This window comes from Lampetra planeri, chromosome 59 (genome assembly GCF_965212315.1).
Source record: "Lampetra planeri chromosome 59, kcLamPlan1.2.h2, whole genome shotgun sequence".
Taxonomy (NCBI): domain Eukaryota; kingdom Metazoa; phylum Chordata; class Hyperoartia; order Petromyzontiformes; family Petromyzontidae; genus Lampetra; species Lampetra planeri.
In genome coordinates, this window is record NC_136165.1 from 693,875 (window position 1) to 760,231 (window position 66,357).

The 66,357-nt window shown below is 53.3% G+C and overlaps 1 protein-coding gene across 1 annotated transcript; it reads left to right on the forward strand.

Annotated features, from left to right (window-relative positions):
- The first annotated feature begins 1,643 nt into the window (after positions 1–1,643).
- Positions 1,644–59,233, forward strand: LOC144736152 (neurocan core protein-like). The gene is given in 16 exon segments (XM_078618738.1): positions 1,644–1,665; positions 2,234–2,345; positions 2,890–3,468; positions 33,632–33,792; positions 34,737–35,120; positions 38,179–38,353; positions 38,781–38,908; positions 40,664–40,960; positions 41,388–42,467; positions 45,243–47,462; positions 48,469–48,633; positions 49,790–49,872; positions 52,125–52,332; positions 55,657–55,851; positions 56,517–56,659; positions 56,661–59,233. Coding segments are annotated over 16 exon segments (5,997 nt in total). The 3' UTR covers positions 56,706–59,233.
- Positions 59,234–66,357: the final 7,124 nt, after the last annotated feature.

The following is a 66,357-nucleotide window of genomic DNA, read 5'->3' on the forward strand; positions in this document are numbered from 1 at the left end:
ACCAGCGGGAGTCCAGGGCTCTATCTAAGACGTCTTCCGTCTTCTCTTCTTTAGCTCAACATCACTCCCGAGCCCTTCGATACATTCCCCTTTTATACCCAACCCCTCCCTGAGGGGTGGGGCCCCGGGGGATCATAACGACCGAATCGACCCCCCAGGGTGTCTGGCGCGGACGTCGCAGAGGGCACCTGCTCGTGCACTCATGTAGCCCCGCCTACTGTGTTTGTTTACCATAGGCTGCCATGCATGACGGGCTCTCTCTCTAACACCCCTACATGTGTATGGGGAGCGGTGGTGTAGGCGGTTAGCGCGCTGCGCAACGAACCCGGCGAACCGAGCTCGATTCGCACTCCCGGCCAACACCAGTGACGATTATCTGAACCGGTCCTGAGCCTCCCCTAGGTCGACTCAGCCTCAAATGGGTACCTGGTGCGTTGTGTAAACATCGCCACTGGAGAGACAAAGGTGGTCGGGCGTGGTTGAGAGCCACCCACCTCCTCGTGTGCCGGTCCGACCTTCATAGGTGGGTAGTGCTCAACGCAGCGGCACGCCTCACGACGTGCTCTCTCACCGCAGTTGGATCTTAGCGTTCAATGTAATTTATTATAGTTTTTATTATTAACTTTTTCACCAGAATGTGTACCAAACCTGCGATCATTACCTATGATAAACAAACATTATTGGACATCGGAAAGAAGAGCTTGCTTGCCCAATGCAGCGTGTCCGGGAGACGACCCTTTATATTCTATTCTTAGGTTTTTTCGGTAAAGTCACGTAGGTAAAACATCAAAATTAATGAAAATAAAATAAAATAAAACAAAAATCACGACGTTTCGGAGGCAACACAAGTCTCCGTCATCAGGTGGGACGACCCTTTGTTTACCAGACAACATAAGACGAGACGCAGGAGAAGAGCCGGTATTCAGATGAGTAGAAAACGTCCTCACTGTACTGCAATGCAGAGCATATTCTTGTGCAACGCACAGTCCCTGGTTAACCAGTTGGATGGTGTGCGGGCCATGATATAATTCAAACGGCGGACACGAGACTGCAGTTTTCTGTGTTTCACGGAACGCTGGCTGAATGGAAACATCTCGGACGCAGCCATCGGGCTAACAGGCATCTCTCATTTTCGCCACGATCGGACTTTGGATAGTGGGAAAACAAAAGGTGGCGGATTGTGTGTGATAATAAACTCATCTTGGTGTAACGTAACGTCTCTATCAAAGCGTTGTTGTGTTCACCAGATGTAGAGTTTGTGATCCTATCATGCCGCCTTCATTTCTTCCGGAGAGAATTTCATGCGATTGTTTTAGTCGCTGTGTACGTCCCTCCTCCGAGCACCAACACCACGCCGGCTATGGGCGTATTACACAACAAAAATCTCTGCACTGGAAACCAAACATCCAGACGCTGCTGTGATTGTAATTGGGGACTTTAACAGAGCGAACCTTAGGAGTATACTCCCAAAGTGTTACCAACATGTGAAATGCAACTCCAGAGGAGACGCCATCTTGGATCACTGTTCAGTGCTGAAAGATGCCTACAAGGCGTTCCCCCGCCTACCACGCGGTAAGTCAGACCACAAAGTCATCGTGCTCCTGCCAAAGTACCGCCCTCTCTTAAAGAGACAGGCTCCCATAATGCAGGATAAGTCCAATGCTGGTCAGAAGAAGCAGAGGACAGACTCACGGATGGCCTGGAGGATACAGACCTTGGATATGTTTAGGGATTTGGCCAACAACAGAGTGTAGGAATATGCATTGACAGTGCTAGGTCATATCAAGTTCTGCATGGACGTTTCTGTACCAATCAAGACTGTCCGTTCTTGCCCAAATGACTACCCCTGGGTTAAAAAAGTGGCAATCAAAGCAGCACCGAAGGACCGACACAAAGCATGCAAATCCAGAGACCCCACTGAAATCAGGAGGACCAAATACGCGGTCCAAAAAGCCATCAAGGCGGGCAGGAGACAATACAAGAGACAAGTTAGAGGCCCTGTACCATGACTCCAACTCTACGAGCCTGTGGTGCAGATTACAGTCCATCACAAAATACAAAAAGATAAGAAGCTGCAAGGCGATCAACAACACCTCCCTCCCCGACCAGCTCAACACCTTCTACGGACGGTTCGAGGCAAACACAGCAACCATTGCCACCGCCAACTCCACAGTCCCCCCCGCCTCCCCCTACGTCCCCCACCTCCGCCTACCCCCCATCGCACCGACCACAGCTGTCCTGCAGGCGACCTTAGGCTCAACAGAGGCGAGGTGGCACAGATCCTCCGGCAGGTTGGCACACACAAGGCAGCCGGCCCAGACGGGATACCGGGACGTGTCCTCAGGGCACGTGCACCCCAGCTGGCCCCTGTGTTAATAGACATCTTCAACATTTCCCTCGCCCAGGCTGTCGTTCCAAAATGCCTCAAGACGTCTACTATCATTCCGGTCCTCAAAAAAGGCCAAAATGACGTGACTTAATATCCACAGATCCGTAGCGCTCACCCCCACCATCGTGAAGTGCTTCGAGAGGGCAATCAAGAAACACATCAGCTCCATCCTACCAGATACACTGGACCCCCTGCAGTTTGCGTATCGCACTAACAGGCCCACGGACGACGCTATTGCAATTACATTGCATAAGGCACTGTCCCACGTGGAGGTGAAGGAGGGTAACTATGTGAGAATGCTGTTTATCGATGACAGCTCAGCATACAATACCAGTGCCCTCCATCCTAATCTCCAAACTGGAGGCATTGGGTGTGAACACCACCCTCTGCAGTTGGGTGCTGGACTTTCCAACGGGAAGACCTCAGGCGGTAAAGATTGGCAATAACATCTCATCTTACCTCACCGTCAACATAGGTGCCCCCCAAGGATGTGTGCTTAGCCCCCTCCTGTACTCCATCTACACTATCGACTGTACAGCCAGGTACAGCTCCAACACCATCATCAAGTTCGCCGACGACACGACAGTGGTGAGCCCGATCACCAACAACGACACCACGGCTTACGTGGATGAGGTGACGGCACTCTCGACGTGGTGTCAAGAGAACAACCTTGAGTCCAATGTCGACAAAACCAAGGAGCTGATTCTGGACTTTAGGAAGAGGGGTAAGGACGTGCCACTAACCATCAACGGGGCCTCAGTGGAGCGGGTCACCAGCTTCAGGTTCCTCGGAGTTCACATCTCAGAGGACCTGAAATGGCCCCGGCATGTGGATACACTCGTGAAAAAGTCCCAGCAGCCCCTTGATAACCTCAGAAGGCTGAGGATATTTGGCATATCCGCACCCGTTCTCAGGAACTTTTACAGGTGCACCATTGAGAGCATCTTGACTGGCTGCATCACCACCTGGTACGGTAACTGCACCGAACGGGACCGGCAGAGGCTTCAGAGGGTGATGTGGTCCGCCCATCGGATCACAGGTGGCGTGCTGCCCACCCTGAGAGACCGATACACCAAGAGGTGCATCGCGAAGGCCCAAAACATCATCGCCGATATTCCAGCCACCCGGGCCATGGCCTTTTCATCAGGAAACAATCCAAGAGGAAGTCCAGGATTGCGGCTACCACCAACCGCCTCAGGGACAGCTTCTATCCCCAGGCCATCCGGATGCTCAACTGAGCAGAGCCTCGCGCAATATCTGCCCAAGCCCCACCAACCCTGATTTTGCTCCCCACTACCCCCATTCACACCCCCTCTCCCCCCACCGACTACACGAGACATTAACCAAACAAGAACATTTTGCATAACAAGATCATTTATAAAGCTCACCTGCAGGGGACCCTATTTCTGCTATGCACATGTCACTTTTATCATCTGCACATCGATTATACTTTGTTTTCAATACATTTTTATATACTTAAAATATTGTTGCTGCTGTTGACATTGTTGTTGTTGTTGTTATTAATTTGCGCAAGCTGAGAGGGGAGCGACACGGGAGCAAAGAATCTAACTGCCATGTACCTCATGTATGCATGGGTATGTGATCAATAAAGCTGACTTGACTAACAGCACTTGCCCCGACAGTCTGGTAAAGCTGTCGGGTCTTTGTCTTTAGTCCCGAGTGCGTGATTTGGGGGTGATGTTACAGCAACGGGGTGCATGGCCTATGCCGCTGCTGCTCGCTGCTGTGCATCCATCTCGCGTGCTCCTCTTGGATCTTTCTCGGTCGTCGTTCCACCCTCCACCTTCTCCGTCTTCACTGTCTCTCTGTTCCTCCTCCTCCTGGTGCTCAATCCACGCGGACTCGCTCGCTCTCTTCTCGCCCGCACCCTTCACGAGAACAAACTCCCCCCCTCCACATGCTGCAGTCACCTGCGCTCACGAAGTTTCCACTCCTCACTCAGAGCTCAGACGAATTGTTCCCGAGCTCACCCCACGACCCCCTTAGTCTCCTCCTCATAGCCACCACCGTTCCTGTTCCCTCTTCCCCCGTGGCTATCACTCGTGGCTATCACTCGGTAACCCCATTAATTCGATCCATTCGTCATCATTTACTGTCATCTATTTCATTCACCTCATCACCACCAATACGGCCACACGGCGTGCCGTTGCTACTTGTGTGTAAAGCGCCTTGCTTAAGGCGCTATGTACATTCCGTGAATATGCGACGATGCTCCGACGTTTCGCTCCCAAGTGCTGGGAGATTTTTTCGATATAAAGCTTTCGTGACTGCAGGGATTCATCTTCTTGGTTCTTTCGGTAAAGTCACGTAGAATGGAAATAATAAAATAATAAAAATAAAACATAATAAAAATAACTTCATTATTTGCATTCTACGTGACTTTACTGAAAGAACCAAGAAGATGCTGGGAGCTTCTTAAGGAACTGAGCGCAAATTCTCGTGCCGAATTCAAGTTCCTGAAGAGTCGTCCAGCCATCACGGTGGGGGAAAGAAACGTCGGACACCGTGCTGAACAACACGCAGTGCATGCTACAACCGGCACACGCATGCTACAACCGGCACACGCATGGTACAACCGGCACACGCATGCTACAACCGGCACACGCATGGTACAACCGGCACACGCATGGGATGCGTCACGCTCGCCTGGAACAAGGACAAGCCCGACGCGTTCCGCGTGAGTAACACCGTGGCCTTGACAACAATATAGTTACTCCATATATAGCAACAATATAGTTGGCGACTTTTCTGGCAATAGCATGGGCCATGAAGAAGAGGCAAGTGAAGGGGCATCACACTCAACGTCTATTTGATATATACGCTGCCTATAAAGGCGACACGGTGGTGATGTTGTTGTTGACATGGTGGTGATGTTGCTGTTGTTGACACGGTGGTGTTGTTGACACGGTGGTGGTGATGTTGTTGCTGCTGCTGTTGTTGACACGGTAGTGATGTTGCTGTTGTTGACACGGGGGTGATGTTGTTGACACGGTAGTGTTGTTGATACGGTGGTGATGTTGTTATTGTTGCGGCAGTGATGTTGTTGACACGGTAGTGTTGTGGTTGACATGGTGGTGATGTTGCTGTTTTTGGCACGGTGGTGTTGTTGACACGGGGGTGGTGTTGTTGTTGACATGGTGGTTATGTTAATGTCGACATGGTGGTGGTTATATTGTTGACACGGTAGTCCTGTTGTTGTTGCTGTTGTTGGCACGGTGGTGGTGATGTTGTTTCTGTTGTTGACGCGGTAGTGATGTTGCTCTTGTTGACACGGGGGGTGATGTTGTTGACACGGTAGTGTTGTTGTTGATACGGTGGTGATGTTGTTATTGCTGCGGTGGTGATGTTGTTGTTGACACGGTAGGGATATTGTTGTTGACACGGTGGTGGTGATGTTGTTCACACGGTGGTGATGTTGTTGTTCATACGGTGGTGATGTTGTTGTTGACACGGTGGTGATGTTGTTGACACGGCGGTGTTGTTGTTGTGTTGTGTTGTTGTGTTGTACACCACTGCCCACCCCGTTGAGCTCGCTCTAGCCGAGGCCCTTTCTGCACCTGCAGCTCCTGCAGCACCTGCAGGAGCTGCGCTTTTACCCCCCCCCTCTCTCAAGTCGCGCAGAGTCATGTATGAGCGAGGGGCACTCCACCCCAATAGGGAACCAAACCATTGCTGGGCTGGCACTCAAAATGACCCCTCTAAACGGGGGCCCCCAACCCCCGGGCCGCACAGCAGCAGCAGCAGGGGTGAGAGCGGTGAGTCCGCGCGTGGCCCCGCCCCCATTGTTGTATTCATCACCACTTCCGTCCGCGCCTCTTTCCCGCACTGCGCGCTTGTCTCAGTCACGGTGTTGGTGAGCCCACAAGCTCTAACCCCGAGTAGCCACAATGAGTACAAAACAAACGTGGCTGGAGAGCTTCTTTAAAAAGGGGGATGACCCCCCCCCACCGCCCGGACCGTGAAAAAAAACGTCTTCCACGAAACCGGTCCCCGGTGCCAAAAATTTTGGGGACCGCTGCCGTCAAAAGCCCCGTGACTGGAGGAGAGGATATGAATACTCTGACGGGGGCTAGTTTATTTTTGGTGAAACGTTTGCAAAAGCATGACGCGGTTTGGGGAAACAATCAATGGCCTTCTTTTGGAGGACCAATTTCGTGTTCTCGCAGAGATCCCGCTTCTAGTTTGCCATCTAGAGCCAAATGCAATCGGTCACGCGCCGTGTGTGTACGCACAGCACAGCCGAGACACAATTAAGAACAGCAAAGACAAAGATCACCCGCAGAGCCTTGAGACAACTGTCGGGGCGAGTGCTGTGTGCGAGTAGCACCTTCGAAGGCCGGCGCGGCCCATAACGCCAACAACACGCTCGGCCGCCTTTGTCTCCCCCGTGGCGATGATTTTACACAGCGCACCAGGTAATTATTTGAGGCTGAGTCGACCTAGGAGAGGCCCAGGACCGATTCAAATAATCGGCACTGGTGTTGGCCGTGAGCGGGAATTGAACTCGGGTCGCTGGGTTCATATCACAGCGTGATCACCACTCCACTACCACTCTGCACCAGTGACGTGCGGTGAGGTCAATGGCTGGGGAGGCACTGGCTCGTGTCAGAGCCAGATTCACACACGGAGGGGGCGTGTCCTCACTGAAGGGTGCGCGTTAGACACGTCCCCCTCAATGAGGCAGATGTGATAGCTGCCTCCCCTGGTGCATTTTTATTGCAATTTCATGACGAGACCAGCGAGCCTAAATATATTTATACACATAGGTGAAATAAGTTACGTGGAGTATGGAAGGCGAGGACATGACATGAAGGGGTCTACAAACATTACATTGGTGACATACTGAGATAGTAACAGGCACGCGCTTATTACCCGCGATTCATCCAGTTACTGAGGGGTTGCGCAATCAGAGGGGAGGCTGAGCTCGTCGCTGCCTCACCTCTCGTCTCTTCCTGTATTTGTAGCGGAGCTCCGCAAATTTGGCGATTTTGACAATAAAAATTATTGGAATAGTACAGAAATGATATTTATAACACAGATGAGTGGAAAAATCTTAATATTTATTTTATTTGATTATTCTTTTTTTTTACTTTTCGTAACAGCTATTTTCATTGGAGTATGACCGGTGAGGCTTTGCCTCCCTTGACCGCACGTCCCTGCTCTCCACGTGCACACACCAATACCAATAGCCGCCATTCGCCACTAAGTTACGGTGACGTCACCACGGTGCCTGTGCCTGGCCAGGTGCACTTTGAGGCCACGTGAAGTGTCGAAGGCTCACTGACAGGAGGTCACAGGACAGACCCAGGTGCCATGGGCTGGGTGACTGAGATGACTGCTAGATGCACCGGCTGTACCCCCTACTGTGGGAACTTGCTGCATTTTAGCCGCCCGGTGCTCCACTCATTATTGTGAGCGTTGCTCCTCTGCCCTCAGCTGTTGGAAGGTGACTGCTTCCAACTGCCCAGTGGCGTCCTTCACGAGCCTCCTCCATAGAGGCCGATATTGACACTGCGGGTACCAGTCTTCAGCAGGTCCACTCAGCTCCACATCTTACCGTACCACATCACTCCATCTCTTCTCCAGCGCATGTCGTCACCGTTTAGCCCCCTCTTTGCGGCCAAACAGAAGCTGCTTGGACATGCAGTGGCTGGGCATGTGGGCTACATGATCCAGCCAACGCTGCCTTGCCTGCCGGAGGAGCTCACTGATGGGAATGTCTCCAGATATTTCAAGGATGTGTGAGCTCCTCATCCAATCCAGCCTGGTTAAACCCAGGACGGATTGTAGGCAAGCCAGCCTGAATGTTTCTAACCGGCGCAGATGTACCATGAGAGGGGTTCACGTTTCACAAGCATATAGAAGGGAGAGCATGACTGTGGCCGAGAAGAACCGATTTTTCGTGCAGAGCGACAGACCAGGTAGCTTACACAGCATTATGCAGCCAATCAAAAAATAATGCCGCCCGATTGATTTGAAGTGAGACCTCTGCTGTCAAACCGGAGCTGGTCATGAGCACACTGCGCAGGTATGTGAAATTCTCCACTCTCTCCACAAATGCTGCATCACCAATGGGGAGCTGAAGGGGTGGAGTGTTTGATGGCGCAAAATACCCAAGCAGGTGCTTAGTTTTAGTCGGGCTGATGCTAAGACCCCACCTATTAGTGGCACGCTCCAGATTCAGCAGCAGCGCCTTCAACTCTTCCTCTGAGTGAGCAGCAATCAACAGATCATCAGCGTACATAATAAGATGGTTGACCAATAGGGAGCCATCGCTCGACCGCTCCCAGGCATCGATCAGCCTCCCATTGTATCTGTACCAGATGGGAATTCTTTCGGTACAGCCGTGGAAAGCTTCTGGAACTACGTGGTCAAAGATGATGTTAAATAATGTGTGAGCCAGAGGACATCCCTGTCGCACCCCAAGGTGAACAGGGAATGGCTCCGACTTCTGGCCACGTAGCTTTAATAATAATTAATAATAATTTACACTTAGAAAGCGGGGTTCACCCAGAGGTCACAAGGCGCTGCAAAGAGCTGAAAGCAAGTCAGGAAATAACTCACGCAATTCTAAAACTTAACGTAAGCACTTCGCAGGTGAATGAGGGATCAAGGGCAACACCAAGGTTGCAAACTGTCTGAGCATCACCGACATTGTGGCCATCCATGAACACACAGACCGAGCCAGCCTTAGACAATCGATGGCGGGACCCAACAAGTCTCACCTCTATCATGGGACCTCCCTTGCCAGTATCAAAATATCAGAATAGCTTTTACCCTTTCTGGCAATAAAACCGGTGTTAAGATGTTAAAACAACAAACTGCATTTTTTTTCAAGGAATCACGTCTGCATTAACCACACATACTTTTTGGTGAACATGCAAACAAAAACATGCTCTGGCACACGACACAGTGGGCAGGTCACGAACCGAGGCAGGCCGAGGTAGCTGAGGTGCAGGCCGCAGCAGGCTGGTCACGAGTGAAGACGGCAGATGCAGTGGAACTCAGCACCACCGCAGGCAGAGGTGATCAAGGCCCCGTGCCGTAATCGGCCCAGGCACAAGAAGCATATCTGTGAGCTGCAAGTGTCCAGACTGCACGAGGCAGCAACAAGGGAAGGTCCACGGTAGAGAAGAGACTTTCATCACTAAAACATACAAAAATATCACGCCTAATGTAAAACAAATACAAATCGTAGTGATATAAATAGGCTAAAGGTATAAATAAAAATGTAAACGATGAATAGATCAAAGATAAAAGTTAAAAACTAGATAAACAAAGCAGCAGAGCAGAAGCGGCAATAAGTCTGCCAGTGTCCACCACCCCCGCTTACACTGAGATTCCACGTAGCTCTACCCGCGCCTGCCCAACATCATGAAGGCCCTTAATGATTGTGAGCAGAGAATCAGGGGATCCGAAATCACGAAGAACTGCCCATAGCCGTGGCCTGTTGATGGTATTATAGGCCTTGACCAGGTCAATAAAGCAGAGATGTAGGTCTTGTTGGAATTCCTATACCTCTGCTGTAGCAGACGAACAGAGAGTATGGCATCCGTGCAGGATCACCCTGGTCTGAAATCACATTGGGGCTCCGCAAGCCTCTCCTCAGGGTGCCTGGCAAGGCGACGTTAAATAATCCTTGCCAGAATCTTTCCCGGCACACTGAGAAGAGAGATACCCACGTAGTTGTTACAGTCTGTGCGGCCCTCCCTCTTAAAGAGGGCAGACCACCAGGACATCCTTCCAATCCTGCGGAGCCCGTCCTGTGGTCCAGACAGTTGTGATGATGTCATGCCGGACAGTCTGCAGTTGCCACCCTCCTTCAGCATTTGGCTGGGGAAATCGTCTCTGCAGCGGCGCTTTACCTGGTCTCAGACTTTGTATCCCCCCTTGCACTTCCTTCACAGATGGAACCTCAGGCAACCGTTCAGAAGGGGTGGCTGCTTCCGCCAATCTTTGAGGCACGGCAGCCCTAGCAGGATCGTCCCCACCTTGCCCCACGATGTTGTCTGGGCTGAGGGAATTCCCCTCCACCAAGACGTCACCCACACGTACACACATATACGGGGTTCGAAACGTAGCCCACATTTGGGCGGCAGGGTGGTGGCACGACGTGGTGTAACACTCACGTCTCACAGCAACATGGGCCTCGGTTCGATTCCCAACTCGGGAGCAACCCAGCAACTTCACCATGATGTGATCTCTTTCGCCTGGTGCGCAGGAGGGTGTGGGTTCGATCCCGCACCCTGACGATGCCTTTTGGATACAGTATTTGGAGTTCGCGTGTTCTTCCCCTGTTCTGCCGAGTATGAGTTGCGGGGATCTGTAGTGTAGTGGTTAGCATGCTGCTCCACGAACCAAGTGACCCGAGTTCGATTCTAGTTAACAGCCAACGTCCTTTACGATTGTAGAGACAGTGCGTGGACTAGCGGCCACAAGGGGGAATAACCAGGCCAAGGAATAAAGCGGGGAACGATCTGGGAGCTTCAGGATCCTGCGAGAGAGTTCGAGAAGGGGGGGGGGGCGTGTCCAAGGGCGGAGGCATGGGCCACGCTGGGGGATAAAAGGGGGCGAGAAGCGGGGTTCTAGGCTGCCGTGGGCATCGGGGTCGACGCCGTCATCGTTGTCATTGCTCTCGTTGAAACGTTGTCAGTCGTCGTTACGTCCTCAAGTCGTCTCTGTGTCATCGAGTCGACGCTGTGAAGAGATCGTATTATAAATAAAGAAGCCCTCTACAGTCCGTATCTCCGAAGTCATTACACTATTATCCGAACGAGTCCTGGGCCTCCCTGAGGTCGACTCAGCCTTAAAGGAAAACCTGGTGCTGTGCGTAAACATGACCACTGGGGAGATAAAGGCAGTCGACGTGGTTCTGGCCACAGCGGCCCCCTTGATAAGTGCTTGCTCACAGCATTTGTCCCAACATTTTACACTCCCCCCTCACCCCTTCACCGATTCCCAACATGCACCGCCCTCGACAGTGGGGTCCGCCAGGGCCCCCGAGACGACGTGAGATAACGGCGCAATGCGGATAAGGGGATTGCCCCCCCCGCTCCCCCCAGAGGGGTGATAAGCGGCGTGTCTCCCTGGAGACCCCTGCTGGCCCTATTCTGTCACGTGGTCCTTACCTCAGCCTCCCTCCAGCCAATTGGGTTCATCGTGGGCTCCATCTCGTCGCGGCTTCGTGGGAGATGACCGCGGATTGGAGAAGGCCTTCGTCCAGCAGTGGACTCATCGTTGGCGGAGCGGTGGCGCAGTGGTTAGCGCACTGCGCCATGAACCCGGCGACCCCCGTGTGTGATTCTCGGCCACCGCGGGCATCAGTGGCGAATCAGTCCTGTGTGTCACCCCCACCCCTTCCTGTTCACCAACCTGCATTGACCAATGTGGTGAAGTATGGTCAAACATTGCCCACAATCAATATGGCGTGGGGGGAGGTTGTTGTGCATCCAACAGTGGATAAATTGACTGCACATTACAATGGGGCCCAACAGCCTGCAGCAGTCGCTCCCACTACCCTCCCTCCCCCTAGCTACCCCCCACTACCCCAACCCCTAACAACCTCCCCCCACACCACCTTCCCCCCACTTTCCTCCACACCCCACTACCCCATCTCCCCCCCCCCTCTATCCCCCCACACCCTCCCCACTACTCCATTTCCCACCCCCCACTACCTCCCACACCCTCCCCGCTACCCCCTTCCCCAAACTACCCCCCCACACACCCCTTCCCCCCACACCTGCCCCTATAACGAGCACGTGGCCCTGCCACACTGGCACGTGAGGGCCTATCGAGCCAGACTGGAGCTTGGGTCAACTCGCCTGCAGACTCCGACCGAGCGCGTCCTTTGCTCGGACTAGCGAGGTGAGGGGGACAAAGAGGAGCCAGTGAACTGATCACGATCTGCGTGTGAGGGCGCAGCGACGCGTGGAGATACGCACACTTGGGGTTACACCGCGTGGCGGAGAGGACCACACGGATTAGAGCACGTGCAGAGGTTACGATAAATCACCATATTGAACTTCATCCAGCAGTGGATAAATGATCATGATAATCACGACAGAATCGTGGTGAGATGCGTGCCGGGAATTACACCGAGAGACATAAAGAGAAACGTGGGTGGATTGGAGGACACACGCGAGTCAGAGACATCGTCACATCGAAGTGACAGACGTGATCAGCGGACGATGTCCCTCTCCCGTGTTACTCGTTACACACACAAAGCGCTTGTAAAATACTCGCAGCAGCAGCAGCGGCTTTTCGCTGGCCGTCGAACAAAAACGGTGGTCAGCGCACCGCGTGGCGCTTTCGGATGCGCTTCTGCGGCCGTCTGGAACGCTCTTCCTTACCGACATTAGGAAGCCGTTGGAGCTATGCACTTTTAAATCCTCTAGATTGTAAATTTAGTTTCTTTAAAACAGATTTGTTTTTATTTTTTCTTCTCCCGCACCTCCGATTAAAGCAGTTGGCTACGTACGGTGCGAAAGAAGTTCAACGCACACATACGCACATTTCCATCTCTCCCTATAAACGATTAAAGCATCTCTTCTTACACAGCCCATCGGGCGTGCATCATTCTTAGGGTAGCGCGGTGGCTGAGATGTTCACTACCTCGCCCGGTACGCAGGAGGTCGTGGGTTCGATCCCGACCCTGACGCCTGCTGCTGCTGTATATTTGGAGTTTGCGTGTCTCTCTCATCATCATCATCATCGTCACGGTGGCTAGGAGATGTTCACTACCTCGCCTGGTATACAGGAGGTCGTGGGTTCGATCCCTACCCTGACGCCTGCTGCTGCTGCTGTATATTTGGAGTTTGCGTGTCTCTCTCATCATCATCATCATCACGGTGGTTGAGATGTTCACTACCTCGCCCAGTATACAGGAGGTCGTTGGTTCGATCCCGACCCTGACGCCTGCTGCTGTATATTTGGAGTTTGCGTGTCTCTCTCATCATCATCATCACGGTGGCTAGGAGATGTTCACTACCTCGCCTGGTATACAGGAGGTCGTGGATTCGATCCTGACCCTGACGCCTGCTGCTTCTGCTGTATATTTGGAGTTTGCGTGTCTCTATCCCCGTGGTCGCATGGATTTTTCTCCGGGCCCTCTGGTTTTTTCCCTCCACAATTATAAACATGCTATTCGAGTATTTGGCTGCTATCAATTTCCACGTAAAAAGCCACTTCGTTGAGCTGGTAAAATAATGAAATCGTTTTCGGTCGATGGGTCTTGTGGTGATGGGGGTTGGCGGGTGTCGTGGGGATGGAGGTTTGCGGTGATGGCGGTAGGAGTGTGTGGAGGCCACGTGGCGCTCTGGATAGTCACCGCCAGCTTCTCCTCGTCCGCCTCTCGGCTTCAAAACAGAAAATAAATAAAAACATTTAACACAATCGTGTGTTTTTGTTTCAGCGGCTTTCATTCCGCAACGAGCAAACTGCGGGCTGGTTTCGACGTTCGGTGTCTCGTCAGCAGAGTGGGTCGCGCCTGGCCACGTGGCCGTGGTCGGGACGCAGCTCGACTCGGAGGGATGACTCGGCCCGTGGTCGACGACGAGCGGTGGAGTGGGAGCCAAGGGAGGGAACGCGCTCGGGGGGACGTGCACCGCGGAGATGGAGTGATGGATTATTCCACTTGGGATATTGTCGGTTTTGTTGTTATACGGATAGACTCGTCCCCAAGCTATAGAAAGCTGACATTATCACCAAGAAATGCTCATTTGAGAAATACATCACTTCTAACTGCTATTTCCGGACCATCAGAGACCGCGGCGGCGTTGGGGAGGCCTGCATCCAGCAGTGGACAGAGCACGGATGATGATGTTGATGGTAATAATGATGGGTGCAGTGAGGGATGATAATTCACGCGGCGGGGAATTTCTCTTCTGGACCCGTGTCTCCTCCACCCCCACCCCCCTGTCTATGATCTTCTGGGCCACCCCGTGGGCCCCCTGTGTGGCCCAACCATCGATCAGGACCCCTGTCTGCGGGGGGTCTCTTGGTTTGTGGGGAGGGGGGTTGGGGGGGGGTGCAGGGGGGCGCGGGGCGTCCCAAACTCTAATTCAGGCCGCGCTTGATGAAGCGCAGAGCGCGTTGCGGGAGGCGGGTGGCGGCGACCCGTCAAGGTCTAATTGGTGCAATTAGGGCTCGCGGATAGGGAGGGAGGCAGCGTGGTGGGTGCAGGAGGAGGAGGAGTGGAGAGATAAAGAGAGAGATAAAGAGAGAGAGATAAAGAGAGAGATAAAGAGAGAGAGATAAAGAGAGAGGGGGGAGTGGGCGGTGTCTCCCTGCTCGCCACCGCCACGTGTCGCGTGGAGAGAGTTACTCATGAACCCAGCTGCACCACGCCGACTCTCTGCTGATGCCAATGGAGGCTCCGCCTGATGATGATTATGACTATTACTACGTCGGCCCTGCTGCTGTTGCAGTTGACGATGATGGTGGTGGTGGTGATGATGATGAGGCTCATGTTCTGATTTAGCCAGAGACTGGGTGCGGTCGGTTCCTGTCTGGCCGTCTCGTCAGCGCTATGGCTCCTTGCCCAGCCCTGCCTCGCCATTCTTGTGCTCAAGCCATGCTGAGCTGTCACGCATGGTCAGCCCTCTCAGCTCGAGAGGCGAGATTGCGCTGCTGCTGCTACCCAGGAAAGCCTCCCCGGAGTCTCAAGACTTATTTTCGGGAGAGTCCTGCCACATGTTCGCAGTAGGGGGGTCGATGTTGCCTTGCCGTGTGTGATCCCGAGTGAGTGATTTTCGGGTCAGGGTTCAGCATTGGGATTTGTCACCAATGCCGGTTACAGATTTGTTTTTAGCGATGGGGAGGAAACCGGAGAACCCGGAGGATATCCTTGCAGAACGGGGGGAGAGAACAGACAGACTCTACTCACAACAAGCGCCATTCGCCACTAAGTGGCGGTGACGTCACCACGGTGCTTGTGCCAGGCTATGTGCACTGGAGGCCACGTGAAGTGTCGAACGCCCGCTGGCGGGAGGTCACGGGTCGACTGAAATGACTGGCTAATGCACCATCTGTGCCTCCTACTGTGCCAACTTGCTGTGCTTTAGCCACCCGGCGCTCCGCTCGTTGTTGTGAGCGTCGCTCCTCCGCCCTCCGTTGTTTTTGGAGGGCGACTGCCTCCAACTGCCCAGTAGCGTCCTTCACGAGCCTCCTCCACAGAGGCCGATCTTGACACCGCTGGTACCAGTCATCGGCAAGTCCACTCAGCTACACATCCTCTTGCACCACATCACTCCGTCTCTTCTCTAACCCGTATCACGCCCGTTTAGCCACCTCAATCCGGCCGAACAAAAGCTGTTTAGGCATGCGGTGGCTGGGCATGCGGGCTACATGACCCAGCCAACGCAGCCTTGCCTGTCGGAGGAGCTCACCGATGGAACTTTGTCCAGATCTTTCAAGGATTTGTGAGCTCCTCACACAATCCAGCCAGGTTAAACCCAGGATGGATCGAAGGCAGACCAGCCTAAATGTTTCTAGCCGGCGAAGATGTTCCATTAGGGGGGTCGACGTTTCATAAGCGTAGAGAAGAGAGGGAATGACTGTGGCCGAGAAGACCTGAAGCTTCGTGCGGAGCGACAAACCAGGTAGCTTCCACACAGCGTAACGCAACCGATGAAAATATAATGCAGCTCGACTGATTCAGAGTGAGACCTCTGCTGTCAAACCAGAGCCGGTCATGAGCACACTGCCCAGGTATGGGAAATTCTCCACTCTCTCCACAACTGCCCTATCACCAATTGGGAGTTGTGGGGGTGGAGTGTCCGATGGTACAAAATAACCAGGCAGGTGCTTAGTTTTGGTGGGGCTGATGGTAAGGCCCCACCTCTTAGTGGCACGCTCCAGCTTCAGCAGCAGCGCCTCCAACTCCTCCTTTGAGTGAGCAGCAATTACCAGATCGGGATACATCACATGGTTGAGCAATAGGGAGCCAGCCCTTGACCGCACCTGGGCATCGAGCAGCCTCCCACTGTATCTGTACCAGATGCAAATTTCTCTGGTACAGCTACTGAAGGCTTCACGAACTACGTGGTCGAAATAGATTACTAAAATAATGTCCGTGTGTTACGCGCGTGACGTCATTCCACGTCGAGCAGCCCCGCTCATTAATACTCATGAACAGGTGACGTCACTCCACATGGGGGAGGGGGAGATGCCCCCCCCCCCTTCCCAGCGTCAACTTACAACCCTCACTACAAAGGCAGAACCCTCACGTCACGCGATCTCCGTAACGCTGTTGAGACATCGAAGTAAAAAGGACGTCGTGATGAACAAGGGATTATAACCTTTAAATTAAATAAGTCTGTGTCACCGCGGCCTTACAAATTGCAAACGAATGGATGCAATGAATATGATGTCGCAGTCTGCTTTTCGCTCGAATTTTTCAGATTTACTGCAATACACCCGTCCTTGGACGGGTTATAGGCAAGTGTTAAAAAATGTGGGAGCCAGAGGACATCCCTGTCGCACCCCAAGGTGAACAGGGAATGGCTCCGACTCCCGGCCACGTGGTTTTACCCGGACCCGCTCACCATCATGAAGGTCCTTAATGATCGTGAGCAGTGGGTCAGGGACTCCGAAAGCACGAAGAACAACCCAGAGCCCAGGCCTACTGATGGTATCATAGGCCTTGACCAGGTCAATAAAGCAGAGATGTAAGTCTTGTTGGAATTCCCTACACCTCTGCTGTAGCAGACGGACAGAAAATATAGCATCTGTGCAGGACCACCCTTTCCTGAAACCGCATTGGGGCTCTGCAAGCCTCTCCTCAGCGTGCCTGGCAAGGCGGTGTTAAATAATCCTTACCAGGACCTTTCCCGGCACACTGAGGAGTAAGATGCCCCTGTAGTTGTTACAGTCTGTCGTTGTTACTGGCTGATGCTCCACCTCACACACACTCACACTCCAGAACGGGGAAAGAGAAGAGATAAACTCTACTCCCTCTCACACTTACTCACTCATACTCACTTAATCACACCCTCTCTCACTCACACACACTTTGCAGAACAGGGGGAGAACATACACACTCCACTCATTCTCACACAACACTCACTCACACTGCAGAACACGTTGAGAGAACTTGCAAACTCCATCCCGTCGGGGATCGAACCCGGGCGCTTCTTGCTCTGAGACACAAGTGTTACCACGACGCCACCTGCCCTAAACCCAGACCCGCTCTCTGCCAACGCTCCGCCATGCGATGTATTGACGTGGTGGGAATTCGTTTGCGGTGTGTGACAGTAAGGTTCAGTGTTTCACGTTGTGTGTAAGTGCGTGTGAGTAATTATGTGAAGTTTTCACTTTGTGTTTATCGATTTGTGTTGTCACCGCAACGTGGCGCTGACATTTCCTCGCGCACGGTTCTCTAAAACATTTGTCCTGCACGGTATCCACGCCGCAGCCTGCTCCGCCCGAAAGACTTTCGACCCTACGGGTTGGGAGCCGCTGCTGCGGACGCAAAACACCTCGTCCGTCATCATCATCAGCAGCAGCATCATCATCAGCAGCAGCAGCATCATCATCATCATCAGCAGCAGCATCCTGCTCGATCCACTGCTAGACGAAGGCCTCTTCAAGCCACCACCACCACCACCGCTCACGATTCCGCGATGCCACAATCCACCCAACAGGTGTCCACGGGGGAGCCGATTTCCTCGCTCCATCTCCGAGGTGCACCTCGCCTCGACTACCTTCGTGGACTGAGAACGCCTCCTAACGATGGCGATGAGCGCCATCATCACCATATGCCATACAACTCTTCATCTCGGTGCCCATCATCACACGGTCGCTACCACACCGCCAGTCAACTCCCGGCGAGTGTGGCAGATCTCCACCACCACCACCACCTCCACCACCACCACCGCCACTACCACCACCGCCACCACCGCCACCGCCACCACCACCGCCACTACCACCGCCACTACCACCACCGTCACACTCATGCTCGCTAATTCCCGTAATGAGCTCCGCTAATTGCAGTAATGAGTGGCTGCACGCGTCAGAGCTGGGAGGGGGGGAATCTGTCTTTGTTGTGTGTGGGAGAGTGTGGGTGAGTGTGGGTGAGTGCAGGTGAGTGTGCGGGTGAGTGTGGGTGAGTGTGGGTGTGTGGGTGAGTGTGGGTGAGTGTGGGTGGGTGTGTGGGTGAGTGTAGGTGAGTGTGTGGGTGAGTGTGGGTGAGTGTGGGTGGGTGTGTGGGTGTGAGTGTGTGTGGGTGAGTGTGGGTGAGTGTGGGTGAGTGTGGGTGGGAGTGTGAGTGTGCGTTTGCTGGGTGAGTGTGAGTGTGTGGGTGAGTGTGGGTGAGTGTGTGGGTGAGTGTGGGTGAGTGTGTGAGTGTGTGGGTGAGTGTGGGTGAGTGTGTGTGTGTGAGTCATCTCGGTCATCTCAGTCAGTCGACCCGTGGCACCTGGGTCTGCCCCGTGACCTCCTGCCAGCGGGCGTTCGACATTTCACGTGGCCTCAAGGTGCACATAGCCTGGCACAAGCGTCGTGGTGACGTCACCGCCACTTAGTGGCGAATGGTGGTTGTTGTTGTGTGGGTGAGTGTGGGTGAGTGTGTGGGTGAGAGTGTGGGTGATTGTGTGTGTGGAGGGAGCAGTAGTGTCGTGGTTAGCGCTACGCTGCGCTATGAACCTCGCTAACCCCGCCCACTTGACTCGCTAACCCCGCCCACTTGACTCGTTGGCTCCGCCCACTCGACTCGCTAGCCCCGCCCACTCGGCTCGTTAGCCCCGCCTCCCGCTCTCAGCTCTTCTCTTAAATGAGCCCCGGGACTCCCCCCCCCCCCAGCTCCTCGCTCCTCCACTCACTGAGGTGGCGCCTCTCCGCCCTTCTTAATAGCAACGCTAATTATTGTAACAACTTGTGATGCTGATGATGATGATACAGTATCTCGATAAATAGCACAGAAAACAGGAGTCACGTGGCACCGTTCATTCCATCCAATTCACTGTCTGGTGTTGAGTGAGTGAATGAAGGAGCATCAATGGTGAAGGCGACGTCGACGACGCGGTGATGGTTGACGGAGGGAGCTGAGCGAGGGTAGAGTTTGTTTGAGAGTGACGCCCTCTTCACAATCCTCACCCCGAGTTGTCCCCATCGCGAACGACACAGAACGACAGCGGCACAGAGAGACACAGCGGAGGTCTCTGCTGAGACTCCGAAGCGAGACGACATTAATATCAAGACGTCTCAAGACGTCTCAAGACTCTGGGACCCACACGCGGGACATCGTCGACCCAGCGACCCAGGTGAGAGGATGTCCTTGGCCGCGATGTGACGATATCACGATATAAGGTCCACGATATCACAGCGCTGGTGTTTGCTCATTCGAGGCCAGGAGGAGAAATGACAATTGTGTGTGTCACTTTAAGATGTTTTCTTGTTCATGTTTGTTGTTTGTTGCGGTTGCACCCGATTCAAGAGCCGAATGGCTCACAGGGCTACACATAATACATGAAACTGAAACTGTGTCCCACCCTTTTCAATGTATGAACGCGAGTGAGATGACGAGAGAGAGACGATATTATATTTCGTGGGATTCGCACCCTGTGCCCCATGAAAGATCGTTGCCCGAAACGTCGTCTCTTATACATTTTATTTTGAGGCGACACGAAGCGCTGCTGACACGCAGCGGGCTGCATTGGTCGTCCGTGCACCGCCAACGCAGCAGCAGCAGCAGCAGCGTCACTAGATCCTTTGTTTAACCGCGAGGTTCAAGAAATGTAACAAAGTTGTAGATGGGACGGGAGTCGGGAGATGCACAGCGGTAACGAGATAGTCGTGGAGATGAGAGATGGACCCCGATAAGAGCAGGGAGAGGGATACCTGTGGCTGAGAAGACCTGGAGCTTCGTATGGAGCGTAAGGCAACAACAAAGATCCCCCGTATAGCCTGTGACAGTATGTTGGGGCAAGTGCTGTTAGCGAGTACCCATGAAGGCCGGCACGGCACACGAGGGGGTGGGTGGCCAGCACCAGTGGCGATATTTACCCACCGCCCCAGGTACTCATTTGAGGCTGAGTCGACCTAGGGGAGGTCCAGGACCGGTTCAGGTAATCGCCACTGGTATGAACGTTGAACTTCGTTCGCACCGTACGTAGCCAACGGTGGTAATCGGAGGTGCGGTGTTGGCCGTGAGCAGGAATCGAATTCGGATGGCCGGATTCGGACCGTAACGCTACCGCTCCCCATATACACTCACCTGCTACTCAATCACCCACGAGCCTTACTCACTCACCCGCCTACTGACCACACTGCAGGTAAACTCACCCCTCTCTCTGCTTATTCCCTCACACCGCTCCACTCTGGAATTCCCTCCTTCCATCATCGTCGTCATAACCATCGTCTCGTCTGCCCAGGTTGCTCTGCTCACCTTGCTCAAGGACCGTGTTCACGACTATTCTGTGAGCGCGTGGGTTCGGTCCTGACCCTGACGCCTGCTGCTGCTGTATATTTAGAGTTTGCGTGTCTCTCTCTCTCTCATCATCATCACGGTGGCTAGGAGATGTTGACTACCTCGCCTGGCATGCAGGAGGTCGTGGGGTCGGTCCCGACCCTGACGCCTGCTGCTGCTGTATATTTGGAGTTTGCAGTGTCTCTCTCTCTCCCATCATCATCACGGTGGCTAGGAGATGTTAACTACCTCGCCTGGCATGCAGGAGGTCGTGGGGTCGGTCCCGACCCTGACGCCTGCTGCTGCTGTATATTTGGAGTTTGCAGTGTCTCTCTCTCTCCCATCATCATCACGGTGGCTAGGACATGTTAACTACCTCGCCTGGTCTACAGGAAGTCGTGGGCTCGGTCCCGACCTTGAGGCCTGCTGCTGCTGCTGTATATTTGGAGTTTGCGGTGTCTCTCTCCCCGCGGTCGTGGATTTTTCTCCGAGTCCTCTGGGGTTTCCCTCCGCGTTTAGAATCAACCTCACGCGTTCATGATATTCGGCCGCTGTAAATGCCCACACGATGACACCGCCACCTTGTTGAGCGATCATTTGTGTGGCCTAGCCGCTCCTGGAAAAGAGCTCCCTTCCTCAGTTGGCCTTAACTGGTAAAAAAAATTAAAAAAAAAGTTTAGTTTTAGTTAAAATTACACCGCGGCCCTCCTCGGAGAGACGCAGCACCGCTTCCTCGGTCGGGCAGACGAGATTCGTGGTTCAGTTTCCCAGCGGCCGCCCTGGTTAATACAGCCGTGTGTTTTGATTTAAAGCTTTCGTGACTGCAGGGATTCATATTATTGGTTCTTTCGGTAAAGTCACGTAGAAGGGAAATAATAAAATAATACAAATATAAACAATACAAATTCTCACGACGTTTCGACTGCAACACAAGCAACCATCATCAGGTGTCAAATCCACAGCTGAAAGAACCAAGAATATACAGCCGTGTGTGTTTACAGTGGTAACACGACGTGCCGTCTGTATCACTCTAAACTGGACGTTTTTATTTTACCAGCCAAGGGCCCACTGAGCTCTTTAGCAGCTCTTTTCAAAAGCGACCTGCCTATCGCAAACGATACTCGACGAAGTGGCTTATTATGACGTGGGCATTTATAGCAGGAGCGAAACACTCTAAACGCGTGATGCTGATTCTAAATGTGGAGTGAAAGAACCGGAGGACCCGGAGAAAACCCCTCGCGACCACGGGGAGAGACGGAGAGAGAGAGACACGCAAACTCCAAATATACAGCAGCAGGCGTCAGGGTCGGGATCGAACCCACGACCTCCTGTAGACCAGGCGCGGGAGTTAACATCTCCTAGCTACCGTGATGATGATGAGAGGCACAGGCAAACCCAAAATACACAGCAGCAGGCGTCAGGGTCAGGATGGAACCCACGACCTCCTGTAGACCAGGCGAGGGAGTTAACATCTCCTAGCCACCGTGATGGTGATGATGAGAGACAGGCAAACCCAAATACACAGCAGCAGGCGTCAGGGTCGGGCTCGAACCCACGACCTCCTGCACACCAGGCGAGGGAGTCAACATCTCTTGGCCACCGTGGCGCCCCCACTCACAGTGGACGACGTTAACGATCCCGTGAGAGATGCTCACTGTGGGTCGAGCGCGTCTAAAATTTGCCACCAAAATTTGCCAACATTCGAAAAAGTGGCACCGCATTTGACTCGGGTGGAATCTACTCCACAACAACAGCAGCAGCAGCAGCAACAGTAGCATCAGCAGCAACAGCAGCAACATCAGCAGCAACAGTAGCAACAGCAAGCAGTAACATCAACAGCAAGCATCGCCCTGGCTGCGAAAATCTGGCAGGACCCTCCTAAAAACGAGTCATGAGACTCGGCGAGGCTTTCATGAGTAAACCAGCGCCATGAGAATTGTTGCGTGTAGTAACTAATGTTGCGTGTAAGCGAGTGAGTGTGTGTGTGTCAATGTGTGTAAGCGAGTGAGTGTGTGTGTGTCAATGTGTGTAAGCGAGTGAGTGTGTGTGTGTCAATGTGTGTAAGCGAGTGAGTGTGTGTGTGTCAGTGTGTAAGTGAGCGTGTAAGCGATTGCGTGAGTGTGTGTGTCAGTATGGAAGTGAGCGTGTAAGCGAGTGCGTGTGTGTGTGTATCAGTGTGTGTGTAAGCGAGTGTGTGAGTGTGTGTGTGAGTGTGTTTGTGTCAGTGTGAGTGTGTCAGTATGGAAGTGTGTGAGTGTGTGTCAGTGTGTGTGTGTCCGTGTGTAAGTGAGCGTGTAAGCGAGTGTGTGTGTGTCAGTATGGAAGTGAGCGTGTAAGCGAGTGTGTGTGTGTCAGTGTGTGTGTGTGTCAGTGTGAATGTGTCAGTATGGAAGTGTGTGAGTGTGTGTCAGTGTGTGTGTGTCAGTGTGTAAGTGAGCGTGTAAGCGAGCGTGTGTGTGTCAATATGGAAGTGAGCGTGTAAGCGAGTGTGTGAGTGTGTGTCAGTGTGTGTGTGTCAGTGTGTGTGTGTGTGTCAGTGTGTAAGTGAGCGTGTAAGCGAGTGTGTGTGTCAGTGTGTAAGTGAGCGTGTAAGCGAGTGTGTGAGTGTGTGTCAGTGTATGTCAGTGTGTAAGCGAGTGTTTGAGTGTGTCAGTGTGTAAGTGAGCGTGTGAGTGTGTGTCAGTGTGTGTGTCAGTGTGTGTGTCAGTGTGTGTGTCAGTGTGTGTGTGTGTACTCACGAAAGGGACTGTGTAAACATAGGCGAGATAAGGTGTCTGTGCGAGTCTGTGTGCGTGTGCGTGGGGAGCGGTGGCGCAGAGGTTAGCGCACTGCGCTAGGAACCCGGCGACCCCAATTCGATTCCCGCTCACGGCCACCAAATACCAGTGACGATTATCATCTGAACCGGTCCTGCGCCTCCCCTAGGTCGACTCAGCCTCAAATGGTTCTGGCCACCCCCCCCACCCCCTCGTGTGCTCGCTACCAGCACTTGCCCCAAGAGTCTGCTAAGGCTATACGGGGCATCTTTGTCCTGTGGGGGGGGGGGGGTAGAGTGCTTTGCTCGGAACTTGCTCGCCTGCTCCAGACGAAACGTCAACAACTTGAGCCACAAACAGCACGAAACAGGGCGGGTGTGGGGGTGTCGCGGGGGGTGGGCACCGGAGACGAAGTTCGAGTCCCGCACCTAGGTCGACTCAGCCTTAAAGGGGCACATGATGCGTCACAAAGACATAAGCAATGGGGAGACAAAGGCGGATGGGCGTGGTGCTGGCCACCCATCCCCTCGTGTGCTCGCTCCCAGCACTTGCCCCAACAATCTGGTGAGGCTATAACGGGGGAGCTTTGTATTTGTATTGATTTCTCTCTATCAAATCACAAAGACACGGTGTGAGTGTCCTGGTGAGCGTACGTAACGGTGAGCGTGTGTCATGGTGAGTGTGAGTATATTGTATGTAATAGTATATAGTGGTGAGTGTACTGTACATATCGATTGTCAGTTGATTTAATAGTATGGTGGAAAGTGCGTATGGTGAGTGTGATGGTGAGTGGGTGAGTGTGATGGTGAGTGGGTGAGTGTGATGGTGAGTGTGGTGGTGAGTGGGTGAGTGTGATGGTGAGTGGGTGAGTGTGGTGGTGAGTGGGTGAGTGTGATGGTGAGTGGGTGAGTGTGGTGGTGAGTGGGTGAGTGTGATGGTGAGTGGGTGCGTGTGATGGTGAGTGGGTGAGTGTGATGGCGAGTGTGGTGGTGAGTGGTTGAGTGTGATGGTGAGTGGGTGCGTGTGATGGTGAGTGGGTGAGTGTGATGGCGAGTGTGGTGAGTGTGATGGCGAGTGTGGTGGTGAGTGGGTGCGTGTGATGTTGAGTGTGATTGTGGGAGCGTGTGATGTGAGTGTGATGGTGAGTGGTTGAGTGTGATTGTGGGAGAGTGTGGGTATGTGAGTGTGATTATTAGTGTGATGGTGAGTGTGGGTGTGTGTGATGGTGAGTAGGTGAGTGTGATGGTGAGTGAGTGAATGTGTATGATAGTGAGTGGATAAGTGTGATGGTGAGTGTGATTGTGAGTGGGTGAGTGTAATGATGAGGCTGATGGTGAGTGGGTGAGTGTGATGGTGAGTGGGTGAGTGTGATTGTGAGGTGAGTGGGTGAGTGTGATGGTGAGTGGGTGAGTGTGATGGTGAGCGGGTGAGTGTGATGGTGAGCGGGTGAGTGTGATGGTGAGTGGGTGAGTGTGATGGTGAGTGGACGAGTGTGATGGTGAGTGGGTGAGTGTCATGGTGAGCGGGTGAGTGTGATAGTGAACGGGTGAGTGTGATGGTGAGTGGGTGAGTGTCATGGTGAGTGGGGGAGTGTCATGGTGAGTGTGGTGAATGTCATGGTGAGTGGGGGAGTGTCATGGTGAGTGGGGGAGTGTCATGGTGAGTGGGGGAGTGTCATGGTGAGTGGGGGAGTGTCATGGTGAGTGGGGGAGTGTCATGGTGAGTGGGGGAGTGTCATGGTGAGTGGGTGAGTGTGATGGTGAGTGGGTGAGTGTGATGGTGAGTGGGGGAGTGTCATGGTGAGTGGGGGAGTGTCATGGTGAGTGGGGGAGTGTCATGGTGAGTGGGGGAGTGTCATGGTGAGTGGGGGAGTGTCATGGTGAGTGGGGGAGTGTCATGGTGAGTGGGGGAGTGTCATGGTGAGTGGGGGAGTGTCATGGTGAGTGGGTGAGTGTCATGGTGAGTGGGGGAGTGTCATGGTGAGTGGGTGAGTGTCATGGTGAGTGGGGGAGTGTCATGGTGAGTGGGTGAGTGTCATGGTGAGTGGGTGAGTGTCATGGTGAGTGGGGGAGTGTCATGGTGAGTGGGTGAGTGTCATGGTGAGTGGGTGAGTGTCATGGTGAGTGGGTGAGTGTCATGGTGAGTGGGGGAGTGTCATGGTGAGTGGGGTGAGTGTCATGGTGAGTGGGGGAGTGTCATAGTGAGTGGGTGAGTGTCATGGTGAGTGGGGGAGTGTCATGGTGAGTGGGTGAGTGTCATGGTGAGTGGGTGAGTGTCATGGTGAGTGGGTGAGTGTCATGGTGAGTGGGTGAGTGTCATGGTGAGTGTCATGGTGAGTGGGTGAGTGTCATGGTGAGTGGGTGAGTGTCATGGTGAGTGGGTGAGTGTCATGGTGAGTGGGTGAGTGTCATGGTGAGTGGGGGAGTGTCATGGTGAGTGGGTGAGTGTGATGGTGAGTGGGGGAGTGTCATGGTGAGTGGGTGAGTGTCATGGTGAGTGGGTGAGTGTCATGGTGAGTGGGTGAGTGTCATGGTGAGTGGGTGAGTGTCATGGTGAGTGGGTGAGTGTCATGGTGAGTGGGGGAGTGTCATGGTGAGTGGGTGAGTGTCATGGTGAGTGGGTGAGTGTCATGGTGAGTGGGGGAGTGTCATGGTGAGTGGGGGAGTGTCATGGTGAGTGGGTGAGTGTGATGGTGAGTGGGTGAGTGTGATGGTGAGTGGGGGAGTGTCATGGTGAGTGGGGGAGTGTCATGGTGAGTGGGGGAGTGTCATGGTGAGTGGGGGAGTGTCATGGTGAGTGGGGGAGTGTCATGGTGAGTGGGGGAGTGTCATGGTGAGTGGGGGAGTGTCATGGTGAGTGGGTGAGTGTCATGGTGAGTGGGGGAGTGTCATGGTGAGTGGGTGAGTGTCATGGTGAGTGGGGGAGTGTCATGGTGAGTGGGTGAGTGTCATGGTGAGTGGGTGAGTGTCATGGTGAGTGGGGGAGTGTCATGGTGAGTGGGTGAGTGTCATGGTGAGTGGGTGAGTGTCATGGTGAGTGGGTGAGTGTCATGGTGAGTGGGGGAGTGTCATGGTGAGTGGGGTGAGTGTCATGGTGAGTGGGGGAGTGTCATGGTGAGTGGGTGAGTGTCATGGTGAGTGGGGGAGTGTCATGGTGAGTGGGTGAGTGTCATGGTGAGTGGGTGAGTGTCATGGTGAGTGGGTGAGTGTCATGGTGAGTGGGTGAGTGTCATGGTGAGTGTCATGGTGAGTGGGTGAGTGTCATGGTGAGTGGGTGAGTGTCATGGTGAGTGGGTGAGTGTCATGGTGAGTGGGTGAGTGTCATGGTGAGTGGGGGAGTGTCATGGTGAGTGGGTGAGTGTGATGGTGAGTGGGGGAGTGTCATGGTGAGTGGGTGAGTGTCATGGTGAGTGGGTGAGTGTCATGGTGAGTGGGTGAGTGTCATGGTGAGTGGGGGAGTGTCATGGTGAGTGGGTGAGTGTGATGGTGAGTGGGGGAGTGTCATGGTGAGTGGGTGAGTGTCATGGTGAGTGGGTGAGTGTCATGGTGAGTGGGTGAGTGTCATGGTGAGTGGGTGAGTGTCATGGTGAGTGGGTGAGTGTCATGGTGAGTGGGGGAGTGTCATGGTGAGTGGGTGAGTGTCATGGTGAGTGGGTGAGTGTCATGGTGAGTGGGTGAGTGTGATGGTGAGTGGGGGAGTGTCATGGTGAGTGGGTGAGTGTCATGGTGAGTGGGTGAGTGTCATGGTGAGTGGGTGAGTGTCATGGTGAGTGGGTGAGTGTCATGGTGAGTGGGGGAGTGTCATGGTGAGTGGGTGAGTGTCATGGTGAGTGGGGGAGTGTCATGGTGAGTGGGTGAGTGTCATGGTGAGTGGGTGAGTGTGATGGTGAGTGGGTGAGTGTCATGGTGAGTGGGGGAGTGTCATGGTGAGTGGGTGAGTGTGATGGTGAGTGGGGGAGTGTCATGGTGAGTGGGGGAGTGTCATGGTGAGTGGGTGAGTGTGATGGTGAGTGGGTGAGTGTGATGGTGAGTGGGGGAGTGTCATGGTGAGTGGGGGAGTGTCATGGTGAGTGGGGGAGTGTCATGGTGAGTGGGGGAGTGTCATGGTGAGTGGGGGAGTGTCATGGTGAGTGGGGGAGTGTCATGGTGAGTGGGGGCAGTGTCATGGTGAGTGGGTGAGTGTCATGGTGAGTGGGGGAGTGTCATGGTGAGTGGGTGAGTGTCATGGTGAGTGGGGGAGTGTCATGGTGAGTGGGTGAGTGTCATGGTGAGTGGGTGAGTGTCATGGTGAGTGGGGGAGTGTCATGGTGAGTGGGTGAGTGTCATGGTGAGTGGGTGAGTGTCATGGTGAGTGGGTGAGTGTCATGGTGAGTGGGGGAGTGTCATGGTGAGTGGGGTGAGTGTCATGGTGAGTGGGGGAGTGTCATGGTGAGTGGGTGAGTGTCATGGTGAGTGGGGGAGTGTCATGGTGAGTGGGTGAGTGTCATGGTGAGTGGGTGAGTGTCATGGTGAGTGGGTGAGTGTCATGGTGAGTGGGTGAGTGTCATGGTGAGTGTCATGGTGAGTGGAGTGTCTGATGGTGAGTGGGTGAGTGTCATGGTGAGTGGGTGAGTGTCATGGTGAGTGGGTGAGTGTCATGGTGAGTGGGGGAGTGTCATGGTGAGTGGGTGAGTGTGATGGTGAGTGGGGGAGTGTCATGGTGAGTGGGTGAGTGTCATGGTGAGTGGGTGAGTGTCATGGTGAGTGGGTGAGTGTCATGGTGAGTGGGGGAATGTCATGGTGAGTGGGTGAGTGTGATGGTGAGTGGGGGAGTGTCATGGTGAGTGGGTGAGTGTCATGGTGAGTGGGTGAGTGTCATGGTGAGTGGGTGAGTGTCATGGTGAGTGGGTGAGTGTCATGGTGAGTGGGTGAGTGTCATGGTGAGTGGGTGAGTGTCATGGTGAGTGGGGGAGTGTCATGGTGAGTGGGTGAGTGTCATGGTGAGTGGGTGAGTGTCATGGTGAGTGGGGGAGTGTCATGGTGAGTGGGTGAGTGTCATGGTGAGTGGGTGAGTGTCATGGTGAGTGGGTGAGTGTCATGGTGAGTGGGTGAGTGTCATGGTGAGTGGGGGAGTGTCATGGTGAGTGGGTGAGTGTCATGGTGAGTGGGGGAGTGTCATGGTGAGTGGGTGAGTGTCATGGTGAGTGGGTGAGTGTGATGGTGAGTGGGTGAGTGTCATGGTGAGTGGGGGAGTGTCATGGTGAGTGGGTGAGTGTGATGGTGAGTGGGGGAGTGTCATGGTGAGTGGGGGAGTGTCATGGTGAGTGGGGGAGTGTCATGGTGAGTGGGGTGAGTGTCATGGTGAGTGGGTGAGTGTGATGGTGAGTGGGTGAGTGTCATGGTGAGTGGGGGAGTGTCATGGTGAGTGGGTGAGTGTGATGGTGAGTGGGGGAGTGTCATGGTGAGTGGGGGGAGTGTCATGGTGAGTGGGTGAGTCCGCGAACGCGTTCCCTTGTCACGTCAGCATTGCCCGTGAGTACACGGAGTGTTCATCATCATTACAGTGTTCATCATCATTACAGTGTTCATCATCTTACAGTGTTCATCATCATTACAGTGTTCATCATCATTACAGTGTTCATCATCATTACAGTGTCCATCATCATTACAGTGTCCATCATCATTACAGTGTTCATCATCATTACAGTGTTCATCATCATTACAGTGTTCATCATCATTACAGTGTCCATCATCATTACAGTGTCCATCATCATTACAGTGTTCATCATCATTACAGTGTTCATCATCATTACAGTGTTCATCATCATTACAGTGTTCATCATCATTACAGTGTCCATCATCATTACAGTGTTCATCATCATTACAGTGTCCATCATCATTACAGTGTTCATCATCATTACAGTGTTCATCATCATTACAGTGTTCATCATCATTACAGTGTTCATCATCATTACAGTGTTCATCATCATTACAGTGTCCATCATCATTACAGTGTCCATCATCATTACAGTGTCCATCATCATTACAGTGTTCATCATCATTACAGTGTTCATCATCATTACAGTGTTCATCATCATTACAGTGTTCATCATCATTACAGTGTTCATCATCATTACAGTGTCCATCATCATTACAGTGTCCATCATCATTACAGTGTCCATCATCATTACAGTGTTCATCATCATTACAGTGTTCATCATCATTACAGTGTCCATCATCATTACAGTGTCCATCATCATTACAGTGTCCATCATCATTACAGTGTCCATCATCATTACAGTGTCCATCATCATTACAGTGTTCATCATCATTACAGTGTTCATCATCATTACAGTGTTCATCATCATTACAGTGTCCATCATCATTACAGTGTCCACCACTGTTCACGAGTCAGCAAGTTTACTCAGGAAAGTCTCGCCGAGCCCCAAGACTTCCGAGTTATCGTGGGGCTGCACGCACATTTAAGGCTGAGCAGACCTAGGGACGGCATCGCTGTTGGCCGTGAGCAGGAATCGAACTCTGGTCACCGGGTTCGTAGCGCAGTGCAGGCGAACCACGGTGACAGCAATGGATCGACAAATGCCCGATATTGATGATCGTGATGATGGTGTGATAATATCATGGTGATGATGATGGTCGTGATGACTATAAGATCGATAGCGATGCTGGATGATGATGGTCATGATGACAATAAGATCGATAGCAATGATGGTGATGGTCATGATGACTCTAAGATCGATAGCGATGGTGATAATGATGATGGTCGTGATGACAATAAGATCGATAGTGATGATGGTGATGATGGTCATGATGACTCTAAGATCGATAGCGATGGTGATGATGATGATGGTCGTGATGACAATAAGATCGATAGTGATGATGGTGATGGGCATGATGGTCATGATGACTCTAAGATCGATAGCGATGATGGTGATGATGATGGTCGTGATGACAATAAGATCTATAGTGATGGTCATGATGACTATAAGATCGATAGCGATGGTGATGATGGTCATGATGACTATAAGATCGATAGCGATGGTGATGATGGTGACGGTGATGATGATAAGATCGATAGCGATGGTGATGATGGTCATGATGACTATAAGATCGATAGCGATGGTGATGATGGTGACGGTGATGATGATAAGATCGATAGCGATGATGGATGATGGTCATGATGACTATAAGATCGATAGCGATGGTGATGATGGTGATGGTGATGATGATAAGATCGATAGCGATGGTGATGATAGTCATGATGACAATAAGATCGATAGCGATGGTGATGATGGTCATGATGACTTTAAGATCGATAGCGATGATGGTGATGGTCATGATGACTATAAGATCGATAGCGATGATGGATGATGGTCATGATGACTATAAGATCGATAGCGATGGTGATGATGGTGATGGTGATGATGATAAGATCGATAGCGATGGTGATGATGGTCATGATGACTATAAGATCGATAGCGATGGTGATGATGGTCATGATGACTATAAGATCGATAGCGATGGTGATGATGGTCATGATGACTATAAGATCAATAGCTATGGTGATGATGGTCATGATGACTATAAGATCGATAGCGATGATGGATGATGGTCATGATGACTATAAGATCGATAGCGATGGTGATGATGGTGATGGTGATGATGGTCATGATGACTATAAGATCGATAGCTATGGTGATGATGGTGATGTCGTGCGCGTAGAGGTGTAATCAGCGGCGGCCTCGATGGTGGAGGGCGTCACGGCACTAGTAACACTATGTAGTAATTTTTGTATTACTTCAGTGTAAATACATGTCAATTTTGATTAATATGTTGTTGTTTTCTGACTTTACGTGAAGGAAAAGACACAAATTCGCCCGTTTTCTCATTGAAAATATGTACATTTCAAATTATCACTGTGCTGGTCACAAAAGCAAAGTTTGTGGGGAATGATCGCCATTCTCTGCACTGTTGAGGCACAAGCGATTAGGAACTAACACGCCCCAGGGACACACGAAACGAGTTGCTGCACAGTGCGATCTCGCCACCCGGCGTGCCCCCCCCCGGCTTAACTGCGCGGCTCCTGGCAGAGAATGAAAGCGCGGAGAGACCCCCCCCCCCGCAGGGAGGTCGAGGGGAAGTGGGGGGCAGGGAGCGTGGGGAGGGGGGGCAGGGAGGGAGAAGTGCGGGGCAGGGAGTGTGGGGAGGGGGGGCAGGGAGCGTGGGGAGGGGGGGCAGGGAGTGTGGGGAGGGGGGGCAGGGAGCGTGGAGAAGTGGGGGGCAGGGAGTGTGGGGGCCAGGGAGTGTGGGGGGCAGGGAGTGTGGGGGGCAGGGAGCGTGGGGAGGGGGGGCAGGGAGCGTGGGGAGGGGGGGCAGGGAGCGTGGAGAAGTGGGGGGCAGGGAGTGTGGGGGGCAGGGAGTGTGGGGAGGGGGGGCAGGGAGCGTGGGGAAGTGGGGGGCAGGGAGTGTGGGGGGCAGGGAGTGTGGGGGGGGCAGGGAGTGTGGGGGGGGGGCAGTCGGGGTAGCTCGACCTGACAGCAGCCAATTAGCAGTAATTAGTGCTCGTCACGTGGTGTCTGCACCGTTGCTGCTGCTGCTTCTGTAGCCCCCCCGCCCCACCCGCCGTGCTACAACCGGGGACGTTAAAGACCCCGTGACGCCGTTCGCCAGGAGCGAGGCCCCAAGTTGCGTGACGCAGCAGGCGCCGTCGAGGTTCAACATTTTGCCAAATTTCAAACAAAAAATGTCACCGCGAATGAACGATCTCATCGGGCCTCACGCGGATCGATACCCCCCTCCCCCCCACCCCCGCGGGCCCTGACTGTGGGAGTAACTCATCATCAGGTGTCGTGACTCGCGAACCGATTCGATCGGGATCACACGCAGCAGCAGGAGCAGCAGCGGCAACATCGCTCCCCCCCTCCTGGCAGCAGACTAATGCCCTAATGCTTGCAGGCCACGTGCCTGAAACGTCGCCTCCAATTTAGCACGGTTGGCTACGTACCGTGCGAAAGAAGTTCAACATACATAGATACTGTCCATAAACTAACACTACCCATAGATTCAACACTTCAACACGTAGGCTTTCTCGACCAATATCATCCATAATAGAGGCTTTTTTTTGGGTTAGATCGCATAAATATATAAATGTGTCGTTAAAACCCGACACCACCCGACACAGCCAACTAGTCAGATTGTAAACGTTGTGGCTTGGCTCTCCACCAGTTAGTGCTGTACTAGTGACGAATTGGCCACGTTCTGTTTACGTGACAACCCTTACGAGTTGGCTGTGTCGGGTGGTGGCGGGTTTTACGACACATTTATAGATTTACGCGATCTAACCCAAAAAAAAACTCTTATGGAGATTCAGCACTTCCCATAGATTCAACACTGCTCATAGATTCAACACTACCCATAGACTCAACACTACCCATAGACTCAACACTACCCATATGTAATAAAGCTCGTTGAGACGACTTCTGGAATCCGTCTTTTATTCAACTTATGTTACATTTACTTCACACTGCTGATAGGCAGCGTGAGAGGGACAGATAGAGAGACAGACGCACTGCCACGTGGCAACTCGGAGCCCCGCTCCCGTGTGGCCCCCTTCCTCTGTTCGTTCCCGTTCTGACCACGTGTCGTTCGTCTCCACCCCTATTTAATACCCGGGTCATGTGGTACGTTTCCGCCAATCCTCGTTAGCCAGCATGGAATCTTCCAGGCTCCCTCATCAGCGCCCGGGACCACGCCCCTAACTCATCTCCCCATTGGCTGTGGCCAAAGCCAGCAGAACCAATCCTGATAGCTGTCACCTTTCCATCACGTCAGGGCCATGCCCCCAGGCCTCCCTCCATTGGCTGTAAACCAGGACCGGCAGAGCCAATCACCATAACGAGTTGTGATACGTCAGTGAGCCGGATATATCCTCATATTACACATAGATGCAACACTGCCCATAAACTCCCATAAACTCAACACTGCACCTACGATTATCACGGTTGGCTACGTATATTGCAAAATAAATCCAACATGCCCCCCGCCCCTCCCGACTCTTTCCCAGACTCAGCGAGACATGGCGGGGCCTCGCACAGCTGAGGCAGCAGCGGCGACCTGGGCCAACATCTTCATCCTCGTCGTCGTCACCGCTTCTCTCGCGCAGCGTGGGTGCCACTCAGCGCGTGTCCGAGCGTGTCCTGGGCTGCAGTGTCGTGCATCCACAGGGTGGGGGGGAGGGGTGGGGACTCCCCCCCCCCTCCAAGACAAAGATTCCCCGTGTAGCCTGAGCAGATTTGGGGCAAGTACCGTTCGACGCAGAGGTCGCAAACGGGTTTTGATTCCTTACCCGTACCCGGCCGCACCAGGGTCGCAAACGGGTACCCGTATCCGTACCCGGCCGAGTACAGGTACCCGTACCCGGCCGGGTACGGGTTGCCGGGTATCGGGTAGGGTACGGGTATCGGGTACCCGATTGCGACCTCTGACACGACGTGGTGGGTGGCGAACAGCTGGCCCGGCTGCCTCTGTGCTCCGAGTGGCGATGTTTGCTACACACCACAGCAGGTACTCATTTGGAGGCGGAGTCGACCTAGGGGAAACCCAGGACCAGTTTCAAATAATCATAACCGGTGTTGGCCGTGAGCGGGAATCCAACTTGGGTCGCGGGGTTCGTATCGCCGCGCGCTAACCGCTGCGAGAACGCTCCCTAACATCCACCCTCTTTACGCATCGCACCGGTGTTGTGTTGTCATTGATGCTGGGCCCCAAAATCATCGATGGACACGTCGGGTGTGGGCACCACTACTGGTGTGACTGGCGTGGACGGGGAGACCACACGGGCCCCACAGCTCCCTTCGGTGGAGACGCTTCTGCCAGCCGCGGCGGCACCTTCACAGTGGCAATTCATTGCTGTGCAGAAGAGCTTCATAGTTCACCGGATTCCTACAATTTCAATGCAGATTCTGATTCTAATTAATTAGTTAGTCAGGTAGTGGATTCCTGTGACCCCCCCCATGCCCCTCTGACTTCCATCTCCCCCATCCCCATCCCCCCCCGACCCCCCGACCCCGTCCGACCCCCCATCCCCCCCCGTGTCTCCCATCCTCCCCCGACCCCGTCCGACCCCCCACCCCCCCCCGTGTCTCCCATCCCCAACGCGGCTCTCCCAGGCTCCGTCTCGGCGGCGTGGCTGCCCGTGGTGGAGGTGCGAGCGTCCCTCTCGGGCTCCGCGCTGCTGCCCTGCCCCGTGCCCCCGCTGCCACCGCCCTCCGCGGAGGAGAGGCTGCCCCTGCTGCCCCGCGTCAAGTGGACCCTGCTGAGCCGCGAGCGTGGCGGGGGGCCGCTGCCCGCGGCGGTGGCGGCGGCGGCGGGGAGTCGCGAGGCGGTGGCCCCCGCCTACGAGGGGCGCGCCTCCCTCCCCGCGTTCGCCACGGACCCCCGGGACGGGTCCCTGGCTCTGGGGGATCTCCGGGACGGGGACCGAGGGCTCTACCTCTGCGAGGCCATGATGGGCCTAGAGGACCTGAAGAGGGCCGTGAGGCTATACGTGGAAGGTAGGGGAGGGGGTGTGGGGGAAAGGGGCGGGGGGGGGGGCAGCGTCATCATTCGTAGATTCATCATCGGCAGCAGCATCATCAGTAGCAGTAGCAGCAGCATCATCATCAGCGGCAACATCATCAACAGCAGTAGCAGCCGCATCAGTAGTAGCATCATCATCAGTAACAGCAGCATCTGTAGCAGCAGCAGTAGCATCATCATCAGTAGCAGCATCAGCAGTAGCAGCAGCATCATCAGCAGAAGTCTCATCAGCATCAGTAGTAGCATCATCATCAGAAGTGTCAGTAGAAGCATCATTGATGGCAACATTGGTTGCATCACCAATATCGGTAGCATCGTCACTAGCAACATTAGTTACAGCATCAACATTAGCATCAGTTACAGCAGCAACATCATGAGGATCATAAGTTGCATCATCATCAATCCAGCACAACGACCATCATCACCTGTAGCAGCGTCATCATCAGCACAAGCCACATGATCGCCATCATGACCACTTGCATCAAACGCAGCAGCAGCAGTAGCGTCATCACTATTATTAGCGTCAGCACCACAACCATCATCAATAACACGGCCACATCACCACCACGACCTCCACAACCACCACCACCACCACCATTGTCAACACCACTACCACCTCCACCACCATCAACACCACCACCACCTCTATTATCATCACCAACGCCACCACTACCTCTACTATTAGCATCACCAAAGACAAATATCCCCCATATACTTGGTTCTTTCGGTAAAGTCACGTAGAAGGGAAATAATAAAATAATATTAATATAAAACAATAATATAAATATTATTTTATTATTTCCCTTCTACGTGACTTTACCGAAAGAACCAAGAATATGAATCCCTGTAGTCACGAAAGCTTTAAATCAAGATCCCCCATATAGCCTGACAGACTGTTGGGGCAAGTGATGTTAGCCATGTAGCAGCTATGAAGACCAGCTCAGCACCACGCCCGGCATCTCCACTATCATCAACACCACCATGACCACCACCATCTCCACCATTAACACCACCATTGCCACCATTCACACCACCATCAACACCACCACGACCACTATCACCTCCACCATTAACACCACCACTACCACCATCACCTCCACCATCAACACCACCATCACCTCCACCATCACCTCCACCATCAACACCACCATTACCACCATCAAAACCACCATCAACAGCCCACTACCACATTCAACATCACCATCAACACCACCACTACCACCATCACCTCCACCATCAACACAAACATCAACAACCGCCATTCGCCACTAAGTGGCGGTGACGTCACCACGGCGCTTGTGCCAGCCTAAGTGCACTTTAATGCGACATGAAGTGTTGAACACCCGCTGGCAGGTTACAGGACAGACCCAGGTGCCATGGGTTGACTGACTGAGATGAGTGGCTGATGCACCACCTGTGCCCCCTACTGTGACAACTTGCTGTGCTTTAGCCGCCCGACGCTCCGCTCATTGATGTGAGCGTCGCTCCTCTGCCTTCCATTGTTGCTGGAGAGCGACTGCCTCCAACTTCCCAGTAGCGTCCCTCACGAGCCTCCTCCTTGGAGGCCGATCTTGACACTGTTGGTACCAGTCATCGGAAAGTCCACTCAGCCCCACATCCTCTTGTACCACATCACTTCATCTCTTCTATAGCCGGTACCACACCTGTTTAGCCCCGCCTCTATTCGGCTGAACACAAGCTGTTTAGGCATGCATTCGCTGGGCATGCGGGCTACATGACCCAGCCAACGCAGCCGTGCTTGCCGTAGGAGCTCACCGATGAGACTTTGCCCAGATCTTTCAAGGATTTGTGAGCTCCTCACGCAATCCAGCCTGATTAAACCTTGGATGGATCGTATGCAGGCCAGCCTAAATGTTTCTAACCGGCGAAGATGTTCCATTAAGGGGGTCCACGTTTCGCAAGCAAAAAGAAGGGAGCGCATGACCATGGCCGAAAGACCCAAAGTTCGTGTGGAGCGACAGATCGGGTCGCTTCCACACAGTGTTAAGCATCCGATGAAAAGATAATGCCGCTCGACTAATTCGGAGCGAGACCTCTGCTGTCAAACCGGAGCTGGTCACAAGCACACTGCCCAGGTATGGAAAACTCTCCACTCTCTCCACAACTGCCCTATCACCAATGGGGAATTGGGTAGGTGGAGTGTTTGATGGCACAAAATACTGAGGCAGGTGCTTATTTTTGGTGGGGCTCTTAGTCGCACGCTCCAGGTTCAGCAGCAGTGCCTCCAACTCCTCCTCTGAGTGAGCAGCAATCACCAGATCATCAGAATACATAACATGGTTGACCGATAGGGAGCTATCCCTTGACTGCACCTGGGCATCGATCAGCCTCCCATTGTATTTGTATCAGATGGAGATTCCTCCGGTACAGTCATAAAAGGCTTCACAAACTACGTGGTCAAAAAATATGTAAAATTATTTGGGAGCCAGAGGACATCCCTATCGCACCCCAAGGTGAACAGGGAATGGCTCCGACTCCCAGCCACGTAGTTTTACCCGGGCTTGCCCACCATCATGAAGGCCCTTAAGAATTGTGAGCAGTGAGTCAGGGACTCCGAATGCATGAAGAACAACCCAGAGCCCATGCCTATTGATGGTATCATAGGCCTTGACCAGGTAAATAAAGCAGAGATGTAGGTCTTGTTGGAATTCCCTACATCTCTACTGTAGAAGGACAGAAAATATGGCATCTGTGCAGGACTGTTTTGGCCTGAAACCACATTGGGGCTCAGCAAGCCTCTCCTCAGCATGCCTGGCAAGGCGATGTTGAATAATCCTTGCCAGGACCTTTCCCGGCACACTGAGGAGGGAGATGTCCCTGTAGTTGTTATACCATCACTACCACCATCATGTTCACCATCAACACCACCACCACTACCACCATCAAGAGCACTACCACCATCATCGCTACCACCATTAACACCACCACTACCTACATCACCTACACCACCATCACTGTGCGATAACACAATTCCCCCTCTTCCTCTCCCCCACCCCCCCCCCCCCCCATCAGGCGTGGTGTTCCATTACCGGGCCCCCCAGGGTCGCTACGCGCTCAACTTGCGGGGGGCTCGGGAGGCATGTGAGCGAGTGGGGGGGGTGTTGGCGAGCCCCCTGCAGCTGTCGGCCGCCCTGCACGACGGCCTCCACCAGTGCGACGCCGGGTGGCTTAACGATGGCAGCGTCCGGTCAGTGGCCCCCCATCAACGATGGCAGCGTGCAATCAGTAGCCACTGGTTGGGGGGGGGGGGTGGTGACGGGGGAAGGGAAGTGTAACCAACCTAACGAAGATGAGGGTATCAGGGAGAGTTTGGGAGTTGGGGCAAGAAGAGGAGAAGGGGGGGGGACGTCATACGGGGGGTTGTTAACGTCCACTGCAAGGCAGACGGCACGTGGTCGCATGATTACGGTTGTTCCGCACGGTGCAGCGTTAACCAGGGCGGTCGCTGTGTTAGATCCATGGAACCTTTGCAAACTAGCTGGGTGAACGCGCCACCGATGTGCCGCTTCGTCACCACCACCATCACCACCACCACCTCTCGTGTCCAGACCTGGGCTGGGCCTCCGCTAGGTCGACTCAGGCTGAACAGGTTTCGGCGTGCGTGCATGTCCCAGGTACCCGGTGGTGGTGCCGAGGCCTGGCTGCTACGGGGACCTGCGCGGGGGTCCCGGGGTGCGGTCCTATGGAGTGCGCAGCCCCTGGGAGACGTACGACGCCTACTGCTACACGGGGGACAACCAGGGTACGATCCTGGGGCCCTGCGACCTCTCGGACCGACCGTCTCTTGATCCCCCGATCCCTCATAACCCCCAATTCTTTAATCCCCCGATACCGTGATCCCTCAACAATCTCTCGGCCCTGCCTTTGAATCCTCGATCTCCCTGAGCCTTGACCTTCTGTTCCCTCAATCGGACAGATTCTCAATTCCTTGAGCTCTTGATCCTCTTGATTCCTGCGTTCACAATCCTTCCATCTCCAGCTCATCATATATTGCCCCTCTTGGATCTTTCGAAGTCGTCTTCTCACCCTCTACCTTCTCAGTCTTCACTGTCTCTCTCTCTCTCTCTCTGTTCCTCCTCCTCCTCCTGGTGCTCAACCCACGCTGTCTCTTTCTCTCTTCTCGCCCTCCCCCTTCACTGGAACAAACTTCCTGCTCCACATGAAGCAGTCACCTTCGCTCACTAAGTTTCCACTCCTCACTCATATTATCATAGCTATCACTCATTAACCCAATTAATTAATTCAATCCATTCATCATCATTTACTGTCATCTATTTTGCTTTCACTGAATTCACGCATCACAGATTCACCTACATTGCTTCCTCTCATCTATTTCATTCACCTCATCTCCACCATTACATTTACACGGTGTACCGTTGATACTTCTGTGTAAAGTGCCTTGATTAAGGCGCTATATAAATTACGTTAAGATATCCCAATTCCACTATTCCTGAATCCCTCCGTCACCTGATCCACTGATTCCCAGATCCTCTTATCCTCCCATCACTCAATCTCTTGATCCCAGTCGCTAACCCCGTCATCACCTCCCTCCACCACACGGGTGATGTCCTCTACCTGGAGCTCGCAGTTGCACACTCCGAATCCCTCAATCCCTGAACCCTTCAATTCCCATATTCCTCCATCATCTGATTTCTCAATCCTTCAATTATAATAGTTCCACCATTCCCTTCATCCCCAATCTAAACAATTCCTTAGATCCACTCGATCCACCGACCCTTGGCAAATCGACCTCCGGTCCTGCAGTCCCCTGAGAGCCTCTGATCCCTCGATCCCTGTCGCTGAAGGCGAGATGTTAACTCCCTCACCTGGTATACAGGAGGTTGTGTTGTCAATCCCGACCCTGATGCCTGGAGTTCACGTGTCTCTCTCCCCGTAGTTCCGTGGATTTTTCCTCGGGTCCTCCGGTTTCCCCCTCCACGTTTAGAATGAACATCACATTTAGAGTATTCAGCTGCTATAATTGTCCACGTCATGATAAGCCACTTCGTTGAGCTATCATTTGTGGTAGCCAGGTCGCTTCTGAAAAATAGCTACATAGCAGCTTAGTGGGCCTTACCTGGTAAAATAAAAATGATTCGTAGTTTAGTGTTTAGTTTGACCGCGGCGTCACCCCCTTCTCCCACACAGGTGAGGTCCCCTCGGTACGTTGAACTTCTTTTGCGCCGTGCGCAGCCAACCATGCTAATTATGTTAATGAGAACCCCTACCTGGAACTAGCAGTTGGACGCTCCGATGCCTCAATCCCTGGATCCTATGCCTCTATCATCAGATGTCCCAATCCTTCAATGAATCGTTCCACCGTTCTCTTCATCCATGATCGAAACAATCCTTAGATCCACTCGATCCACTGACCACTCCATCCCTTGACAAATTGACTTCCAGTGCTGCGGTCCCCGGGAGCCACCGATCCCTCCGACCCCCCGCCACTGACCCTGCCGCCACCTCCCTCCCACCATCCCTCCCCCCCCCCCTTCAGGCGAGGTCTACTACCTGGAGCGGGCCGGCACGCTCCCATTCCCCGCGGCGGTGCTCGCCTGTGCCGCCGCCGGCGCTTCCCTGGCCACGGTGGGGCAGCTCTACTCGGCGTGGCACCACCACGGCCTGGACCGCTGCGACGCCGGCTGGCTCGCTGACGGCAGCGTGCGCTACCCCATCACACGCCCACGTGACAACTGCGGCGGCGGGGAGCCCGGCGTTCGCACCCTGCACCGGCACCCCGACCAGAGCGGCTTCCCCGAGCCGGAGACCCCCTACGGGGTCTACTGCTACCGGGGTATGAGACAGTGGAGTGAGGGAGGCATGGGGGGGGGGGGGGGGGGGGTGCAGGGGGGGGGTTGCGGGCTTGTGTTGCGTAACTGTGTGGGAACTCGTGAAGGGCCAGGAGAGGGACTCATTCACAAGGGTGACGCCTGGGCTTGAAGAATATTCGTAGAGCTTGCACGTGGAACTGCTTTTGTGCCGTATGTAGCCGACCGTGCTAATTGGAGGAGCAAGCGTCTTCTGTAGGTCGGGGGTAGAGGGAGTAAGGGGCAGGGGGATCGGTAGTGGAGAAAGTGGGACGCTTGGCGAAAGGTGGCCCTTGAGGTGTGGCTGTGGGGGTTAAGATGTAAGATGCTGCCTCTGATGATGATGATTGTAATGACGATGATGGTAAAGATGATCGCAATAATGATAGTGATGGTGACGATGTCTCCTCTCAGAAAACAAGGCCTCCACCTCGTCGCCACCCGTTCACTCGAACTTAGACCCCAGTTCCACTCGTGGCACCCAGGACCCGGTCTCCGTGACCTCCCTGGGAACCGGGGACTCGCGGGGACTCCACGGACCACTTGAGGGGTCAGGTCCTCGCACGGGAGTCCCGGCCACAACACTGGGGCCCGGAGGACGAGGAGGGGTCTTCAAGGAAGCGACATTAGGGGTCGGTGAACCCGAGGACTCGGGGCCAGCGGCTTCCGAGAGCCTGGTAGCTGAGTCAGAGAAGAAGTGGCACGTTACTGTGGAGGACGCCGGTTTGCTCCAATTTTCTCCCATGGGAGGCTGGGACAGGCCCCAGGCAGATGACGACCATCTCGAAACGGCAGCCACCACCACCACAACAACAACATTGAGGCAGCTGCCCCATCATCATCATCATCAGGAGCAGGCGGCCCACCCAACGGTGGAATCTGATCAAGCCGACCGAAGGCTAGCGGAGACGGCGCTGGGGGGGGACGTGGGGTCGGACGGCATCAGCGGAGACGGCTCCCCCGAGGGGTCGGCGACTGGAGCCATCATGTCAGAGACCCCCATCCCTGCTGTCCCCATGCCCCTGACGCCATCTCCACCGTCCGACCCTATCGGTCGCCCCCAGGCCCAAGATGACCGAGAGGAGACGACGGCGATGACCGCGACGACGACACGGAATTTGGCCCGAGTGGCCGCTGACGAGGCCGGCCCCGATGGTCCAGCCATGGCAACGCTGAGCCCGGCTCCACGGGAGGAGGTCACAGAGGGCCCCATGCTGATCCTGCCGGAGTCATCGTGGGTGAAACGGGTGACGGGGAGAGAGGGGGTCATGGCGGGAGAGAGGGGGTCACCGTGGAGAAAGGGGGTCATGGCGGGAGAGCCCGTGGTGGAAGGTGGGTTTATCCTCAGCGTGATCAGTCCCCATCTCTCTGTGACGGCCGGAACCATGGAGGCCGTTCAGACCCGGATGGAGCCACCGGAGACCCAGTGGAGGCAGCTGACTGGGACCCAGCCTGCCCACCTTGAGAAGGGGAGCTTAGCCCGGCCATTGCAAAGTGAGTGGGGACCCTTGGAACTGCGGTATAGTGTGGTGCTCCGGAACTCATTTATACTAATGTGGTGCACCGTCAAGTAACAGATGATGATGATGTTGTTGATAAGGGTATCGTTGATGTTCATGATGGTGTGGTTGATGTTGATGTAGGTGTGGTTGGTGTTGATGATGGGGAGTGGTAGTGTAGCGGTTAGCGCACTGTGCTACGGACCCAGCGACCCGAATTCGATTCCCACTCACAGCCACCAGCAGTGACGAATATCTGAATCGGTCGTGGGCCTCCCCTAGATTGCCTCAACCTCAAATGAGTACATCACTACTAGGGAAACAAAGGTGTCCAGGCGTGGTGCTGACCACGCATCCCCTGTGTGCCATGCCGGCCTTCATAGGTGCTGCTTGCTAACAGCACTTGCTCCCAACAGTCTGTTGTAGGCTATACGGGGAAGCTTTGTCTTTGGTGTTGATGACGGTGTGATTGGCATGGTCCCTGTCGGTCTCCCCGGATTATATTCAGATCATGCTGTCAGGGTTGCATCGTCCGTGAGACGAAGAATCCTTTCGGATCCCTCGCAAGGCAGCGCGACCCTCTGTGTTGTAGAATGCGCCCCACAGAAGTGGATGTCACAGAGCTACCGGAGAGATCCCTTCAATCGATATTTGGTACACCACAATACAGGGTGGCAGTTTCCCCATCCGCCCTGCATTATGGGAGCAATGTTCATTGCATGGCAGTGCTGCATGTGTGTACCTTGAATGCGTAACCAAATTTAATTTGAGGAAAGCAGTTATTGGTGACCGGGCTGAGACCAGCAACTCGCTCCACTTGAGAGCCCAATTTAATCGCAGGCAGTGGCTGAAACCCAGATTCGAACCCAGGCTCTCAGTCCTGCCGGCTCAACACTCTGGCCTCGATGCCACCCGGGGCCTCCTCCATTATGGGCTACAGAGTTGTGGAGCAGGGCGCAGTGAAGCCTGGGACCTCACGTAGGGAAATTACAACTGTGCCATGTGGAAGTGATTTGTGGGGATTTGAATACGACATTTGGCTTTTTTGAAAATATCGCGTTGAAGTTGGGGGGGGAGTGGGCCAACTCCCGAGTTGCCCATGGAGTGAGCAAGAGAAGAAGAGACCCTGGCAATGACCACCACCCCTCCACCTGCACTCAGGGGCACAGCGACCTATTTCAACGGTGGGGTGGGTGAAAGAGGCTGTGGAAGATCCGACTGTAGGTCGCTCCCTCATTTCTCCCAACTCACTTTTGACTGAAATAGCTACGAATGTTTTTAACCCCACGGACAATAATACGTAGATTATGACTATATATAGATGATTCAAGTTGCACCGTGAATTGGGGTTTAGAGGGAGACGGTCTCACGGGGACAGTAGTAATAAAAATGATTCAAATTGTGACGATACTCACAATTAAGTTATCCTGCGTCTTGCTTTCATGCCGTCCCCATCGGACAAGGATATCCTCAAAGGAGATGGATCACGCAACTTCACGCTGCTCTATTGATACAAAAACCAAATGCATTAATCGGGCTTGGTCAATGCATTTCTTATCAGTGTGTTTTTTGTTTGCATTTGACCACAAGTATTGTGGTTAATGCAGACATGATTCCTTGTAAAAAGGTTTCAGTTTTGTTGTCAGAAAAAAAGGGTAAAGACCCTATTATTATACTTTGGTACTGCAAAGGAGGTCTAATGATGTACGTGTGTTTTTGAACTTATTTTGCACTGTACGTAATCAACTGTGATAATCGGAGATTCAGTGTTGAGTCTATGGTAGTGTTAGTCTATGGGCAGTAAGTACTGTATGTTGAACTTATTTCGCACTATACATAGTCAACCGCGCTAATAAGAGGTGTGGAGAAAGGACAACAAACTAAATACAAAGAAGACGTAGTAGTGTTGCAGACAAAAACAGATCCTTGCGGAACGCCAGAGTTGACGTTGAAGATATCAACATTGTGACCTTTCATTCAGAAATCTGGAAATTCAAGCCTGCAGATCGCAGGAGAGTGGATGCCAAATGATGGCAGCTTGGGAAGAAGTGTCCGATTCCCAACGAAATGACATGCTCCTCTGATCATCACACGGTTGGCTAGGTACGGTGCGAAATATGTTTTGATCATAGACCCTCCAGCATGGTCAAGACTTGAGCTCTAGATGAGTCACGTGAGCCGAGAGGTCCCCTGTAGACCACACTTGACGGAACCCACACTGATGGTCATGTTTTACTGCCTTTCCCAAGCTTGGGAATTGATGATGCAATTTGAACTGATATACTTTATTTATTTAAGTGACATCACGGTCGTGAGATGTTATCTTCCTCCCCTGGTATGCAGTGCGTGGGTTCGATCCCAACCCTGATGCCTGTATATTTGGCGTCTGCATGTTCTCCCCATGGTCGCGTGGATTTTTTTTCACCGGATTCTGCGGTTTTCCCCTCCACATTTAGAATCAATCAACATGCGTTTAGAGTATTTGGCTGTTATAAATGTCCATGTGTTAAGCCACTTCGTTGAGATTTCACTTTTGGCCAGGAAACTTCTGAAAAAGAGATATATAGCTTTGTGGGCCTTGGCTGGTAAAGCAAAAATAGTTTAGTTTTAAAATAGTCTTTTAATTTAGTAGGAAATCACTTGGCTTGTTAACAAAGCTACGGTGATGATGACTCCCCAAATGATGGCGGTAGCTGTTGATGACAGATTCTATTTTACTTTGGCAGCTGCTGACGCTTAAATCCACCTCTCGCTCTTTTGTTTCTCGCAGAATTCCCGCTCGGTCAGCAGGGGGTCAACCCTGACATGACGGACGTCAACCGTGGGCTGGACGTTATTGTCCCTAGGCCTGAGGAGGCAGTGATGATTCTGTCTGAAGGGGCCACATCGCTCAACGTCTTTCCGACACAGACAGATAATCTGTTGACGTCTCCCATCACGACAAACGATGTTCCTCCTCCTTCTGTCGCTGAAGTCGTTGCTCATGGAGGAGAGGGCAGAGGGGACAAGGAGGTGCATGAGAAGATGGCAGTAGAGGTGAAAACAGATCCAGCGGAGGAGGAGGAGGAGGAGGAGAAGGAGGTGTTCGGGGAGGCGGGATTTTTGAAAGCAACGACCACCGAGGACGTGGAGGGAAGTGGGGAGGAGGCCACAGTCATCATCGCCGTAGCAATGGAGGGGATCCAGAGGGGGCCTGCAATTGTGTCACCCTCCTACGCGGAGTCCCTCAGCCCCACCGAGACGGCGATGATTGAGGGGTCGGGGTGGATTCTGGGTAAGTTGGGTGAGTTGGCAGATGAGGTGGTGGAGCATGAGAATGTGATGAACGAGGAGGTGAACGGGGAGGTGGACCTGAAAGATGAGGCAGTTGACGGAACCTCTCACCATCCAGGCGAGGTCGCGAGGACAACGGCCTCCCCTCCGACCCCACCTCGAGTCCCACCTTTAACTGCGCCTGGGGCCACCCCGTCAACCAGAGTGGGCCTCCGAGGCCTCGAGGAGACCTCAACTCTGGGGGTGGGAGGAGCCCTGCACTTTCATCATGGTGGCACCCATGAGGAAGAGGGAAGTGCAGATTACCTGGTATGGAGGCTCCAGGGGGAAGAGGGTGCGGGGATCTTTCCTCAGCTCCCCGACCTCCGCGTGCCCTCCTCGCTGTCTCGTGCAGCTCCAGAGACCTCGCACCCAAACGGTGAGAAAGAGAAGGAGCCCAGGGGCTTGGCCGAAGGAAGTGGCTTCTCGGTGGACTACGTCCTGAGGGAGGATTTTGACGACAACGTGTCGTCCGTGCAATTTTCCACTGCCGTAGCCACCGCCACCACCACAGCGACTTCCACAGCGGCGCCGGCGGAGGGGCACTTGAGCCGACTCAGCGGCATCTTCGGCGCCAAGGAGACGCTGCGCTTGCTACCAAGCTCGGCGTTGGTGGACGGAGCGGTGAATACGGGTGATCTCATCGCAGAGCGGAGCAGCGTTCGCACGGAGCCAGGAGGAGAAACGGCAAGGTTTTCAGAAGAGTCTCCACCGGCCTACACAGCAGGTTTTATACAAGATACGCCGCCATACTTTCGACCAGAATCCACAAAAGACTTTGCACAAGGCTACACACCAGACTCTCCAGCAGGGTTTCCACCAAAATTTATATTAGAATCTCTACCAGGTGCCACATTAAATGTACCAGCAGCCTCCTCACAAGACTCTCCACCAGGCCACACAACCGATCCAACTCTAGACTCTCCACCGGATTTCCTACCACACTTTCTACCGGACTCCTCAAGATATTCTCCATCAGACTCCTCACCAGACTCTCTCGCAGACGCCTCGAGAGACACCTCCTCACGAGGCCTTACAGCAGACTCCCGACCAGACTCTCGCCACCACGAGCACAGGGAATCCTTTGAGCCCTTGCCAGAGGTGCTGGAGCACAGGCAGGTGCAGTTTAGCCTCGGTGATTTCACCACTGAGCACATGGGTCCTGGAGCTTTACGGGGGGCCAACATCGACCTCAAGGGCGAAAATCTTAACCTGGTGAAGGTCGGGGGGCGCTTGGAGGGCGGCAGCAGGGCTACGACAGAGGCACCCACGCTTCCTCCCTCGCTTTCATCGCCTGCATCTCCCACAGCGTCCCCCACCGCTCCCCACGGAGCCGGCTTGGAGCCAGGGAGTGGGCACCTGGAGGAGGGGTTAGGGATGGCGGGGCCTGCACCGCACACCTCCTGGACACTTGGACACACCTACATCTCAACAGGCACACCTGGACCCGAATCTCCTGGATTAGTGTCTCCTGAGGTTCAGCCCCCTGTCTCCGTGCCTCCTGAGTTCAAGTCTCCAGGGCCCACGTCTCCTGAGATTCAGTCTTCTGTATCCACATCTCCTGGACTTGAGTCTCAAGCCGTGCCTCTCGGATCCGTGTCTCTGGAACCAACCGGATCTGACACCAAGCATGTGGGGGTGGTGACAGGCGAGGGTGCAACAGTTACTGGCATGACAGGTGAGTGGGACAGGTGAGATAAATACGTGACGGTGTGACAGGTGAGTGAGGCAGGTGAGGGCAAAACATCGTGCAGTGGTTATCACACTGCTTATGAACCCAGCAACCTGAGTTCAATACCTGCTCACGGCCAACATCGTTGACGATAATGTGAACTGGTCCTGGACCTCCCCTAGGTCGACTCAGTCTTAAATGAGTACCTGGTGCGATGTTTAAACATTGGGGAGACAAATGTGGCTGGGCATGGTGCTGGCCATACCATCCCCTCATTCGCCATTCCGGCCTTATTGGATGCCTGCTAACAGCTCTTGCCCCGATAGTCTGTTAAGGTTACACAGAGGATCATTGTCTTCGTGGGTCAGTGTAGTCTATGTGTGTAATGGTATCAGTGTTTGTGTGTGTCATTGTGGGTCAATATGTCAGTGTGTGTGTCAATGTGAGTGTGGGGAGCGGTCGCGTAGTGGTTGGCGCACTGCGCTACGAACCCGGCGACCCGGCCAACACCAGTGACAATTATTTGAACCGGTCCTGGGCATCCCCTAGGTCGACTCGGCCTCAAATTAGTACCTGGTGTGGTTTGTAATAATCGCCACAGGGGAGATAAAGGCAGCCAGGCGTGGTGTTGGTCACTCACCCCCTCGTGTGCCGTGCCGGCCTTCATAGTTGCTACTTGCAAACAGCACTTGCCCCAAAAAGTCTATTGAGGCTATATGGGGGATCTTTGTTTTCAATGAGTCACTATGTCAGTTTTTCCATGTATGTGTACTAACGTGTGCTGTTTTTCCCTCCTTCCCTCGTCCCCTCTCCGCCGCGCCCCCTCTCCCCCGCGCCCCCTCTCCCCCGCGCCCCCTCTCCCCCACGCCCCCTCTCCCCCTCTCCCCCCGTGCCCCCTCTCCCCCGCGCCCCCTCTCCCCCACGCCCCCTCTCCCCCTCTCCCCCGTGCCCCCTCTCCCCCGCGCCCCCTCTCCCCCTCTCCCCCGCGTCCCCTCTCTTGCGCGTCCCCCAGACGTGGTGGCGGTCCCCTGTGAGCCCGGCTGGCACGGCTTTGGGGGGCGCTGCTACCGCTACGTGGCACAACGGCTGCCCTGGGCCGAGGCAGAGGAGGCGTGCCGCTCCGTGGGAGGCCACCTGGCGAGCGTCGCCTCCCGCGACGAAAACAACTTCATCCTTGGTGAGTGTGGGGGGCCTGGCCATGGGGTGGCGGCGGAGTAGAGGTCGGTTTGCATCGCGGGGCCCAAGTCAAGATCATCGCTAGGTCAGCCTTATCCCATAATCCTAACCCTGATCCTGTTGCTTGTGTTCGTTGGTGGATCAATGTTGAGGTTACAAAGTCCACCTCGGGTCTTCCAGTCTCAGGTGAACTCTTGGATGATGAGAATGTGAAGGTAGCAAGCGAGATGATGATCGTGATGATGTTGATGATCATATTAAGGTTCCATAATTAGTTTAAGAAAATTCATAATTTCACAAGCAGAGTATTTAAGAACTGTAGGTCATTGCAAATGACACAAATCGCACCACACCCAGAAGACATTTATGCACCCGGCACACCACGTTAAGTATACCTATCGCTAAGGCTGCGGGCACAACAGTGGCTATGAGATGTTAACTACCTCGCCTGGTATGCAGGAGGTCGTGGGTTCGATCCCGACCCGGATGCCTGCTCTATATTTGGAGTTTGCATGTTCTCCCTGTAGTCGCGTTTATTTTTCTCCGGGCCCTCCGGGTTTTCCCTCCACATTTACAATCCACGTGCGTTTAGAGTATTTGGCTGCTATAAATATCCACATGATGATAAGCCACCTCATTGAGTTATCAATTGTGTTAGCCAGGTGGCTTCTGAAAAAGAGTTATATAGCAGTTCATTGGGCCGTATCCAGTTAAATACAACGTATTTTAAATAGTCAGTTGAACACATAGGTTTTCACGACCAACACTATCCATAATTGATGTTTTGGGGTGAGATCGTGTAAATATAATTGCGTCGTTAAACCCGCCACGACCCGACAATCCATAAGGTTTGTCACGTAAACAAAAGATGCCAGTTAGTTGCTCGTTCAGCACACCGGTTGTGTGTTGGAGAGGAAACCCACAAGATTTAGAATTCAAGTACCGTGACGTTTTAGTTTAAAAAACATCATGCGCCGCCGACTTCAGCCCAGCAACCAGCGAAATATCCAGTGACCAATTAAACTCCCCCCTTAACATTCGCCCGCCACTCGAGCCCAAAGTAGTGGCTGAAGTGTCCTGAGCCACCGCCCAGTTTGCCTTGAACGGAGAGAGCAGCTTCGGACCGCCACCCTCCTCGTGTCTCCGTTCCCCCACAGCCCTCGGCTCCGACTACCAGTGGATCGGACTCAACGACCGCTCCTCCGAGGGAGACTTCCGCTGGAGCGACGGCTCCCAGCTGGTGAGGACAAACGAGCAGGTTGCCAATGAGTTCCCACTCTTTCTGGCGTTTGTTGGAAATCATATTTTTGGACGATTAATAATAATAATATTTTCTATTTTTGCGTACATCGTCATTCATCTCACAACGCTGTACAATAACGATATGCATAATGACATGAAGGACGAAATCTCATTGATAGCAATTATTATTGTTGTTAAGTAATTGAAACTCTCAGAAACTAAAAATGAATAAATGAATCAAGAAATGGAATAGAGTTACAGAAATTATTCATGATACGAAGGGGTAGCTCCTCACTCTGGCAAGAGCAATCGGCGCACAATCTCAATTTCACCTCACACAAGGAAACTTTCACAGGAGGGTGCTAGAATGCCAATAAAAGTGATGACTATTCTAGATCAATCGGTCGAAATGTCCGACATGTGATTTTCTATCCGGACGTATTGGTGGTGCACCGGTGCAGCGTGACAGGCCGGTCCTCATAGAAACTGTTCTAAAAGCAACATTTGAACTGATGTTCGCCTTTCAACTGCTTCAAAATCACGAGAATTAATTTTGACGCTCCACCACCCCACAAAGATTTTCTAACCGGGGGTTGCAAATTGCGGGAAAATTAATGATTATTGGGATGAATGTGCTCTTTTTCATACCGCGCACCACTGCTGTACCGCCAATATCAGCTAATTCCCAGCTGAATAAAATGCCTTTAGTTGGGATTTGAATAGTGGAGTGGGAGGGTACTCCGGAAAGATCAGTGGTGTCACACGCAGACGATGCATCCAGGGCAACCACAGAAAGAGAGGTCCATGGTCAGTAGATACCAGGAGAGAGTTGTAAACGAGAAGTAGCTGGCCATTGAGGTTACATTGAAGCCAACGATGAATTCGATGGTTGTAAATGGCACGTTCAATGACCTTCGATCAGAATGTAAGATTTGAAATCGGGTGGTAGTATGCTGGCCTGTCTGGATTGTGAAGGATTATTGAGAACCAGGGTGGCTGCGGCTACCTTAAGCGCAGATGGAAATACTAGGGAGCAAGAAGAGATTAATAAATAAGATTGGGAAAAAGTGGAATTAAAACAGATACAATTTGAAAACGAATTTGAATTTACAAATAACTTAATTATATAGCTAAATCTTGACTTAAAGCTTTCGTGACTGCAGGAATTCATATAGAAAGCTAAAATAAAGGAGATACCGGGTGGAAGCGGCTACACAAAAAGAGAGAACACCGAACACGATCATCCTCATTTTTCAAACATTGGCCATCTAACGTTAAACTTTGATTTATGTCAATATTAGTACACATAGTACAATCTAAGTACAAATAGTACAACAGTACAAATATTACCAATATTGGTACAAATAGTACAATATTAGTACAAATAGAACCCACGCATATGCCTCTGGCAGCTTATGTTGATGATATCCACATTTCATATTCACAAATGGACACAGACCAGTCATCGATTGTCAAATTTTGTCAAAATATTTATTCCATTAATCACCATCAACATTACCACCACCAATATTGCTACGTTGCTACCACCACCATAAGTATGTACATACGAAGCCAACCGTGTTAATCAGAGGCGCAGTGTTGAGTCTATGGGCAGTGTTGAGTCTATGGGCAGTGTTGAGTCTATGGGTAGTGTTGAGTCTATGGGTAGTGTTGAGTCTATGGGCAGTGTTGAGTCTATGGGTAGTGTTGAGTCTATGGGCAGTGTTGAGTCTATGGGCAGTGTTGAGTCTATGGGCAGTGTTGAGTCTATGGGTAGTGTTGAGTCTATTGGTAGTGTTAGTCTATGGGTAGTGTTAGTCTATGGGCAATATGTTGAACTTCTTTCACACCGTACGTAGCCAACAGTGCTAATCGGAAGTTGCGGGATGGACAACAAACTTAACACAAAAAGCAGTTCAGTGTCTTGTCCTTCCCCTGCACCTCCGTTTATCACGGTTGGCTACCAATACCAATACCCTCCATTCGCCACTAAGTGACGGTGACATCACTACAGCGTCTGCGCCAGGCCAGGTGCACATTGAGGCCACGTGAAGTGTCGAAGGCTCGCTGACAGAAGGTGCCATGGGCTGCCTGACTGAGATGACTTGCAGATGCACCAGCTGGTTGGCTACCACAATCACCTCAACCATCATTACCACCGCACCACCACCATCACCACCGGTACTTCCTCCACCACAACCACATTCGCCGCCAGCACCACCATCACCGCCGGATCTCCGTTCGCTCCAGAGCTTTGAGCACTGGCGGCCCCAGCAGCCCGACAGCTTCTTCTCGTCAGGCGAGGACTGCGTGGTGCTCATCTGGCACGAGGAGGGCGAGTGGAACGACGTCCCCTGCAGCTACCGCCTGCCCTTCTGCTGCGAGACGCGACCAGGACGCCCGCTGACCTCCCGGACACCGCTGCGGCTCCCCGCGGCATCGCGTCCGCCTCCTGCCGGTGACTCTCCCAACGCAGTTCTGCAAACTCCCGGGCGGGACTTTCGACCGTGAAATTCGAATCGCTTGAGACAGGGGCTAGGGGGAGGGGAATCTTCTTCATAGCACAAACAAAAATCGCCATGTGTGTTTACGTGCTGAGAAGAAGGGGGCATTGCCCAACACGTCACCTATGATATATTTAAAATGCTAAGGCTGCACACTCACACCAGCAGCAGCAGCAGCAGCAGTGTCACCAGTACATTCATTTCCTGATTTCAAATACCTTTGGCAGGGCCACACGTTGCCACACAATCTTACCGCTTCCTGACAATGAATCGGGGAATAAACAGTCAGGGCTTACCGACAGCTTGGTGCGTGAAAAATTTAAAGCACCGAGTTCTACGCCCCTCACACAAACGTGATTGGCGACGAGCGGCCTCCGCTTGCAGGCTGCGTTGGTCGGCGAGATGGAAGCCGGCTCCATACCAGAGTGACCAGGTCAACACGAAATCAGCGTAGCAGCGTGATCATCGCCTGCAACTGCTTTGTCTGCGTCTGAGTGAGGAGATCAAACGGGGCACGTTCGTAATCATGACGAGTCGTGGCAGCTCGCTGATGTGTCACATGGCGATTAGACGCGCCGCTACTAATGGCTGAGCAGATTGATGCTTGAAAGCCGAGTGTCTGTACTTGTGAGCAACCGGCTGCAGGGTGCAACTAGTTGCGCACAGACGTCCACATATAAGCAATGCAGTTGCATGCAACCACGTTGCGTGTCTGATGGCTCAGCCGTGGACCCTGTAACCCACAGGCGGTGGAGTTGTGGTCAGGGCGCTGTGCTACGTACCGGGAGAACCGAGTTCGACTCCACCTCACGGCCAACACCAGTGACGATTATCTGAACTGATTCTGGGCCTCCCTCAGCCTCAAATGAATAGCTGGTGCAGTGTATAAAACATCGCCGCTAGGGAGTCAAAGGTGGCCGGGCATGGTGCTGGCTACCCACCCACTTGTGTGCCCTGCCGGCCTTCATAGGTGCTACTCGCTAACAGCACTTGCCTCACCAATACCGTTAAGGCTATACATGCGTACATGCATGTGTGTGCGTGTGTGCTTGTGTGCATATGTGTGTGCGTGTGTGTGCGTGCCTGTGTGTGCGTGTGTGTGCGTGTGTGTGCATGTGTAATGTAGTAACTCGTCGGGAGACGACTTCACGGGTAACACACTCTTTATTTTATCAAACTTGGTTACAGGTGACTAACACCTACTTTGTATCTCGGGTGACAAACACCCACTTAGCTACTTGGCGACTAACGCCCACTGAGCTACTCGGATGACCAACATCCACTTAGTACTCGGGTGACAAACACCCACTTAGCTACTTGGCGACTAACGCCCACTGAGCTACTCGGATGACCAACATCCACTTAGCTACTCGGCGACTAACGCCACTGGGCTACTCGGATGACCAACATCCACTTAGTACTCGGGTGACAACCACCCACTTAGCTACTTGGCGACTAACGCCCACTGAGCTACTCGGATGACCAACATCCACTTAGCTACTCGGCGACTAACGCCACTGAGCTACTCGGATGACCAACATCCACTTAGCTACTCGGCGACTAACGCCACTGAGCTACTCGGATGACCAACATCCACTTAGCTACTCGGCGACTAACGCCACTGAGCTACTCGGATGACCAACATCCACTTAGCTACTCGGCGACTAAGTCTTCAGCTCCGTCTTCGGGTCTTCAACTGGGTAACTCTCCCCGAGTGCTCTCGCGCGTCCCCCTTTATACCCCACCTGCGGACGTCGCTGCGAGCACCCACTTATTCGACCAATCGCCGGGCGCTGGCTACGATCCTCTTTTCCCACATCTCATCGTGCCTCACCACTCACTCCGCGCCGCCCCGTCATCTGTCACTCCCGGCGCGCGCGTCCACACCACGCCCACAACGCGTGCCCAACCCCGCACCCCGCGCCGCCCCGTGATCCATCACTGTCACAGTCGGCGCACGTCAATACCACCACTACACATGTATGTGAGTGCATATGCATGCCTGTGTGTGTGTCCGTGCGCGTGTGCATGTGTGCATGTGCGTACGTGTGTGCGTGCCTGTGTGTGCGTGTGTGTGCGTGTGCATGTGTGTGTGTGTGTGCATGTGTGTGCATGTGTGTGTGCATGTGTGTGTGTGCGTAGGCTGGCCTGCCTACGATCCATCCTGGGTTTAACCAGGCTGGATTGTGTGAGGAGCTCACAAGTCCTTGAAAGATCTGGGCAAAGTCCCATCAGTGAGCTCCTCCGGCAGGCAAGGCTGCGTTGGCTGGGTCATGTAGCCCGCATGCCCAGCCACCGCATGCCTAAACAGCTTTTGTTCGGCCGGATCGAGGGGGCTAAACGGGCGCGGCACGGGCTAGAGAAGAGATGGAGTGATGTGGTACAGGAGGACGTGGAGCTGAGTGGACTTGCCGATGACTGGTACCAGCGGTGTCAAGATCGGCCTCAGTGGAGGAGGCTCGTGAAGGACGCTACTGGGCAGTTGGAGGCAGTCGCCCTCCAACAACAACGGAGGGCGGAGGAGCGACGCTCACAACAACGAGCGGAGCGCCGGGTGGCTAAAGCACAGCAAGTTGGCACAGTAGGGGGCACAGGTGGTGGATCAGCCAGTCATCTCGGTCATCTCGGTCAGTCGACCCGTGGCACCTGGGTCTGCCCCGTGACCTCCTGCCAGCGGGCGTTCGACACTTCACGTGGCCTCAGGGTGCACATGGCCTGGCACAAGCGTCGTGGTGACGTCACCGCCACTTAGTGGCGAATGGCGGTTGTTGTTGTTGTTGTTGTGTGTGCGTGTGTGTGCATGTGTGTGTGTGCATGTGTGTGTGTGCATGTGTGTGCGCGTGTGTGTGTGTGCATGTGTGTGTGCATGTGTGTGTGTGCGTGTGTGTGTGTACGTGTGTGTGTGTGCATGTGTGTGTGCATGCGTGTGTGTGCATGTGTGTGCGCGTGTGTGTGTGTACATGTGTGTGTGCATGTGTGTGTGTGCATGTGTGTGTGTGCATGTGTGTGTGCATGCGTGTGTGTGCATGTGTGTGCGCGTGTGTGTGTGCGTGCGTGTGTGCGCGTGTGTGTGTGCATGTGCGTGTGTGTGTCCGTGCGCGTGTGTGTGTGTGTGTGCGTGTGTGTGTGCATGTGTGCGCGTGTGTGTGTGCGTGTGTGTGTGCGCGTGTGCGTGTGTGTGTGTGCGTGTGTGTGTGCATGTGTGTGTGTGTGTGCGTGTGTGTGTGCATGTGTGTGAATGTGTGTGCGCGCGTGTGTGTGTGTGTGCGCGTATGCAGCAGGTCTCGTGTGGTGCGGCCACCCCCCCATCGTGAGCAACGCCCGCTGCTCCGGCGCGCCGCACGGCCGCTACGCGGTGGGCGCGTCGGTGCGCTACCGGTGCCGGGCCGGCTTCCTGCAGCGCCACGCCAACCCCACCTCGCGGTGCCGCCCCGACGGCAGCTGGGAGCGCCCGCGCGTCGCCTGCGTCCCACGTGAGCGACAGCCCAGCCAAGGGGGAGATTCGGATTTTTGCGACAATGTTTTTGTTGTTGTGTCGAATGTTCGGATGGTGTACGCCACGTGATAATTGAATAGGGCAGAGCGGTGGTACAGCAGTTAGTCCGCCGCACTACGAATCTGGCTCCCCAAATTTGATTCCTTGTCACAGCTAACGTCACTGGCGAGTGATATCGGAACCAGCGTTGTCAAGTTTTGAGCAACTCTTTGATCAGTTTTATCTGCTGCTCGTTAGCTTATGTGCATTTCCCAAAACGTCACCGATTTTTATGTTTCCATTAAAGGCCACACACATAGTGTTGTTGACGAATGTGTTCAGTTCTTTGGTGTTAAATATAGCGTAAGGGACCCTAATAACAACACAACTCTGAACGCAAGGTTTATTCAAATTGGATCACCTCACCGAGAGCTATTGTGCTTCCTGCGTAACCGATTGATGTACGTACGTACATCGAACTTCTTTCGCACCGTATGCAGTAGCCAAACCGTGCTATTCGGAGGTGACGGTCGGGACGGAGCCGATGCATAAACGCTGTTAAACCCAAGTTGGAAATCATTTAAATGCAGCCAATGCTGCAGCGACGCGACTCGGTTGCGTAATATGTGGAGGAGGCGCATTACGGATGTCGTGTCGCGGCAGGGCCAGCGAGACAACCGGAGCAGGAGAAGCGGCCCGTGTGGTTCGGCCTCTACAAGGACGCATGGCTCCCGGCCCGCGCGTCGCGCTGGCTACACCACCTCCAGGACCCCCGCAACCTCCACGACCCGCACCGCCCACACGACCCCCCCCCCCCACGACCCGCACACCGCTCGGTCGCTCCACGGCTGAGGGGCCGCTCGAGAGACCTCCACTGTGAGACGCCGGGAGGGCCTGGGGCCTCGGCACAGGCCTAGGCCCCCACTCCTAGTCCTAGGGCCCCGGTCTGGTCCTAGAGTCCCAGTCGTCAGGTCCTTTAGTCAGTGGCATCAAATTCCTTCGGTGAAATGTTCCTTAAGTTCACACTGATTCACTAAGGGGGAAATGTGAGCCAACGTACTTGATTCAACTGACCCCTGGCCTGTGTGTGTGAGAGCGAGAGAGCAGTGAGGCGTCTGGAAGATGAAATGCTTTAACGCACCGAGACCCCACGATCACTGCACTGTGTGCGATGCGTTAAATACTGTTTAACACATTCTATTTAATAATTATTGAAAGATGACTTCAAAGTTATAATTATGCGTGCAGCAGCGACCCTACTCCAGCGATTTATTCAATTGTTTGGCAGTCAAGTCACCATGTCATCAGCCGTCATCAATCCACCGCTGGATGAAGGCCTTCCCAACGTGTCCCCGCCTCTGCGCAGGAGCCGATTTTATCGCTCCATCTCTGCGGCGGACGTCCTCTCTCTCGGGTGCAATTGCTTCCTTCAGTGCGGTCACAGTGACGTAATTACAGTGCATCCTGACAGTCAACCGCAAAGTCTTTTGTTCTAATGGATGAAAAACCTCAAGGCTCGTGTTTGACAGCTGGTTTCACGCAGCCTTTGAGAGCCGCCCGTTGCTTGGGCTTGCGATCTTCCTGTAGAGCAGGTCGGGCAATAAGTTACGGCGACGTTGGACGCAGGTGCCAGCCAAAGCCTTAGTTTTGCTCAAAGCAGAAGTCAACGAGTGTTTGACGAGACGCTCCCTGTCAACACAGCCACCTGCATTCTGCTGCCACCCGCTGCTGTTAGCCGCTGCTGTCTGTAAACTGTGATTGATGGCGATTGCACAGAGATGTGTGTGCCTGTTGGGGACGTTGCTTGCTGTGGGAGACAACGCCGCTATCACCGGGGTTTAGGCAACTGCGAGAGTATGGACTTGAAGGCACGAGGAAACATTTCTGAACATGCCTTGAGAGGGAGTCTCATTCGCGGATTTGGGCAGCACAGTAGCACGCCCTTGGGTCTTACACGGTGCAAGGCTTTCGCGACCAATGTTATGATTTATAATCGATTTTTAGGGTCAGATTGCCACATGAGTTAAATGCCAATGTTTTATGTCGCATACCCTCGTCCACCCAGCACAGCCATGTAAAGATGTCACGTTAACAAATGCGCCGGTTGGCTATTGGCTGAGCGTGCCTGGACACGGAAGTGCGATTTGGGCAATCGCCTGATGATGCTGGTTGTAACTCCCAGCGAAGCGTGGAAGCTAATTGTGAAGCTAATTGTGAAGCTAATTGTGAAGCTAATTGTGAAGCTAATTGTTAAGTGTGAGCAGATCGCTTTTTCAACATTACCGGTGTGCTGCAGAACTAGTAACCTGGCGCATTTGTTCAGGTGACACCTTCATGTACGACACAGCATTGCCATTTCATGACACGCGGCAATCTGACTGAACGAGTCAATGATGAACGCCTTAAGTTGTATTAGGCTGTCTGGAGCAGAACACAGTCACCTGCTGCCCTTCCAAGGCCATTCAGGGGCGGCACCAGCATCCACCAGCTGAGAAGCAGCGCTGTCAGGTGGCTCACCACACCAGACATTGATTTATAAACCTTGTGCCCATTCCAAACATCAGTTGCTTATTTCTGCAATCCACCACGTGAAATAAGAATATTAAATAGTTTTTGGTTTTAAAATAACTACCGTCTTTCTAATCATAACTTACTTAATTATATGATGACAATAATGCGCTTTATATATCCAGGACACTGTGATAAGCGGGCCCTGCTACATTGGCGAATTGTTTGATTCACAAGAGTTTGTTGACGAGTGTGAGAGGACAGAGAGAACCCGGACAAAAACCACCACGCATATGAATGGCACTCAAGAGGTCTGCACAGATTAATTGCATCTCCAGATAATGTCCAGATCCAATCAACTGAACTCAACCGTAGACTCAACCCGTTTGCTGGACTGCCGCTGATCCACCCCGCAGCCCCACGCCACATCGTGGCCGTAGGCTGCTTTGTGAGCCATGGCTACACAGCACCTCAGAAAGTCGTGGTGGTGGTGGTGGCGGTCTCGCACCCAAGGGCCAACCAGGCTCAACACGTACCTGGGCTTCTGATATCCGCCGAGATGTATGTACTGTATGTTTGTTGAACTTCTTTCGCACCGTACGTAGCCAACCGTACTAATCGGAGATGTGTGGGAAAGGACAATAAACTAAACACACAATAAACTTTTAAACAAATGAGTTTTTAATCTAGATTAAAAAGTGCATAGGGGCCGTCCATAAATGACGTCACGCGATTTTGGACGATTTTTTTACCCCCCCCCCCCCCTTCGTCACACGCCGTCACAAAAAGTCAGCCCCCCCTCAAATATGACGTCACAAAGCTCTGCCCTCCCTTCCCCCCAAAAAATAAAACATGCTTCAAATCACTTTAAACTATTGTCATTGTAGTGCGTATTTAATGTGGCGCTGCACTCTGATGTTGTAGGAGAAAACATGTATTAAAAAGTATATTTAATGACGTAGAACGTGTTGTCTATATTTATTTAAAGTTGCGCATTTTGATGTGACGTCACATTTCTCAACCCCCCCCCCCCCCCTGTCACACATCGTTACAAATGTCTGACCCCCCCACCCCCAGGTGCGTGACGTAATTTATGGACGGCCCCATAGTTCCCGTGGCTTCCTAATATCGGAAGAGCGTTCCAGACGGCCGCAGACGCGTATCTCAAAGCACGAAGCAGTGACCGCCATTGTTCTACGGCTCGCCGCAAGCAGCTGCGAGGATGACCGGAGTTCGCGTGATGACGTATGACGACGTCCCTGGGTCTTGTGGCTCATTCGTGGCTCAAGCACGTTGTGTGCAATGAGCGCCACCTCGTAACGCGTTCGCTCAGCAACCGGAAGCCAATGCAGCTCAGCGAGCACTGGACGCAGATCGGGCTCTTTCAGGGCGCGTTGGGTCGTGCTTCCAGATCAGTAAATACAAAGAGACACAAAAGACAGCCGGACAGGTGCCGCTGGCTATTTTTATGAAATGCCAATCACAGCCTTCACGAGTGCGGTGGCTGTGTGTGTGTGTGGGGGGAGGCAATTACATTTCCAAAGGGGTCTTGGTGCAGAGTCGCACAGACTCGCGCCACCTGCTCTTGTCGTTGTCTCCACGCCCCCGTTTACTGCCTGCAACTGTGGGCCCCCCCCCCTCTCAGCTGACTCCCTGTCAAACAGTGGCCACCCGGGGACGATCAATCAACATCTCCTCCCCGCGGGGGGACCACCCCAGAGAGGCCACCAGCAAGAGCGACAGAGGGAGGCCGCCTTCTTCGCTAGCGCACAGTCCGCCTCCCTTAAAGCACGTGCAGTTGGCCCGTGTGCGCATTGCTGCTTCTTTTTGTATTGAAATATTGATTGCGAATGAGCTGTGGCTGTTGATTACACACACAACAGCCCAACAGCCCCCCCCCCCCGCCCCCCTCTCCGCATCGCTTTGTGAATTCAACAGCCCCAACGTCTTGACACGTTGTTAAAGTGGTTCTTGTTGTGACTGGCATCTGTCATTGTGTCTTGCATGTCCACTTAAAATTTTTTATAGCAGCAAAGAAAACGCTCGTTTAGCTTGTAGGTCGTTTGCAGCTCCTTTGTTAATCTACTGCTGGGTGAAGGCTTCCCCAGGCTGGGTCGGTCACCAGGGTGTGTGGCAACAGCGTTCTGTGACAAATCGGGGCCCAGGCAACCACCAAGTGGGGCCCTGAATCAACAGCTAAACAAGTATTTTAAAAAATCCAATAATTAACCATCAATGCTAAAAACCTTGTTACAAAATAAAAAGTATTTCCAAAAATGACGTAGCTGTCAAATATAGTAGCGCTGCTGGTGTTGCTGAACACCAGGCTTTTTGTGCACGAAACCAAGGCGCATGATACATTAATTTCGGGTATTGTACCTTTGAATTTATTTTATTAACACTGTCACTGTGAGACTTACTCTATGCCGTGCAACTAAAATCGTATATAGTGAGAGCGAGATGTTAACTACCTCGCCTGGTATACAGGAGGTCGTGGGTTCGATCCTGACCCTGACGCCTGCTGCTGTATATTTGGAGTTTGCGTGTCTCTCTCTATCATCATCACGGTGACTAGGATATGTTTACTACCTCGCCTGGTATACAGGAGGTCGTGGGTTCGATCATGACCCTGACGCCTGCTGCTGCTGTGTATTTGGAGTTTGCGTGTCTCTCTCACCGTGGTCGCGTGGATTTTTCTCCGGGTCCTCCGGGTTTTCCCTCCATATTTAGGATCGTGCTATTCAAGTATTTGGCTGCTATCCATTTCCACACGATAAGCCAATTCGTTGAGCTGTCATTTGTGATCGCCAGGTCGCTTCTGAGAAAGAGCTGCTACAGCTCAGTCGCCCTTTTACTTGGTCAAATAAATAAAGGTTTAGTTACACAACAAAGTGTCGTATATGGCGCTAAAACCGTCGCTCTTTCAATAAAAGTGAGTCGTGAGAAAGGAGGAGGGCCCACAATCCGATCTTGCATCGCCCCCCGTTGAAACACTGTCCGCAGTTGCGCCCCCGGGCGGTCACGAGGGGTTGTTTGTCATACTTCACCACGCCGATCAGTTCGGGTGAGCGAAGGCTGGGAGAGGAGAGGATTGGGGGGGGGGGTGAGGACCGGTTCAGATTTCACTCACCGAGTGAGGTTCAGCCCTGGCCCGGGAGTCAGACTCGGCGAGCCAAAGTCCACGGTGCCCCGTGTGAACCACTCGCCACCACCATTCGACAATGAACACATTCCTCCTGCGGAGGAGCTGGTAGGAACGTTGGGTTGCTCGGTCAATGGCCTGCAGGGTCAACGGCGGCGTGGTGTATTCCGAAAATATGGCCGACTGTGAGGGCGGGCACAAGCCGGCGTGAGTAGGTTAAACGTTGAGTTGTATAAGGGCACCACGGGGTGACCAGCCCCTCCCCACCCAGCCCCACCCCTCCCACCCGCCCACCCAGCCCCTCCCCACCCTCCCCACCCAGCCCCTCCCCACCCTCCCCACCCAGCCCCTCCCCACCCAGCCCCTCCCTTCACGACGGACGGACGGACACAATAATCCCCTGTGGGCTGGTGTAACCAGGAGGTTCCTACCAGTATAACAATACGATTACAATACGAGACTTAATGTCACAGGGTGAAACCCCAGTTTGGAAAGGGTGGCTTCTGTCAGGAGATATCAATCCTAAACCACACAGAACTACGGGGGAGGCGATTATACTCCACCATTGATCGTGCAGGCTGTCCAAGCACGCAGCCCACACAGAGGACTGCACTCTACTCGCCAATCAAACCCTTACAAACTCTTTGGTTCTTTCGGTAAAGTCACGTGGGTATAAAACAAATTGAATCACGACGTTTCAGGCGCAACACAAGCGTCCGTCATCAGGTGGGACAACCACAGCAAGAAACAATTGCTGAAGTGGGCAAAAGGGCTGCCGTGACAAGAGGCGAAATAGGTAAGAGAGGGGGAGGAGCCAGGGAGGAGAGATAGAGAGGGGGGAGCGGTGGCGCTGCGGTTAGCGCACTGCACTATGAATCGATTCCCGGGCCACGGGCGAATCGTCGGGGTGGTCCGTGACACCACGACCGATCCTGGGCCACTGCCCTTCCACCAACCCGCTCTGACTCGCGTGGTGAAGTATGGTCAAAGAACGCCCGTGCCCGACAGAGCAATCGCTGCTTGCGTGTTTGTGCCTGTGGGAGGAAACGCGAATTCACCACTGACCAAATCCTCGTCAGACCTCGGGAGCCAAGCGGGGTCGACCCTGGCCAATGCTTAAATGGGCGTCCACCATGCATAACAGGTGTTACAGGCTGCGAGGCTACTTTGTGGGCAACAGAAGGGTGGAGGAGTCCATTGCGCTGCTATGCCCCCCGAGCTCTGCGCTCGCCACCTTCGTGAGCTCGCACTGAACCAGCGTGGTGAAGTATGGTCACGCTACCCCCACGGTGCACGCTGCGTGTGGAGGCCCTTCATCCAGCAGTGGAACAGCACAGGGATGCACAGGGGTTGTCTTCGTGACGAGGGGCGCCTTGCCAGCACACGGAACGCTTGCTGCTCTCTCTCTCTCACTCGCTCCCACGGCATCCATCAAGCACACACTCTCACCTCCTCGACTCACTCACCCTCAACTCACCACCCACATCACTTACGGACTCACCTCCTCGACTCACTCACCCCCAACTCACCACCCACATCACTCACGGTCTCACCTCCTCGACTCACTCACCCTCAACTAACTACCCACATCACTCACGGCTTCACTCCCTCACTCTCACCTCCTCGACTCACTCACCCTCAACTCACCACCCACATCACTCACGGTCTCACTCCCTCACTCACTCACCCTCAACTCACCACCCACATCACTCACGGTCTCACTCCCTCACTCACTCACCCTCAACTCACCACCCACATCACTCACGGTCTCACTCCCTCACTCACACTCGCCCTCACTCACCTCCTCAATCACCTTCACCCCCAGTCACACTCACCCTAACCCCTCACTCACCCCCTTACTCTCACACTCACCCTTACCCCGCACTCACTCACCTTTACTCACCCCCACACTAATCCTCACTCACCCTCCATAACACCACTCACCCCTCACTCACCCCCACACTCACCTCCTCAATCACCCCAACTCCACCGGCAAACACCCTCACACTCACCTCCTCACTCACTCACTCACCCTAACCCTTACAATCACTCACTCTCAACAATAAACTCACCCCCTCACTCACCCTAACCCTCACAATCACTCACCCTCAACACTAAACTCACTCACCCCCTCACTCACTCACCCTAACAATCACTCACCCTCAACACTAAACTCACACTCACCCCCTCACTCACCCTAACCCTGACAATCAGTCACCCTCAACACTAAACTCACTCACCCCCTCACTCACCCTCACAATCACTCACCCTCAACACTAAACGCACTCACCCCCTCACTCACCCTAACCCTCACAATCACTCACTCTCAACAATAAACTCACCCCCTCACTCACCCTAACCCTCACAATCACTCACCCTCAACACTAAACTCACTCACCCCCTCACTCACTCACCCTAACAATCACTCACCCTCAACACTAAACTCACACTCACCCCCTCACTCACCCTAACCCTGACAATCAGTCACCCTCAACACTAAACTCACTCACCCCCTCACTCACCCTCACAATCACTCACCCTCAACACTAAACGCACTCACCCCCTCACTCACCCTAACCCCCACAAATACTCACTCTCAATACTAAACGCACTCACCCCCTCACTCCCCCTAACCCTCACAATCACTCACTCTCTACACTAAACTCACACTCACCCCCTCACTCACCCTAACCCTCACAATCACTCACCCTCAACACTAAACTCACTCACACTCACTCACCCTAACCCTCACAATCACTCACTCTCTACACTAAACTCACTCACCCCCTCGCTCACCCTAACCCTCACAATCACTCACCCTCAACACTAAACTCACTCACACTCACTCCCCCTAACCTTCACAATCACTCACCCTCTACACTAAACTCACACTAACCCCCTCACTCACCCTAACCCTCACAATCACTCACTCTTTACACTAAACTCACTCACTCACTCACCCTAACCCCCACAATCACTCACCCTCTACACTAAACTCACTCACCCCCTCACTCACCCTAACCCTCACAATCACTCACTCTCAACACTAAACTCACTCACTCACCCTAACCCCCACAATCACTCACTCAACACTAAACTCACTCACCCCCTCACTCACCCTAACCCTCACAATCACTCACCCTCAACACTAAACTCACTCACCCCCTCACTCCCCCTTACCCTCACAATCACTCACTCTCTACACTAAACTCACTCACACTCACTCACCCTAACCCTCACAATCACTCACCCTCAACACTAAACTCACTTACACTCACTCAATCTAACCCTCACAATCACTCACTCTCTACACTAAACTCACACTCACCCCCTCACTCACCCTAACCCTCACAATCACTCACTCTCTACACTAAACTCACTCACACTCACTCACCCTAACCCCCACAATCACTCACTCTCAACACTAAACTCACCCCCTCACTCACCCTCACAATCACTCACCCTCAACACTAAACTCACACTCACCCCCTCACTCACCCTCACGCCGCCCCTAATCAGACCCGCGCCACGCCGTGGTCCGCTGTCACGCACCAGTCGCCTTACAAAACGTCTCCCTCGAGAGGGCGTCGTTGGGTGAGTACGAGTTAGAATGGCGCCACATGAGGGAAAGCCCACGATTAGGAACGCATTTTAAATCATAATGGGGAAAAAAAACATGCTAAAATTGTAGAAGGAATTAGCGGCCATTTGAGACTTGAAGGGCGGTTGGGAGCCGTCCATATATGACGTCACACGATTTTGAACGATTTTTGACCCCCCGCCCCTTCGTCACACGACGTCACAAAAAGTCAGACCCCCCCCTCAAATATGACGTCACAAAGCTCTGCCCCCCCCCCCAAAATAAAACATGCTTCAAATCGCTTTAAACTATTGCCATTTTAGTGCGTATTTAATGTGGTGCTGCACTCTGATGTTGTAGGAGAAAACATTTATTAAAAAGTCTATTTAATTAAGTAGAACGTGTTGTCTATATTTATTTAAAGTTGTGCCTTTTGATGTGACGTCACATTTCTCAACCCCCCCCCCTTGTCACACATTGTCACAAGTGTCTGACTCCCCCCCCCAGGTGCGTGACGTCATTTATGGACGGCCCCTTGTGAGTTGGGCACGTCAGTTGGGACCGTGGTTCACGAAGCCTGCGTCCTGTTGCGCTCAACAGCAAGCGTGCGTGAGTGTTAACTTCCCGCGTTCACTTTTATCGATGTACACGTGTAATGGTGTTATTGGACGAACGTACACCATCTCCGGCTAGCACCCAGTGCTTACCTGTAGGGGGCAATCACGATATCCCTAGCCCGGGGCAGGGGGGCTGCGGGTGTCCTGGGATCCCACAGAACCCCACCCCTCGGTGGGGAGACGTATAAAAGGCAGGAGCCCGAGAGGGTCTGGGCAGTGCTGCCAGTGAAGACGGAAGAACGAGTGAAGACAGAAGCCGGTTCGCCTCGGACCCTGGACTCGTGCGAGCCGCAGCCCTGGTCAGCGCCGGCTCCGTGTGGCCAGTGGTCGAGAGCTGCACCTTGGCGCGGTCAGGTCAAGTTCCGTGGGGAAGTGTATCCCCTTAGCTAGCGGGTGGAAGGGCCGTTACCCTTCCTGTTATAAGGTGTTGTGTTAACAAGTTGGTGTTATAAGAAATAAGCGTTGCCTCAACTATCCGCCTACGGCGTCTGAAGAAGCCACTACACACGGACAAACTCGGCGGGGAAGACCGCGGGACTTGTATTTTAAAAAGTGTCAATTATTGCAAGTAAAACACTTACGTTCGAGGCTACAGGCCGCAGCCGCTGAATGTGATCCTCCCGCACTACACGGGAGACGTGGAGCTGCCTTGTGGTT